This window comes from Lynx canadensis, chromosome B1, assembly GCF_007474595.2.
Source record: "Lynx canadensis isolate LIC74 chromosome B1, mLynCan4.pri.v2, whole genome shotgun sequence".
Lineage (NCBI taxonomy): Eukaryota > Metazoa > Chordata > Mammalia > Carnivora > Felidae > Lynx > Lynx canadensis.
The window spans coordinates 144,810,700-144,863,451 of NC_044306.2; the positions used below are offsets into that span (position 1 = coordinate 144,810,700).

Here is a 52,752-nt window from a genome sequence, read left to right on the forward strand (position 1 = left end):
AGGCACCTGGCTGGTTCAGTTGGTGGAGCACACAACTCTTGCTCTCGGGGTCAGTGAGTTCAAGCCCCATGTTGGGCATAGAGTTTACTAAAAAAAAAAGGTAAAGGCAACTAACATTTTTAAAGTAAGCTCTGTGCCCAACATGGGGCTTGAACTCACTGACCCTGAGATCAAGAGACGTCCTCCACACACTGAAACAGCCAGGCCCCCTGCAGCTACCATTTTTTGAAAACCTACTGTGTGCTAGGTGGGTATGTGCCGAAGTCATACCTGAAGTTCGGAGAGATCAGATAGTTCATTCGTGCCATATAGTTAATAAACGGCACAGTGAGAATTTGGATTTTCCATTCTTTGTGGAAACCACTAAACCGGTGGTTTTCAATTCAATATTGGCTGTATGTTAGAATCCCCTGGGGAGGAAGTGTTTGTACGTGTGGGTGCGCATGCTCACACATGGGTGGATGTTTAGTAGGCAATGTATCAGTGTATCCAGATTTTGATCCCTGGAGAGCTTTAAAAGAATTCAGATGCTGGGGCACTTGGGTGGCTCAGTCTGGTGAGCATTAACTTCAGCTCATTTCATGATCTCAAGGTTTGTGAGTTTGAGCCCCACATCGGGCCCACTGCTATCAGTGCAGAGCCTGCTTCGGGTCCTCTGTTTCCCTCTTTCTCTGCTCCTCCCCCGCTCACTCTCTCTCTCTCTCTCTCTCTCTCTCTCTCTCTCTCTCTCAAAAATAAATAACACGTTAAACAAAATTCAGATGCCTGGTGGCACCCCGCACCACTTAAATAGAATCTCTTGGGATGGGACTCAGGTGATAATGATGTGCAGCCAAGGTCGAGAACCACTGAGTCTTTCCTACAATATTGACCCCTGTTGAGCATTGCTCACAGAGGGAAGGGAAGCAGTGAATAATAAACAGGTAGATGTCAGGGAGGCCAGTGGAACTCAAGTAGTGTTATTTTAATTAGCTGTTTCTTAAAGTGGAAATATATATTTGTACTCATTCCACAACCAGATAGCCCAGTCTGGAAGTCTAGGAATACATAGGGAGCTGTCAGTGGAACAAAGCAATGAAGAGTATAAAATACAGTTCTTCAGGGTGCCTGGCTGGCTCAGTTGGTGGAGCATGGACTCTTGAGCTCGGGGGTGTGAGTTCAAGTCCCACGTTGGGTATAGAGGTTACTTAAAATCTTTAAAAAACTAGTAAGAGTTCTCCAAATATTGGTTTTGTTATTGTTTTTTAACAGTGTACAATTCAGTGCTTTTTACTATATTCACAGAGTTGTGCTACCATCACCACAGTCATTTTTAAAATGTTTTCATCACCTCAAAAAGAAACTCTGTCCTCTTTAGCCATTAACTGCCAGCCCTAAGCAACCACTAATCTACTTTCCTTTTCTAAAGATTTTTCTGTTCTGGATTCAAATGTTGAGGTTTTGGGGTTGTTATTCCTTTTTTCTTTTCTTTTTTTTTTTTTGGAGAGAGAGAGCGGAAGTGCACATGAGCCTGGGAGAGGGGGAGAGAGAGAGAGATGTGGGACTCAGTCTCATAACTGTGAGATCATGACCTGAGTTGAAATCAAGAGTCGAATGCTTTACTGACTGAGACACCCAGATACCCCTCAAGTGTTGGTTTTTAACCCAGGTGCTTCATTGATGCAGGACCCATGATGATCTTTGTTATTTTTATTTATTTTTTTACTTACGTATAGGAAAAAAGCATAAACCATAAGTATACAGCTCAATAAAATTTTTCAGAGTTTCACAGCTTGTGAGTTCAAGCCCCAGTCGGGCTCTGTGCTGACAGCTCAGAGCCTGGAGCCTGCTTCCGATTCTGTGTCGGACCCATCTCTCTGACCCATCCCCTGCCTATGCTCTGTCTTTCTCTCTTTCTCTCTGTCTCAAAAATGAATAAACATTAAAAAATTTTTTTTAATTAAAAAAAAAAAGATTGGAACCTTCCTGTATGCCTCCCTCCTTCAGGGGGGTAACCACTCTTCTTCTGCCTTCTACAACCACAGATTAGTTTCGCCTTTCTTAAAATTTGTACCAGTGGATTTACAGACCCTTTTTGTGTCTGCCTTCTTCTACTCAACATTATGTATGTGAGAGTCACCCATATTATTGCATGTAGCCATGACAATCTTTTGATGTTAAATTCACCTAATTTCCTTAAGAACAAATTACCTGGAAAGGTTCATTGTGACTTCAAAATATTCTTCACATGATTTATTGAACAAGCCACCTCCCTTAGGTCGGTATGAAAATAATCTGTATCTGAAGGATTTGTTTGGGAATTTTCATTCAGAAGACTGACATTGTTGATGGCAAATGATAGCATCTCGGTATTGCAGAGCTAGTTGGCCAAGTCATTAAATTTGAACTGAATAAAAAAAAAAGAAAAAAATTTTTAAGGTTTTATTTTTAAGTCATCTCTGTATCCAACTTGGGACTTGAACTCACAATCCTGAGATCAAGAGTAGCATGCTCTACTGACTGAGCCAGCCAGGTGCCCCTGAACTGAATAAATTTAAATATTTAGTAACATTGAACAAGCATAAGAGATTGACTTCCTTATCTAGGTCTGTCTTTCTGGGATTTTTTTTTTTCTGGGATCTTTTTATTTTTATTTGGGGAACTGCTTATGATTTTTCCTTCTATTTAAACTTCTTATTTTTCTCTTTCACATCTAATAATCAGTACTATAGACCAACCTCCTTCTTCGCCTAAGAATGTCTCAGTGTAAGACCAAACATCTACTAAGGAGATACCTACAAGTGTTGGAAAGTGCCATATAATTTACTCCTAGTTTCCTTGGCAATTTCTTCTCTCCTTGCACATTCAAAGAAGCTAGTGGAATGCTTGCTAAACATGGCAAAGTACTTTGCACAGAAATTTGTTCTCTGTGGAATTTCTTTTTATGGGCCAACAAGGTTTGCCCTTCACAATAAAAGCACAAGGAAGATCTTTGTGAAGATCAGGCCTTCCCTAATACATTTGAATGTTCAGGTCTCTTGGGGAGTCTCTGAAAGCGGGGAAGGAAAGCTGCAGGTTTAATGCTGTGCTCTCTTCCCCAAAATAAGCCTCAATGAGTAACTAGGATATGAGGTCAGTATCCTGGCTTGAGGCCAACCAGATCAGAAACATTGATAACAGAGGTTCTGTGGCATTTAAAATACACACAACAAATGTAATAACCAATAAATAAATGTGCTCACTTCACTAGATACTACTTCCTCGTGCCCCTAAAATAGCAATGATGTTTAGGCCTTAGATCAGAAATCTCCAAAAATGATTTGTTTGAAAAATATATCCCTAAGCAAACTGTCAGGCAGCAATCAATTACTTCTGCAGGTTTCTATGACCTAAGCGTTAACTCCAGCTTCCTTTGTGATTCCCTTAAGCTCCCACATTTTACAAGAAAGGTCATCAGACCCCTGGCAGTCCCCAGGGGGAACAAAAAAAAAAGACTGCTTTTAAATGCTTAAAAACTGTACAATTTTCTCAGTTTGCAGAGAAAAAGAGGAAATAAGGAGTTGGTTCATGGAAATTAAGCCCAGCTTTTCCAAGATGTATGTCTTACTATCTTTGCCCATCACAGAAATACACATCCTGTGCTGAAAGTTTGCACAATTATTTTTTCTAGGATTTATATACAGTGGAAAACCTAAAGGAAAAAAAATTAAATGCCATTTACCCCCACCCCTTCCCTTCTAAGATGTCTTGCCTGGCCTTGAACTTCATGTTGTAGTTATTTATACCAAACTGTTGTACCTCCTAGGACATGTCCCATCACCTTTGCTGTTGCTGTTTTCTCCGCCTGGGACAGCTCTTGTCAGCCATTGCACTTTCTTCCGTGACTCTTTCTCACTTGGCCTTCCAGACTCTGCTCAGGTGTCATGTCCTGTAGGAATTCGAACCGCTGGTCTGACTTCATTGCCCCTTCTCTCTGTTCTCACTTCACCCTGTGCAGATCTCTGTCTTAAACCTTACTCTGTTACAGTGACATTAACATTCTTCTTTGCATGCCTTTCTCCCACGCTACATTCCTCGAAGGCAAGTTATTAATAAAAGTGATAAATTGTATGACCTTTCTTCTAGTTTTCTTTCAAAAAATCATAATATTAGCTCATTTCCAAACTTCAGGTTTAGTTAAATAATCCTTATGGGAAACATATGCTGCTTTGTGAAATGCACGTTATCATTATTTTGTCTAGTATTAAATAGAAACCGTTTAGATGAACATTCTATCTAACTTTAAGGGTGCTTAAATACACTGTTGATGCTAACCAAATATGGACTGGAATACCCATTTTTTAAAAAAATGTCTCATTCCCTGCTTTTTCTGTGTGTGTCCGTCCCTTAACTCCTCTATTAACCCTTTATTCACTGCTACACTAGATTTTCTTCCTTATTTCCAAAGAACAGGTCCTTGTTTACGATGTTCACTGTCACTTTATAGATGTGGGCTTCCAAGACTACTCCTAAAAGAGACAGTTTATTTCCCCTTTCAGAAACACGTCTGAAGGCCATGTACCTGGCACCCAGAGAAGGGCAATGTCTGGGCCATGACCACGTGGCCTAACTGTAACCATGACGGCTTTATGTTCTATGAGATTGGAACAACAATGGTGCTTTTTCACAGAAGAGGAAACAGACTTAGAGGGCTTTATAACTTGCCCAGCATCATACAAGTTTTATTTTATTTTTTATTTTTTTAATTTTTTTATTTTTATTTTATTATTTTTTTTTAACGTTTATTTTTTTTTTCAACGTTTATTTATTTTTTTTTTTTGGAACAGAGAGAGACAGAGCATGAACGGGGGAGGGGCAGAGAGAGAGGGAGACACAGAATCGGAAACAGGCTCCAGGCTCTGAGCCATCAGCCCAGAGCCCGACGCGGGGCTCGAACTCACGGAGCGCGAGATCGTGACCTGGCTGAAGTCGGACGCTTAACCGACTGCGCCACCTAGGCGCCCCAACGTTTATTTATTTTTGAGACAGAGAGAGACAGAGCATGAATGCGGGAGGGTCAGAGAGAGAGGGAGACACAGAATCTGAAACAGGCTCCAGGCTCTGAGCTGTCAGCACAGAGCCCGACATGGGGCTTGAACTCACGAACCGCGAGATCATGACCTGAGCCGAAGTCGGACGCTTAACTGACTGAGCCACCCAGGCGCCCCCATACAAGTTTTAAATGTAGAGCTGAGATAAAAACCAGACACTATCAGACGGCAGAATTTATGCTTTAAAAAATGTTTTTTAATGTTTGTTTATATATTTTTGAGAGAGAGCGTGAGCAGGGGAGGGTCAGAGAGAGAGAGAGAGAGAGAGAGGGAGACACAGAATCCCAAGCAGGATCCACACTGCCAGTGCAGAGCTCCACACAGGGCTCAAACCCACAACCTGTGGAATCATGACCTGGGCCAAAGAAATCAAGAGTCAGAAGCTTAACCAACTGAGCCACCCAGATGCCCCCAAAATAAATAAATATTTTTTTAAAATACAGTACAATACTGGGGCGCCTGGGTGGCTCAGTCGGTTAAGCGGCCGACTTCAGCTCAGGTCATGATCTCGCGATCCATGAGTTCGAGCCCCACGTCGGGCTCTGTGCCGCAAGCTCAGAGCCTGGAGCCTGTTTCGGATTCTGTGTCTCCCTCTCTCTGACCCTCCCCCGTTCATGCTCTGTCTCTCTCTGTCTCAAAAATAAATAAACGTTAAAAAAAAATCTGAAAAAAAAAGGAAAAAGTATTATAAAAAAAAATACAGTACAATACCATAAAAGTATTTCCTCTTCCTTATGATTTTTTAATAACATTTTCTTTTCCCGGGTTTAGTTGATTGTAAGAATATAGTATAGAATTCATATGACATATAACATCCATGTTAATCTACTGTGCATATTATTGGTAAGGCTTCCAGTCAACAGTAGGCTATTAGTAGTTAAGTTTTCAGGGAGTCAAAAGTTATATACAGATTTTTTTTTTAATTAAAAAAATTTTTTTTTAACGTTTATTTATTTTTGAGACAGAGAGAGACAGAGCATGAACGGGAGAGGGTCAGAGAGAGAGGGAGACACAGAATCTGAAACAGGCTCCAGGCTCTGAGCTGTCAGCACAGAGCCCGATGTGGGGCTCGAACCCACGGACCGTGAGATCATGACCTGAGCTGAAGTCGGCCGCTTAACCGACTGAGCCACCCAGGCGCCCCTATATACAGATTTTTTTAAATGTTTTTATTTATTTTTGAGAGACAGAGAGAGTGCAAGCAGGGAGGGGCAGAGAGTTGGGGGGGGGACTGATCTGATGCAGGCTCCCTGCTGAGAGCACAGAGTCCCATGTGGGGCTCAACTCATGAACCATGAAATTATGCCCTGAGCCAAAACCAAGAGTTGGGCGCTTAACCTACTGTGCCAACCAGGCGCCCCATTTACGCAGATTTTTGACTACACGTGGGTCAGCACCCCAATCCCCATGTTGTTCAAGGGGCAACTCTACACAAATACATACAAAATGTTTATGGTTTCACGAACATCCTCTATCTCCACCCCTAAAAAATGTGCAGAGAACTCAGGGTTAAAAACTGGTTTAAAACATTCAAGGAAATACAGTTACTTAAATAGATCTGGAAACTCTTTTTAAGAATTCTTATGAATGCTTTTGTATCTTTTCCCAGCTCTGCTTGTAGAAAAGCCCTCAGGCCCTCTTACAACTCTTTTACTTAAGGACCTGAAAGTTCCTTGGGTTTTCTATAGCCTTGGTTGCTTAGGGAAAAAACCTCTCCTTCCAACATTATTGCCCCTATGAACACACTTTATCTGGGACTGCTTTCTTGTGCACAAAAGGTCTTTGGTCACTTACTTTCAGTTGTCTTTCCCTTTTCAGGTCACCACAAGAACTTGGGTAATTGGGGGCCATGGCTCTGGTGTTAGTGATCAGGCCTGTTCGCTACAAGGGCTCACTCAGCGAGTCTGAGTCAACAAGGCATAGGTCAGAGTGGCAATCTGAAAGAAGGAAGGTAGAGATGTTTTTAAAAACCAGGCTTCTGGCCTGACCAGAAGGATAGGACAGATGTTGATTCTGAGGAAGAGTCTTGCCTTAGTCATAAACGTCAGAAGCTGAGGGAAGGTTTAGAGAAGTATTCCACTGCCATAGCCAGAATCCAGAGAATTAGGTAGCCTAAGTGGTTATACCTGGAAACATGTGGGTAGAAAATAAGGGCTGAGACTGATCCTTTGTGTGTTGCACTCGACTGGTCAAGGTAGAAGAAAGCCAAAATGCTTTTACCGTGTATCAGCTGTATAATTTCTTATGACGATCTTTCCCCAGTTGGAAGAAGTTTCACAACTGCTCTCCTGTCTTTTAAGTTTTCGGTCTGCTGATGAATGCTTGTATTTTGTATACAGTTGGGTTTTTTACTAGCTGGAATAGTTTCTTTTTTCTTTTTTTTTTTTTTTGTCTTTAGATTTTATTTATTTTGTTTTTAACTAATCTTTAGGAGCATCTGGGTGGCTCAGTCGCTTGAGTGTCTGACTTTGGCTCAGGTCACGATCTCACGGTTTGTGAGTTCAAGCCCCACATCAGGCTCTCTGCTGGTAGAATGGAACCCGCGTCAGTCCTCTGTTCCCTTCTCTGTCTATCCCTTCTCCTCTCGTGCTCTCTTTCTCAAAAATAAATAAACATTTTTAAAATATTTAAAATAAATAAATAAATACATGAAATAATCTCTACACCCAACGTGGGGCTCAGACTTAACAACCCCGAGGTCAAGAGTCACATGCTCCACCGACTGAGCCAGACAGGCACCCCACTACTTGGAATAATTTTATGGCCTGGTTACAAGAAGAGACTTGAGTGTTTTACTAGAGTGAAACAAATTTGCTTTTAAAGGTACCATATGCTTTTCCCGCTCCTGGATATGACTATTTAAGACAGAGACTCAGGCCATGGTTTCTCTGTACTATCAAACCATACTTGACCCAAGAGGAGAATGGAGAGTGAAAGGATGGAAGGTGGTAGACCTAGGCTAATGTCTATAACTTTATGTAGCATTGTATTTCAGTCCCCAGATACTGAAAGTCTGTCTCCGTTTTGTAACAGGAATCAGACCTATATACCCTCTATGCCAGAAACTGTGCCAGGCACTGTCACTAACCCTCCCAACAACCCTAAAGTTGGCTGTTGATCCATGAAGAAATTAAAGGTCAAAGAAGTGAACTAACCTGACCAGTGTCAAAAAACTAGTTAGTGAAGGGGCACCTGACTGGCTCCGTCGAAGAAGCATGTGACTCTGGATCTCCGGGTTGTGAGTTCAAGCCCCACATTGGGTGTAAAGATTACTTTAAAAAAAACAAAAACAAAAACTAATCGGTGAGGAAAATAGGATTTCATCCCTTTTTTCCTACTCCTATGTTTAAGTGGAGAATTGTTCCCCTGCTTTGGCTTCTCCCAGTACGACTTCCCTTCTCTCCCACACAAGGAAGTCTGGCTCAGGGACACTGGTTGACACCAAGTTAATCCATTGGAGACTGATTAACGACCCACCAGAATACTATTTCACAAAGGAAGATATGCCTTTTCAATTAATAGGTTATCTGCTGACCAGGGCCCCTCCTCTGGGTTTAGAGTGCTTGGTGAGCATTCAGTCCAAGAGGAGAGAATTGGATGACCTCAAGGCATCTCATATCCAGACAATAAGCACACTTTGTAGCCAATTAGTGACAAGAATATTTGTGGCTGCCAAACATAATCTACCCTGAGCAGTAAGAGATCAACACTGGTGAAATTTTGCCCCTTTCGAAAATCATCATTTTCTGGACTCCAGGCAACTCAGGGCAGATGACTCCTCTTTTTATTGACATTATCGTTAGTTGTTGTACTTCCCAGGATTACTGTATCTCTTAGATCACTCAGCCTGAGGTGATTTTAGCTGTCATCGTAACTTCAGAAGCATTGGATAGAGAATCCATTAGAATTTACAAACCATTATTCAGATGGTTTACTTTTGTAATCCCATAAACCTAATTCTTTGGGTTGATTTTTTTTTAAGGTTATTTATTTATTTTTGGAATCTCTACACCCAATGAGAGGCTGGAACCCACGACCTTGAGATCAAGAGCCCCACTCTTTTCCAACTGAGCTGGCCAGGCACCCCTCTTTGGGTTGATTTTTGATGAGGTTTTTGTCTCTACATTCTGAAGAAGTGACATGCTTCAGGTTTGCAGCCTTTATTCTCCCAATCTCTGGTAGCATTTAGAATCTCCTCTGCTTGAAGACTAATAGATATGATCAAAACCAGTTAGGTAGCTAACACCCACACATATAGCAGGAAGTCATGTCGTTACATTTTATACTTAACAAATGGGCAAGCCACGCAAATGCGTTATCCACTTTTCTGGATATGTGAGGTATTTTAACACAATGATCAAATGGAGAGGAAGACTATCTCTTTAGACCTTAACCTGTCCCAGGTTTACAAAGATAATGGATGGAAAGATTTCAGGGGAAATTAACATTTGATTCTTTCTTCAGGCCATAATAGCCTTTCTCCTTTTCTGCTCTAAAAGGAATAGATTCATCCTACGCTGGGGAGCAGGTTTCTCTTTGCATCAAAAAGCTTTGCAAGGGAGCCAGCTGCACCAAGAGAACCCTGAAATTCCTGTGTAACATGTTTTCAATCAGGAAGGCTTGCTCCAAGGCCGCGGAGGTTCATAGAAGTAGGATGAGGTATAGTGTCAGGAACCCTGGGGGATTCTGGGGTCTCTTTCTAAATTGGCCACTTTTGCCCTTGTGCAGCTTGCCTACTCTGTGGATTGCTTGTGGAACTGAAATGAATTGTGTTTGAAAGTGTTTTGAAAACTGAAAAATGCTACGCAAATGTAAGTTTTACTTCCAAGCAAATCAACGAGAAGTCAGTGAAGAAAGGATCAGTTGAGAGCAATGGGTGCATATGCTATTTTAAGCACCAGACATTAAGTGCCCATGTTTATTGAGCATTTACCCATGTGCCGGGCACGGCACCCATCTAATTAGCCCATCTAATCTTCACAGTGCTCTAATAAGGTAAATAAATATTATTGTTCCCATTTTACAGATGAGAAACCCTGAAGCACAGAAAAGTGAAGCATCCTGCCTAAAGTAATATACGTAGGTAAAATATACCTAATAAGTGATGAGGTGAAGTGAGCACACAAATCCAGGCAGCCTGGTTGCAAAGCTCAGACCACGTTGCTGGCAGCATGATCCTTACTGAATTGGTAGCCAGTCCAAGACATTTGGTATGCCAGTCTCAAAAGGTTAAATGTTATGTAAGTGTTGGAAGGCTAAAATCGCGATGAGTAACAATACTTTCCAAGAAAAACAAGTATCCTTTCAGGATTTGGATTTGACCCCTAATGCCTAGTCTTCGTATTTGGGGTCCTACGTAAACCCTACCTCTGTGGGGATGTGTAGCCTTTAAACACGCATGAAAAGTCATCCCTTACATACCTACTTCATCAGCAAAATGGTGATAATGGGGTTGGTTGGTCTTTTAAGATCCAGTTCGGTGGAAAATGGTCAAATAAGAAGGTTCAAAGGAAAAGCACGGTAAACTAAAATGACAGACAAGTATTTTATGCTGAAGTCTGTAATAAAAACAGGAATCAGTTACTCTAATTCTAGTAATTTTACTTTTTTTAGAAATTCACCTGCTAATAATGATTGGATCTGATTCTCTTTCCTTCTTTTTTTTTAAAGATTTTATTTTAAAATAATCTGTGCACCCAACGTGGAGCCCAAATTTGTAATCCTGAGATCAAGAATCTCAGGCTCAACCTACCGCACCAGCCAGTTGTCCCCCTGCTTTTTTTTTTTTTTTTGGATAGGAAAAAATGTATCAGAGTCATCCCATATGTCTGGCAGCATCTTTTCTTCACCAACGTCAATTGATAGATTTTTGTCTGATTTGTCTGATTTCTTCTTTTTATTTTTTAGAGAGAACGAGAGAGAGCATGAGTGGGGGAGGGGCAGAGGGAGGGAGAGAGAGAGAGAGAGAGAGAGAGAGAGAGAGAGAGAGAGAGAGAGAGAGAGAATCTCAAGCAGGCCTCATACTCAGTGCAGAGCCTGACACAGGGCTAAATCCCACAACCTTGGGATGATGACCTGAGCCGAAATCAAGAGATGGGAGGCTCAACAGACTTGAGTCACCCAAGTGCCCCTAATTTCTTCTTTATTCATTTCTTTTGTTTTACCATCTACATCTTTTGTTATACCACCTGTATTTCTGGTCAGATGATATAAATTATTTATGGATATGTTATGAGAGGGAAGGGAGAGCTGAGAGGATAAAAAATTAATACCATCCCGTAGGTACTAAGGCAATGCCTTCACTGTTTACTAATGTTTTTTATTGTGAAATTAACATATGACTATAGAAGAGTAGGAGGTACAGCAAAACATTAAGCTGACCAAAAGCATGAAACATGTTCCTACTTAATAGCAAATTGAGTACCATATTTTTTATTTAAGATTGCATCACAAATGTTTGGCTTAGGATTGAAACATAAATATGTAACATAAAAATACATTTTTGAGTACTGAAACTTACAGTTTAGACATAGATTTGTCGGGAATATGTGAATTATTTAACCATTCACTTCTGGATATTTAAGATGCCTCTTTTTTCTTAATTTATTTTTTAAATTTATTTTTAAGATGCCTCCAGTTTTTAAATGATGAAAACAAATAATATCACAATGATATTTTTCAAGATTTTATTTTTAAGTAATCTCTACCTACACACAGTGTAGGTCTTGAACTCATAACCTCAACATCAAGAGTTGCGTGCATCACCAACTGAGCCAGCCAGGTGCCCCCACTATGAACTTCTTGGTGCATATCCTAAGAGGGATAAATACATAGAAATGGAATTATTGGCTTAAAAAGTGCAAACATTTTAAAGGTTTTGATATGTCTTGCCAAATTGCTTTTTTAAAAGGTTGAATTAATATTTACTTGCAACAAAAATATACAAAGGGGCTTGGTTTTGCATATTAGCTGTTTTCACTTACAAATATTTACACTTATTTATGATTTGCCATTGTTTTATTTTAACAGCTCTTTATATGTGCTTAACACTATGTACTTTTTTTCTATAAATTGGACATCCTTTGCATTTTTGTTGATTAGGTTTTCATGTTGATTTCTTACCAAGTTTGTTAGTCCTTTGACTCAAATTTGTGACAGAAGTGTGCAGGTACATAGCTTGTATTTATTTTGGTTATATTCTCATAATTTTCTTTATAATTGATTCTATTGCCTCTAAGCTTAAAAAGTCATTCCTCACCTATGTAATCACTGGAAAACAAAACATGAAGCAGAGCCATGTACTAACATAAAAGGATGCCTAAGTTATACTATCAAGATAAAAAGTAGTGTCCTGCAAAACAGTGTTTAATTATGATCCCATTTCTCTCCATCTTTCTCTCCCTCTATTTTTCTTTAAAGATTTTTTTAAGGGGGCACCTGGGTGGCTCAGCTGGTCGAGTGTCCGACTTCGGCTCAGGTCATGATTTCCTGGTTAGTGAGTTCAAGCCCCACATCAGGCTCTCTGCTGTCAGCACAGAGCCTGCCTCTCTTTCTGCCCCTCCCCCGTGCGCGTGTGTGCGCACACGCTCTCTCAAAAATAAATGAAAACATTTTTTAAAAAGGCAAAAACACCACAAATACTAGGAGTCCAGGAGAAAGACTGTTGTGTCCTCCCTCTGCTCTCAAATGGTCACTTAGTCAATTCATGGAAGCTCTTACGGGGGCACTTTTATTCAGCCAGTGCCAGGTGCTGGATTAGAGAGGCAAACATGAGTTCTTCCCCCATGGAATTTACAGGGTGCATGTATACAAGAGGGGAAATATCAGATATTGAATTATAAATTGAAATATTCAGTGTTGTGAAGAAGTGCAAAATGCTGTTCAGTATCCCTGTGCAGTATCACTTAACAGTACCCTCTACTGTCATTTTCTCCCTACTGCCTTTCTGTCTCCCTTTTTTCTGTCTCTCTCCCTTTTTCTATTTTTCTTTCCTCTTCTTGTTCTCTGTCTTTTCTTTCCCTCTCTTCCTCTCTTCCTCTCTCCCAGTTCTCTGAAGACACTATGTTTCAATTATTTTTGCCTCATTCTGAGCCTAGTGCTCTGCTTGATACATTGACAATCAATGGTGGCTGCTGAATGAATGAATCCCAGGAGTCTTAAAGGGTGGACTCCTGCAGGACAACCTGTAGATTACCATTGTATTTCTATTTATTAAAAAAAATAAATCTAGAGAATCTAGGAACTATAGAATATATAAAGTATATAAAATAACGATAGAACACAGCTGAGATAAACTTGTAGACTGTTTAAGCGGGTGTTAGGTTAATTGAAATTCTAAGGATAGTTTCTGTAAGGGAAAATCCTACCTAACTCACCTTTAGGATGCTTAAGTGAGTTATTTCAGTAGGAGTACTTTGGGAAATATCAGTAGATGTAATTTACTTTGCTTTTTCACAGATGTTTTTTGTTTTTAAGTAGGCTTCCCGCCCAGTGCGGAGCCCAACAGAGGGCTTGAACTCATGACCTTGAGATCAAGAGTCAGATACTTAACCAAGTGAGCCACCCAGGCACCCCATTCACAAACTTGATAAAGGTTCGAATCCAAGGTCCACCCTGTGACAGGATATATGGCTGATGTGTCAAAGGAAGAGTAGAGTGTGTAAGAGAAAAAGTGGCAAGAAAAGAGGCAGAAGTAACATAAGAACTAAATCAGGTAGACCTTGTAGGCCAGACAGGACGTGAAATTTTATTGGGTTGCCTTCGGAAGGAAAATTTTGAAAATGTCATCTGATTGACAGCTATAAAGGATCTGGTTGTTGTGCCTGTGAGACTAGACTGTAGTAGGATAAGAATGGAAGCACCAAGACCAAGTTGGAAGGCTGTTTCAGTAGGCAGTAGTGGCCTGGACTATAATAGCAGTAATAGGGATGAGAAGTGTTTAATCCAGATTAAATATTGAAGGTAGAGGGAATAAGTTTATTGATGATTGGCTGTGTGGTGTGAGAGAGTCAAGGGTGACAAACATTTTTGGTCGGAGCCACTGAATGAATGCAATTCATACTGGTCTCCCTGCCTTATAGTCTATTCAGGGAGGGGGTGTTTCATGGAGGTTGTATTTAAAGGGCAGGGACATTAGAAGGCTACTGCAATCATTCTGGAAAGATGAAAGGGGCCTGAACCCGAGCAGAGGCTGTAAGTATGGAGAGGCATTCAAAGGGCATAGACTTGAGAGATCCTTAGAAGTTAAAATCACCATTTAGAAAACAGTTTAGGGTTTTTTACTAAAATTAAAGATAGCTGAATATTTACCCTAGAGCAGGGGGTGCCTGGGGCCTGTTTTTGGATAGCCCTAGAGCTCAGCATGTTTCTTACATATTTAAAGGATTAAAAAAGGGGGTGGGGTGGGATATGTAACAGACCATTTTTGGCCCCCAAAACTTAAAATATTTACTATCTGGCCCTTTACAGTGTAAGTTTCCCAGCCCGTGCTTTAGTTCAGTGGTTTTTATTTTTATTTATTTATTTTTTTAAAGTATACAGTCTATTAGTTTTTTTTTTAATGTTTATTTATTTTGAAAGACAGAGAATGAGCAGGGGAAGAGCAGAGAGAAAGACACACAATCCGAAACAGGCTCCAGGCTCCGAGCTGTCAGCACAGAGCCCGACGCAGGGCTCGAGCTCCCAAACCATGAGATCATGACCTGAGCCAAAGCCGGACAGCATCACCTGGGAGCTTGTTAGAAATGTAAATTCTCAGGCCTCAACACAAACTTGTTGAATCAAAAATCCTGGGCTTGGGGGCTCAGCAATCTTTGTTTTAACAAGCTCTCCAAGTGATTCTGATGTATGTTAATTTTTGAGAACCATTCCCCTAGGGAAACCTTTGTACCTGTGCATCAGGATACATTATCTTGAAGAGTAATAGTGGTTATGCATAAGAACCCCAAACTGGAAACAATCGAAATGTCAATCAGCAGTACAGGAGATAAGTGTAAATCATGGCAGTTAATACAGTGAGTGTATTCCATAGCTTGTGATTAAGGGCTTGGAGTGTGATAGCAGACTGTGTTTGAATCCCAGCTCCAACAGTAGCTGTGTGACCTTAATTTGATCTCTCTAAACTTCAGCTTCCTCATTTGTAAATGGGCATAAAAATAATAACTACTCTATAGGGTTATTGTTACGCCTAAACAATTACAAAAAGGAATTTGAAGAGTGCTTGGTACAGAAGTATTAGATTTAAAGGGTAATCTGCATGTAATATATTATGCTTTAAAGGAACAACAAAAAAAGTAAAAGTTCATTTCACAAAAGTTACAATCTGCTCAAATATTTTTCATGTAACAAAATGATTAGGCAAACTAAGGTAAAAACAATGTAGTTTTTGGAGATTCAGATGTTGGCACTGCCTCCGGAAACCTCAGTTTGCACATGTGGAAAATACTTTAAAATTGCTCTTAAAGGATTAAGGAAACTAATGAAAGGTCTATGCCCGCTTACGTTTGGTACATGGGCGCGTAATAAATGTATTCTTTCCTTTTCTATTTGCGATTTCATTTCTTTTGCCATTTCCTCAGCTCTTCCTTCCAAAATTCTTCTGCTGTCTCCATAGTCTTTGAGAAACATCGCCAGAACCAAGGTGCAAAGTGGCTTCCTTGACTATAAGGAGATTTGGCTTTCCCCATGAATCAAGGTCACTAGAGTCAATGTCTAGTGTTGTCCCAGCTACGCCCTGGGGCCAAGTCTGGGCCTAGATCTAGGACAGGGCTGTAATCCTGCTATCTCCTGAGATTTCAGCCTTTTTAGAGGCCTTAGTATGTAACACCCTTATTATGTATTTAGCAACACCTAAATACATAACAGGCACACAAAGAAATAGATTATTTTCCACTCTGTGCAGGCCACAGCATATTTTTCTATATCCCTGGGCCTAACACCTAGTAGGCCCCAGAACGTATTTTGCTTTGGGTTGTTAGGCTGAATTTGACCTTCTCGGTGTTTTAAATCTCCATTTCCTAGGATGGGTTAATAATGTAGGTGAATTTAGGGTACAAATAGCTGAAACCACTGGCTGCATTTTATGTTTGTCTAGAGCAGCAACCTGCAGACACCTAGTTAAAAGAGAAAATTACTAAATCCCTTCTCTTTTAACATTAATAATCAAAAGGGACTAGAAATATCGGTCTCCAAAAAACGGCGCAAAAGACACAGCGCAGCAGCCAACCGGGTTCGTGTTCGGGTGCGATTCGGAAGGGCGGCAAGGCCAGAGCCTTAGGGCAGTAGAAAGGCAGCCTCCTTGTGACGTCAAATCAGCGGACTCTCGCCCCGGCTTCAGGCCGGTTCCGGTTCCCCGGCTTTCTGGGCGCGAGAGTACGTGAGCGCGGCGGCGTTCTGCGCGTGCTCCGCAGAGAAACGCGAGAAGGTTGGGTCCTGCTCGCGAAGGAGATGCGTGATTGGCTGAAGTCGTGCTGGGGGGTTCCCCAGCCCTTTCGGCAGGGGTAAAACAATAAGAGGGGGCGGCGGCAAAGGGGGCGGGACGTCCGTGTTCCTTGTCGCTCGCCGCAGCGCCTGGCGCCCGGGAAGAGGTGGTTGTAAGGGAAGCGAGCTCGCGACTCTCCGGCTTCCGAGGCTTCAGGTTTATCGGAGGGAGGGGGTGGCGAGCGAGAGGAAGCCACTGCAGCCGGTCCTCGGCGACTCTCCTGTTGACCTCCGCGCGACGTACCCGCCGCCGCTGTTGGTTGGAGGTGTGTACGGGGGCCGGGAAGGGAGGTTGGTGTGGTGGTCGGAAGGGGACATTCCCTTTGCTGGCCGCGGCTCGAGGCAACCGTCCTGTGCGTGAGCCCCAGTGTCGGAGGTGTCGGGTCAGAGAGAGACATTGTTCTTGCAGGCTGCCTACGCTGCCGTGTGTGCGTGGAAGAAGCCGAGCCTTTCCTCGCAGGTGAGGGATAGGAGGCCGCGTGAGAAGGGAGGTGACTGGCGTGCGTTGTGTGGACGGAGGGCTCCGCGGGCACAGGTGGGGCCCGGATTTGTTGGAGATGAGGTGGCGAGCTGGGAAAGGGGACGCAGCAGCTCCCAAAGGCGCGCTAGTGGAGGCTCAATTCGGGACGTGGAGGAGTGGGCTTTCTGGAGAGGATGTTTTAGGGTGGGGAGCCCACCAGCCTTGTCTTCGAGTCGTTTGCGTCTCTTATTCCCGGTTTGAGGGGAGCGGGGAGGCCGTCGCCGCCCCGCCCGTGGGGGAGGGGAAAAGAGGCTGTGTCGGCGGAGGCAGAAGCGACGCAGATGCGAAAGTAGCGGCCTGCGGGCACCATTTCTGTGCACCGAAACAGAATCCGGGTTTGAAAGCAGCCGCCGCTTTGCTTACCCAGTGTCTAGTGTTCCGCGGTCTTTGACTCTCCCCTCACCTCGCACCTTGGGTTTATCCCCAACGTGTTCAGAAACCCGGTTTATATATATATATATATATATGTATATATATGTAACGTGCACCTTCTTCCTACTCTTTTTATGCAGACAATCCTTTATTGATCCAGGAGTAGAAAAGGTGTTTGAGTGCTTTGAGGAATGGGTTTCTTCCTCTTCCCCCACTTTTGGGCGGGGGGCGGGAAGGATAGTCTAGGAGAGAAACATAAGCTTCCCTATATTGTGTTGATTTTTGTTAGTTGAATCTGATTGAATTTTATCTGCGTCTTTAAAAGCGGATTTCTTAAGATGGCTCTGTGCCGATTTGGAGCGAATATAGATTTGCATCTACAGTTTTCCGCATAGATCAATCCCCCCCCCCCCCAACGCATACCTAATTTCTTAACAGATTTTTTTTTTTTTTCCGACGGTAGGTGCTTTTGCTCCCTTTAAAAAAACAACAAAACTCGTGCACGGAAGCTGGAACGATAGTAAAGTTGACCCCCCCCCCCAATATAATTGTTATGGTTTCAAATTGGGTTAAAATACTGGTTTTTAGGTTCAAGGCTCCACACACCGTGTTAGTCCTCCAAATGTGAGCATTTCCTGTACCTGGATCTCTGAACCATAAACCGCAATTAGGGAACCCTGTATGTTAGAGGGAAAGAAGATGGGAATTCCTTGTCTAGCTCCATATTTGGCAGTTAATATAGCCTTAGACATGTGAACAAAGTTTCTAAGTAAACATTTAGCCCTTTTAGTATCCAATGTTATTTTGATGTCCAAAATTCTTGGTCTTAAAAGATAGATGGTATGATTAGTTTGAATTTAGAACTGGATTATGTGTAGTTTCTTTGGTGATAGTACCTCCTGCTTTCTTAAATTTTTAGGATTAGTCATGTGTGTCCCTATGTTATAACAATCTCTAGAGGCTGTTTAATTCTGAAAGGCTATTGGGATTGTAGGGAGGATAAGGACCTCAAATGGATTGCTTATTAAGAACTGTTATGGTTCAAGTGTTTTAATATTTGGGATTGAAATATTAGTGGTGAAGAAGTGTTAAGAGTGAAGAGAATCAGAATACTTGTGGGGTTCTTAGGGATCAGAAGTAGAAGAAAGAAGAAAATAAGTCTTAATTTGGTAGCCTAAATGAGTGTTCAGTAGTAGCTGAGCAGCCAATTCTTGAGTTTCAGTAATATTGGCACTGTTGGTAGCAGGAAATAATTGCCCATATTTTACTTATGAGACATCAAAAATGAAAATTTTGATAGCAGTTGTTGAAAATCTGTAAATAACTAATTGTGTGTTTAGATTCTTAACAGTTTCCTTATTGTGAAGAATTATTCCTATTGATTCCCCGTTATCAGAATCGAAGATTCCTGGGGCGCCTGAGTGGCCCAGTTGGTTAAACATCCAACTCTTTGATTTCTGCTCAGGTCATGACAACAGGAGCCTCCTTGGGATTCTCTCTCCCTCTCTCACTGCCTCTCCCCCCTCAAACACACACTCTCTCAAAATAAACAAACATTAAAAAAAAGTTTTTAAATACAAACTTTTTTTAAGGATTGAAAGTTCATTCTTAGGTTTCTTTAAGACTTTTCCCCCACATTTTACACTGAGTTGATATGGAGGCAGGGAATGACCCCCCCCCTTTATTTTAAATTGTTTTTTAATGTTTATTTGTTTTTGAGAGAGAGAGAGACAGACAGACAGAGGATCCGAAACAGGCTCCAGGCTCTGAGCTGTCAGCACAGAGCCTGATGTGGGGCTCAAACTCAGGACTTGTGAGATCATGACCTGAGCCAAAGTCAGATGCTTAACCGACTGAGCCACCCAGGCACCCCATGAGTGATCCCTTCTAAAGGCTGGGTTTGATAGGTACAACTTGAGGGTTGCTTCTGAATTTAAATTCAGTAGAATTTCATCAGCAAACATGGCTTGGTTACATTACTCTGCAGTGATGGACACTTGATTAAGAGCTGCTAAGACAAATTGATTCTTCGCCCAGAACTCTGGACTGGCTTCAGAAGGAGTAGAATCAGTTTCTTGATGGCTGTGCCTCAGCTTATTCACATCTTTTAATTTCTAGGTATTTTACCTTATTTTGGTACAGCATTGTGGGTATTTTGGGATGACTCCTGGGTTTTTTGTCTTTTGTTACTGTCTTCTGTTTCTTAGCTCCTTCCAACGGTACCAAATAAGGTAACAGTTTGACTTAAAAAGAATTTTTTTATATTTTTGCATTTGTAGCTGTTCTTTTTCATTTAGCTGTTCTTTTTCATTTACCGTTTTTTTTTGTTGTTGTTTTTTTGTTTTTGTTTTTGATTTTTGAGGGGAGAGGTACAGAGAGAATCCCAAGAGGACTCTGCTCTCTGCTCTGTCTGATGCCGGGCTTGATCTCACCAATCCGTGAGAATCATGACTGGAGCTGAAACCAAGAGTCAGATGCTTAACCGACTGAGCCACCCAGGCACCCCCCCCCCTGCCTTTTTTTTAAATTTGTTTTTAGTGTTTATTATTTTTGAGAGAGAGAGAGACAATGCGTGAGTGGGGGAGGTGCAGAGACAGCATAATACTTGGTCACTTTCAAGAGTTTCTGAACTTGAAGTTTTGCCTCCTTACTTTTGGGGCCTGAGGACAGGCTGAATCTACAACTACCTTTTATTTATTTCTGCCACTGGTACTTGATTTTGTTTGTGATGCTTTCATTTTATGGTCTGCTACAACAAATTGAAGGTTTCTGCTCTAAAGAGGTGTTCATTGTTGGGGCGACTGACTGGCTCAGTCAGTAGAACTTGCCACTCTTTCAATTTTTTTTTTTTTAAGTTTATTTATTTTTGAGAGAGAGAGAGAGAGCATGAGTTGGGGAAGGAGAGAGAAATCCCAAGCAGGCTCCCCACTGTCAGCGCAGAGCCCGGTGCAGGGTTCGAACTCATGAACAGTGAGATCATGAGATCGATCATGACCTGAGCCCAATCAAGAGTCGGATGCCAAACTGAGCCACCCAGGCGCCCCTAGAACATGCCACTCTTGATTTTAGGGTTGTGAGTTCCAGCCCCCCGTTGGATGTAGAGATTACTTAAAAATTAAAAAAAAAAGTCTTTAAAAAAAAGGAGATTCATTGCTGTTTTGTTAAAGTCACCTGGAGTTTCAGAAGTTCCAGTTTTAATATTTGATTAAGTGTTGAGAATGGGAATAGTCCATGGCTCAGTGACAAAGGGGTTAGGCCTGACTACTGGGGAAAGGTAGTTCAGTACCCAGTAGAGATTAGCTATGTTCTAGCATAGACATAGCCTTTGGTAGCATAGTTTCTTTCTGGTAAAGAATTGCATCCTGTTACTAGAGATCTTATTACTTTTATAGGAATCAAGATACAGTACATATAACTTTACAGTAGGCTGAAAAAATATTTTTTGTAGGTTAAAAAAATTTTTGTAATTGTCATTTTCTTTGAGTTTCCTGATTATTTATTTTTTAAATAAGATGACATAGCTCAACTTCTTTTTTTTTTTTTTTATTAATTTTTTTTTTTCCAACGTTTATTTTATTTTTGGGACAGAGAGAGACAGAGCATGAACGGGGGAGGGGCAGAGAGAGAGGGAGACACAGAATGGGAAACAGGCTCCAGGCTCTGAGCCATCAGCCCAGAGCCTGACGCGGGGCTCGAACTCACGGACCGCGAGATCGTGACCTGGTTGAAGTCGGACGCCTAACCGACTGCGCCACCCAGGCGCCCCGACATAGCTCAACTTCTTAGCAGTTTTCATTTGCGTTATTTTTTTCTCCAAGCATTGAAATAGCCACCAAATGTGACATGGAATTTCATGTCTGTAATTTGCAGTGAGTGAAATCTCCCCGCCAGAACTTGGGCACTTACCACTTTTTATAAATTGTGGTCAGGACACTTCGGGCTCCTCAAAGAGTGAAGTTTTGATTGTGTGTTTTGATGTTTATATACTGTGGTGGTTGCTGGCAGGTGTTTGAAGCTAATAGTTATAGTTAGGTGTTATGATTATATGTAGATCTATCACCGTGTGGATAATGGAGACGTTGCTTTAATAAGAATGGAGATGCCATTTCAGAGATCCCTGAGATTAAAGAGAACTGTTGGAATACAAAATTATTTTGCTTGGGGCCTTTTTTTTTTTTTTTTTAAGTTACGTATTTTAAGAGAGAATTGTGAGTGGGGAAAGAGCAGAAAGAAAGGGAGAGAGAATCCCAAGCGGGGCTCCATCCTAGCCCTATAAACCGTGAGATTGAGACCTGAGGCTAAATCAAGAGTCAGACACTTAAAGGACTGAGCCATACAGTGTCTGCCTTGTCTTTTCTATTGTAATCTGCTCTGATAACTATTTTGCTATAGTAGATCTGAAAAATTAATTTCATTTTCTTGTCCAGGTGCATGCATAGCCTTTACATTGTTGAAATCAGGCCTTGTAAGTTTTGAATTGTGTTCAGTGTGTTTTCTTTGGTGGTTTTATTGTCTTTGAAAGTATTTTAAGGACTGCACATGAATTGATGTTTTTTATATTATAGTTGGGGTTCAGTTTATTCTATCAGGTAAGCATAGCAAATGTTTTATAAATCACCTTTTGGAAACCTTGATGTTAGAGGGTGCTGCTTAGGATCCTAGGCAGTAAGTTCTTTACTAGTCTTTCAGTATGTAGCTGCTCTATTTTATTTTATTTTATTTTTTAAGTTTTAATGTTTATTTATTTATTTTTTTTTTTAATTTTTTTTTTCAACGTTTATTTATTTTTGGGACAGAGAGAGACAGAGCATGAACAGGCGAGGGGCAGAGAGAGAGGGAGACACAGAATCGGAAACAGGCTCCAGGCTCTGAGCCATCAGCCCAGAGCCCGACGCGGGGCTCGAACTCACGGAGCGCGAGATCGTGACCTGGCTGAAGTCGGACGCTTAACCGACTGCGCCACCCAGGCACCCCTTTAATGTTTATTTTTGAGAGAGACAGAACGAGCGGGGAAGGGGACAGAGAGACACAGAATCCAAAGCGGTCTCCAGGCTCCAAACTTACAGCACAGAGCCGGACGCAGGGCTTGAACCCATGAATCCCGGCATCATGACCCGAGCCACCCAGGCACCCCTGGTTGCTCAATTTTAATTCCAACATGGTATTAGTCTGTTTCTTCCATCTCCATCTCCATCTATTGAAGCCTATCTTCAATTAGTTGGTGATATTTAAGCACACTTAAACTTCATAAATTGTCACTAATGTACGCATAATGTCAGAGATTGCCTTTTTGTTTTACTAGTAGTGGTAAGTGTATTCACACACTTTTGGCCTTTATTCTAGAGCCGTGTTTTCTTTTTTCTTTCTTTTTTTTCTTAAGCTTATTTTTTTAGTACTCTCTACACCCAGTATGGGGCTCAAACTTATGACCCCAAGATTAAGATGTTGTTTGCTCTACTGACTGAGCCAGCAAGGCACCCCTAGAGTCCTATTTTGTAACCAGTAACATGTATCTGTTAGAAAGTTATCAGAAACTAAGTGAAAATTTTAATGTCTTAATTTAATGTCTTACTAGTGGTGTTAAGAATGGGTATGTAGCTTGCATTCTTTTTCTTGTAGACCCATAACCCATTTGTATGTATGTTTTTATCATGCTTTTTTCCGAAGATGGAGTTTATAACATTATTCTACAATTTGGTTGTTACTTTTGCAGACGGTCTTTCTTGCCCACATTTATACTTTCCTATCCGCCCCTATTTTACTTTTTTTTTTTTAAGCTTATTTATTTTTGAGAGGGAGTGGGGAGGGACAGAGAGAGAGGGAGAGACCACCCAGGCATCCCTCTCCTATTTTACTTTAAATCAGTGCATAATTTTGTATTTTATAGCTTTCCATTTAATTGTTTTTTTGTTTTTGAGAGAGCGAGCATGGGCAGGGCAGGGGCAGAGAGACAGGGAGACGCAGAATCAGAAGCAGCCTCCATCCAGGCTCTGGGCTGTCAGCACAGAGCTCGATGAGGGACTCAAACTCACAAACCATGAGAATGGTCTGGGCTGAAGTCAGATGCTTAACCGAGTGAGCCATTTAGGTGCCTCCATTTACCTCTTAATGGAATTTAGACTGCTTTATTTATTTATTTATTTATTTATTAAGTTTAAAAAGTCTTATTTTGAGAGAAAGAAAAAAATGAGAGCGGGGGAGGGGCAGAGAGAGAGGGAGACAGAGAATATCAAACAGGCTCTGCTCTGCCAGTGCAAAGCCAGATGTGAGCTTTGAATTCCTGAACTGCTGCAAGATCATGACCTGAGCTAAAATCCCGATGCTTAACTGACCGAGGCACCCAGGCGCCCCTAGCCTGCTTGATTTTCTTTAGTGGCAATGAACAGCGTTAAATATACATCTTTGTTCAATTGTGTATTTCTTTGTAATGTGTCTTAGAAATGGCATTAGTGGTTATATATGTTCATTTTTAATTGATTAAAACTGCAAAATTACATCTCCTAAAGGTTGTAAAAATGTTTATTTTCACTAACACTGTGTAAGAGCCCATTTTCCCCACACCCCTTAACAGTACTGGATATTACCAATCATTTTCATTTTTGTTAATTTTATAGGTGGAAGATACCAACTTTGAATAAATTGCCCTTTTTTTTTTGAACTGTGGAATGTTCTCAATTTCAGGATATCGTGGTTCCCCTACATTGTGTTGAGGGATTTTCCGTGAAAGTTCGTGAAATAATTGACATAATGAAGCATAATTGTATTGCCAAATTTAAAATTTGAGGAATAATTTACCAACAGTAGAGACTATTCTTCATGTGCAGTTTAATGACTTTAGACAGACATATAGTTATGAAACCACTACCATGGTCAAGATCCAAGATATTCCCTTCACCAGAAGTTATCTCCTGTTTCTTTATAGTCCTTTGTATCTTCAGTCTCTGATAGGTTTAACCCTGTAGTTTTGCATTTTGCAGAATGTCCTGTCAATAGAATTCTGTAATACTAACTTGTTTAGCTTTCAATAATGGTTGTTTTTTTTTTTTTAAGTTATGAGAAATCTGTTTTTTTCTGGATACAAGTCCTTTATCATTTCAGACTGGTTTGTCTTTATTTTCTAAGTGATGATTCTAAATGAGAAGTTTTACATTTTGATGGAGGTCCAATTTGTCAGGTTTTTTTAATAATTCTTTTTGTGTCTTACCTACTTTATTTAACCTAAGGTTACAAAAGTTTTCTTTTTAAAAATAGTATATATTTTTATTTTTTTATTTTATTTTTTTAATTTTTTAACGTTTATTTATTTTTGAGACAGAGTATGAATGGGGGAGGGTCAGAGAGAGAGGAAGACACAGAATCTGAAACAGGCTCCAGGCTCTGAGCTGTCAGCACAGAGCCTGATGTGGGGCTTGAACTCACAGACTGTGAGATCATGACCTGAGCCGAAGTCAGACACCTAACTGACTGAGCCACCCAGGTGCCCCAAAAATAGTATATATTTTAAAATGTTTATTATTTTAGAGGGCATGCACGTTTGGGGCGAGTGGAGGGGCAGAGAGGGGGGACAGAGGATCCAAAGCAGGCTCTGTGCTGACAGCAGAGAGCCCGATGCAGGGGCTCGAACTCATGATCTGTGAGATCATGACCTGGGCCGAAGTTGGACACTCAACTGACTGAGCCACCCAGGCACCCCTAAAAGTTTTCTTCTAGAAGCCTAAAGTTTTAGGTTTTACGTTTAGGTCTGTGGTCCATCAAGATGATTTTTATATGCAGGTGAGAAAGTATGAGGCAGACTTCCTTTTGTTCTTTTATGTTTTTAAAGTTTATTTATATTGAGAGCACACGAGCACATGAAAGGTCAGAGAGAGAGGGACAGAGAGAGAATCCCAAGTAGGCTCTAAACTGTTAGCATGGAGCCCGATAAGGGACTCAGTCTCACAAATTGTGAAATCATGACCTGAGCTGAAGTCCAACCCTTAACCAACTGAGCCACCAAGTGCCCCCCTTTTGTTTTTAATGTGTGGATGTCAGATTGTCCCTAAATCTTTTTGTTGAAAAGATAAAATTACTTTGGTACCTTTGAAAGGACTATATTGTGTGGGTCTCTTGTAATGCTAATTTTGGGGGGATGGGATTTCTAAAATTACTTAAAGTTCTAAAATTAGAGCCTTAAGTTCTGATTTTATTTTATTTATTTTTTTTTAATTATTTTTTCAACGTTTTTTATTTATTTTTGGGACAGAGAGAGACAGAGCATGAACGGGGGAGGGGCAGAGAGAGAGGGAGACACAGAATCGGAAACAGGCTCCAGGCTCCGAGCCATCAGCCCAGAGCCTGACGCGGGGCTGGAACTCACGGACTGCGAGATCGTGACCTGGCTGAAGTCGGACGCTTAACCGACTGCGCCACCCAGGCGCCCCAAGTTCTGATTTTAAAGTTTAAAAGTTCTTAAAAGTATTTGTGCCCAAACTGCTATGCTGTATTTGATTGTTGACCTTTTAATATCAAAACACTCTAACTTCATTATTACAGGAGTAGCATGCGTTCATGTAGGTGACTGTACAACTGTACGTTTACATATAAATACGCACAGGAGCATAGGTGGTTGGTTAACTTTAAAGATAGCTTAAAATTGCATGCTTAATGATTTTGTTTAATCTATTCGCTGACATTTGTCTATAGTTTTATTCATTAGCTATTGAAATATCTTTGTATTTTAGTAGGTTGCTGCTCTTTTTTTAAGAGGTCTTTAGTATCAGAACAGATGCTTTTAAACAGATACTTTAGTATCAGAACAGATACTTTAATAGTATTATGAGCACAGTTATGGTGGATGCTACAAAGATGTCTCTTGAGCATCTCCTGGAAGCATGACACTGCCAGGCTTATGCTTAGCATTAGCACAGAGGAGTCTTCCAAATAGAGGGGAGTGCCTGTACACATGTACACACATTATTAGGATTAAATGCGTTAATAAGAGCTAAAGAAGAGATACATAATACTAAGGGAAAGAAATGGTTAATCCTGCCTGATGGACCTAGCTCAGAAAGCTAGAGGGAGATTGGAATGAGATCTTGAGCAGGTTTTTGAAGAATGAAAAGGGGAAAGATTCAGTGGTATGAGGTTTCGAGGAGATAGTCATCCCCTAAAAATTGTTTTCTCTTTTAGCTTTGGCTTAGAATATTCACTTCATTTTCTGCATGTCCAATTTCTTCCTGTTCCAGTTTCCAAGTGGTATATTCTTTGTGGTAGGGCTGTAGCATTTATCACATAATTGTGTTTAGGACTTCTGTCTCCCACTGGACTGTAAATTTCTTTGGAGCAGCAGATGAAGTCCTTCATGTTCACCATTGTTTTTCCTTGCATAATTTCTGACACATGTAGAGTGGACATTCAATAAACATTGAAAGAATGCGTGTTGTCTCACCTATTCACCCAGCATATGTTGAATGAAGTAAGACAGTGGCCTAAAGAATGAAAATCGCAGATTCAGGGAATGATGGGGAGTGGCATAGTGTTCTTCAAACACAGAATTTGTTACAGAGGTGAGAAATGTGATGGGAGATAAATTTGAAAAGTTGGTCAGGACCATGAATTTCAGGCTGGATTTTTGTGTAATGCCTTATGCTTCAAACTGAATGCAGATGTTTGTATTTAAAGTATGCTGCACGTGATAAGCTTGGAAGACTTGAAGATGTAAAGAATGTGAATTCAGTGGGAGCAGAAAGGATGAGACAAATTGCAAAAGACTTTTGAGTTGTTAGGATTTCACCGTTTGAAGCTTAAAGAAGGAAAATCATTTAGGACTGAGCATTTGAGCCAAGAAGATGGTGCCATTAACAGAAATAAAGTTTTTTGTGTATCTGGGGAGGGTTGCATATATTGAGTAACCTGTGAAGTCACATGTGGGTATTCAGCAGGGGGTTAAAAATGTGAAATTTGAGTTTATGGTAGAGACCAGCTATCCTTTTAGGTAGATATGAGAGCTAAAGCCCTTAGATTGTGAAACTGCCAGGTTAGAAGACAGAACTTTGAGAACTTCTGCATTTTGATGAGAAGGAAAGTTGCCTTATCATAGAAATCTAAAAGCATTAGGAGTAGGCTATCAACAATGGTAATGCAGATAAGAGGAAGACTGAGGAAGGTCATTGGAGTTTTCAGAATTGTGACTTTCTGGAGAATTATATTTAAGGGAGAGCCCAGATTATAATATTTGAGAGTGGAGGAGAGATGAGGAAGACTAATGCACAGTTAGTAATTTAGGGAACAATATGATTAATAAAAAGTACTTTGAGAATCCAGAGGAAAGACAGTTATAGTCTTTTGAATCAGGAAAGGTTTTCAGGGGGACAATACCTGGGCCCAAATAAATGCATGGGGTTTCAATCATTAAAGATAGGGAGGGATGGAGTGAGTATTGGAGTAGGAATCTTGTTTAGTAGACTTCTAGAATCGTAGTGTTGGAGCAACCTAAATGTTGTTAGACATAGACTGTTTTACTAGATTTCTGCTAAATTGTGCAGAATTGCGTCTCTGAGATAAATACCTACATTGACTGGCTATTTATGAAGTAGCTCTATTCTGGTTATTCTTGGATTATTTGAACCTAACTCTACCTTCCTGTAATGTCCATTTACTCTTTATCCAGTACTTGTACAAAGTAGAATAGAATTGTCAGCTCATTTTAGACATTATATTGTAGCCTGAGATTGTGTGCTTTAGGGGCAGCTCCATTATACCAGTTAGTGATTTACCCAACCTTTAACCAAAAAGTGAGCAAACAAATCTTAAGTACTTAACTAGAAGCTGAAGTTTTAATCAAGGAAGGAACCAAAAGGTATCAAAATAGCCAAAGGAACCAGTTCCTTTGATTTTTTTTTTTTTTTAACTTACTTGAATTTGAAGTATATTGTAAGATGAAGCCCAATGTGACTTTCTTCTCTTGTGTATATGTGTTAATTTTCTTTCCTCCACTCCTCTCTCACTGGTATTAAGAGATTCAGAATAAGCGTCCGACTTCAGCCAGGTCATGATCTCGCGGTCCGTGAGTTCGAGCCCCGCGTCGGGCTCTGGGCTGATGGCTCAGAGCCTGGAGCCTGTTTCCGATTCTGTGTCTCCCTCTCTCTCTGCCCCTCCCCCGTTCATGCTCTGTCTCTCTCTGTCTCAAAAATAAATAAACGTTGAAAAAAAAATTAAAAAAAAAAAGATTCAGAAAAGATAGTGCCAGTTGATACAGAGCAATTTCCCATGAGAGCTGGAGTAGCTATGCTTCAGGAATTAGTCTAGGCAAATGGAGAAGAAACATTTTAAGAAACAAGAATGAATAAAAGGATGTTGATGAAGATACACGGGGATTAAGTGGGGTAAAGTTGGAAAGTAGAATGATCTCTGAAGTAGTTGAGGCTCTGTAAATTATATCTCGGAGGCCACGTATAATCATGTTGGTATTTGGATGAATAGATAGGACTGATTATTTTTAATTGACATGGAAAAGTGAATTTATATGTGCATCCCAGTGTGACACAAATCTCCACATTTTCAAATGTTCATAGGAAAAAGTGGGGTTTAATACATAGAATTTTACTTTATCCAAAAAGATGTTAGATGATAATTGCTCTTAATCTTTGAAGGTGCTAGAGGCTAACAACCACATGAAGAAGATTCCCTTTTACAGAAGAATCCTTTAATCTCGGCTATCTTTGTTGAACTGTATCGTCTTGTAGGTTTGACCAGAGATCACATCTCAATTTATAAATTAGAAAATTGAGATCCCAAAAGCTAACTCTTTCATGGTCTTAGATAGTTAAAATCTTTCTTAGTCCCATGTTCAGAGGTTTCTTTTTGATCATTAAAAAAAAAAAAAATGGAAGGACCCCCAAATCCCAGAAATTGCTTACCTATGAGTTGAATACTTTGCTGTGAATAATAAGAATTGCACAGTTGTTCTTGTAATCACATTTATTCTGAATGTGTAATTTGGTTCTTTTGTTTTTCCTCTTGACTAGATTGTGATATATATTGGCTGTGCATGAATTATAAATGCAAACTTAAGGGGTGCCTGGGTGGCTCAGTGGGTTAAATTTCTGACTCTTGATTATCAGCTCAGTTCATGATCTCAGTTTGTGAGATTAACTTTACCACAGCCCAAGGAGCCTGCTTGGGACTCTCTTCCCTCTTCCCTGTCTCTCCCTCCTCCCCGCCTTGCTCACGCATGCACTTGCTCTCTGTTTCTCTCTCTCTGTTTCTCAAAATAAATAAACATTAAAAAAGTATATATAATTTTCACATTAATTTTACCAGATAAGTACTTCACACTTATTCAAAATAAAAATACTGTGTAGCTTTAGCTTTGTTACTTTAAATATATAGCAAATGAGAGTTCTTTTATGCATTAGGGTTTGTTAATCCTTATTGGAAGTTTTAGGTTTTGGAGGAAACTAATGGCACCTGAAATGACAGTATCTGATTCTGCTTTGTGAATTTTTTCTTTTCTCTCTCTCTCTCTCTCTCTCTTTTTTTTTTTTTTTTTTTATGAGTTGGTTTATTTGTAAGTGGTACAGAATTCAAGGGAGAACAAAAGACTGAAGAACAGACTGGCAGGATTCTAGGTTGGGTTTGCTCTGACCTCAGAGTAAGGTAGAAATAGCTGAGTAACAAGAAATAAAGAGATGAGCCCCCACTGTATGTTGTTTCTTTTTTTCTTTTTTTTCCAAAGTTTATTCTTGAATGTACGGAAGGCTCCAACACAACACTTCTTTCTACCTATTGGTGGCAACAGATTTTATGGCAGAGAATGCAGATGTTTTAAACAGCAGTAAGGATCACCATCTCCTGATGGAGACAGAAGAAACTGCTTACTTTTTGCTAGATTTCTCCATTCCTCCTGTGGCCATCCCCCATGGCCTTTACTTCCCCCATGGCCTTCACTTTACCTCTTCTAGCTGCTTCAGCTTAGAAGCTGCTTCTAGCTTCTTCTTGCCACTGCCCTGTCCCTAGACCCTGCCACTGGAAGCAGTGAATTAACTTTTTTTCCTTTTTTTGGATTCACTATTTTTGAAAGCAAGTAAGATGCTATTTAAAAATTTAAACAGATTTGTTGTTTACTATTTCAAGACAGTTGTAAAAGGAGAGAGCATTATGTGAAACCTGAATTGGGAGTCACTGGGATTATATAGAGCTACATTTTTTAAAACTTTTTTTAATGTTTATTTTTTAATTTTTTCATTTTTGAGAGAGACACAGCGCAAGTGGGGGGTGGGGTGGGCAGAGAGAGAGGGAGACACAGAATCTGAAGCAGGCTCCAGGCTCTGAGCTGTCAGCACAGAACTTGACACAGGGCTCAAACCCACAAACTGCTAGATCATGACCTGAGCCAAAGTCAGACACTTAACCGACCGAGCCACACAGGAGCTACAGAGCTACAGTCTTCCTATAGGCTCTGCTATGGTTGATAACCTGATTTTTATTTAAAAACATTATCACAGTTGTAATGATTATGGCAGCTTATTTTTGGCTGTAAAATTTTTTGTTTAAAGGAAACCTACATTGAGATTTATTTGTTAAGCAGGAATTTAAACTCATCCCAGGTGCCCTGTAGGTACACATAGATACTGTGAATTTTTTCCAGTACTTTTAAGTGTAGTAGGAAAGGATGTTTAATTATAAATATATATTTAAACAAGTAATATTTAACTTACTTTTTTTCTCTTTTTTGATTTTTAATGTTATAATTTTGACTGTTCTGGGGGCTATAATCATGTAAGTAATTTTTTTTTTTTTTAAGTTTCATGTATTTTGAGAGAGAGAAGGGGAGGGGAAAGGAGGGAAGGGCAGAGAGAGAGAGGGAGCGAGAGAATCTCAAGCAGTCTCCACACTCATCACAGAGCCCTACTGGGAGTTCAGTCTCAAGACTGCAATATCATGACCTGAACTGGTTCAAGAGTCAAATGCTCAACTGACTGAGCCACCCAGGCACCTTGTAAGGCATTTACTTTAAGTGATTGTATTTCTGGGCACCTGGGTATTTCAGTCAGTTAAGTGTTCAACCTTGGCTCAACCCAGGTCACCATCTAATGGTTTGTGAGTTTGAGTCCTACCTTGGGCTCTGTGCTCTCAGCGCAGAGCCTGCTTCAGATCCTCTGTCTCCCTTTCTCTCTCCCTCTCTCTCTTTCTCTCTATCAGAAATAAACATGAAAAAAGTAAATGCCTGTGTTTCTATTTTTATTTTCTATTTGTTTTCTTTTTAATTTTTTAAGCCCCCTCCCTGTCAGCACAAACCCTCCCTCCCTTGTCTTGATTGTGTTTGTTTTTCTTGATCTGGCCTTTGAGATTTGAGCTTAACAGTACTTTATCATAGTGCCTAACCATTCTGTTCCCTATGTCCTTGTTTATATTCCACGACAGATTATAAACTTTACATTATTACGTTAATTTCAGGTGTATGATATACTGATTCAGTGCTTCTATACCTCACCCTGTACCTGTCGCCCCACCCCTTTCCCATCTGGTAGTCATCAGTTCTCTATAATTAAGAGTCTGTTTGTTTGTTTTCTTTCCCCTTCCTCCCTGCCCCTCATTTATTTATTTATTTACTTATTAAAGTAGGCTCCATGTCTGATGTGCGGCTCAAACTCATAACCCTGAGATCAAGAGTCTCCAGCTCTACCAACCGGCACTCCCAAGAGTCTGTTTCTTGATTTGTCTCTCTTATTTTTTTCCCTTTGCTTCTTTGTTTTGTTTCATAAATTTCACGATTGTAAACTTTTTTTTTCATTTTTAAAATTTTTATTTATTTTTTTAATTTACATCCAAATTAGCATATAGTGCAACAGTGATTTCAGGAGTAGATTCCTTAGTGCCCCTTACCCATTTAGCCCATCCCCCCTCCAGCAACCCTCTGTTTGTTCTCCATATTTAAGAGTCTCGTATGTTTTGTCCCCCTCCCTGTTCTTATATTATTTTTGCTTCCCTTCCCTTCCCTTATGTTAATCTGTTCTGTGTCTTAAAGTCCTCATATGAGAGAAGTCATATGATATTTGTCTTTCTCTGACTTATTTGGCTTAGCATAATACCCTCTAGTTCTATCCACATAGTTCCAAATGGCAAGATTTCATTCTTTTTGATTGCCACGTAATTCTCCATTGTATATATATACACCACATCTTTATCCATTCATCCATCGATGGACATTTGGGCTCTTTCCATACTTAGGCTATTGTTGATAGTGCTGCTGTAAACATTGGGGTGCATGTGCCCCTTCAAAACAGCACACCTGTATCCCATGGATAAATTCCTAGTAGTGCAGTTGCTGGGTCGTAGGGTAGTTCTATTTTTTAATTTTTTGAGGAACCTCCATACTGTCTTCCAGAGTGGCTGCACCAGTTTGCATTCCCACCAGCAATGCAAAAGAGACCCTCTTTCTCCAAATCCTCACCAACATCTGTTGTTGCCTGAGTTGTTAATGTTAGCTGTTTTGAGGGGTGTGAGGTGGTATCTCATTGTGGTTTTGGTTTGTATTTCCCTGATGATGAGTGATGTTGAGCATTTTTCTGTGTTTCGGTTGGCCATCTGGATGTCTTTCTCGGAGAAGTGTCTATTCATGTCTTTTTCCTGTTTCTGGATTATTTGGTTTTTTGGTAGATTATAAACTTCTTTAGCCCTATCTTAATCTTGTTCATCAGGTATCCCCTTTATTAATAGCACCTGGCAATGTAGTAAATGCTTACTTAGTTAATGGGAAGAAATAACTGGACATAGGCCAAATGTAAAACATTGTCTGCTGATTTTTAAAAAAATTTTTAAATATATTTATTTATTTTTGGGAGAGCATCAGTGGGATAGGGGTGGGGGAGGGACAGGACAGAGGATCCAAAGTGGGCTCTGCACTGACAGGCTGACAGTAGGAGGCCCGATCTGGGGTTCAGACTCCCGAATTGTGAGATCATGACCTGAGCCAAAGTTGGACAGCCCAACCGACTGAGCCACCCAGGTGCCCCAGGTTATTGCTTATTTTTTATGGTAATCATTATCATTTTGAAGGCAGTGAAATCATTCCAAGGAGAGAGAATACAAAGAAGATACCATAGTTTCTATAGTTTCCCATGATAAGTGTAATCTCCTGGTCCTAACTGGTGCCTGTCTGATTTTTAAAAATAAACCATTGGAATCCAAGGACATAGATTATAGTCCCCAAAAAGAGAAAGGTACTGTGGACAGAAAGACTTGGTTATGGTGTTCATTGTGTGAGGCAGCATAGTACTCTCTTGGGAATAAGAGAAAGAACTGTGTGACGCTCCCCACCCCCACCCTCCCTGGAGGAATAGAGATGAAGGAACTGTGAATGTTGGAATTTACCAGTAGTTGTTGGGAAGTTATGATTTTGTTGTTATAAATTGCTTTTAAACAAATGCATTAATTTTCTTTATTCCTATTTGTATGGCTAAGAAAATTTCCTTCCTGAAAGTTTATGAACATGACTTTTTAATAGTTAATCATTTTTGTGTTTGCTCCCTTAGCATTTGACATTGTGCAGCAAAGAAATGGTTATGGAGAAGCCCAGTCCGCTGCTTGTAGGGCGGGAGTTTGTGAGGCAATATTATACTTTGCTGAATAAAGCTCCAGAATATTTACACAGGTAAATTCTGAATGGATTATTTGGTATTTTTATTTAGATTATTTTCTTGAGTAGAACTACATATATTTCATCTTTCCTGTCTCATGTTCTGATTGTTTCTTTGCAAACCATATCCAATATTTCAACTGCCTGATGGCTAAAACCGATTTTTTTAAAAATGAAATCTGCAGAAAGAAAAACGCTTCACATCATACACACATACACAATTATATTCTTGAGTATTTTGTATAAAATACAACATTTATATAATTTGTATAAAATGTACATGTGTATAATGTGGAGTGTTTTTCTTGGGCTTGACCAACTGATGGATTCTAATCTGCAGTTTGAAATTATGGATGTAAGTTGTCTTTTTAAGTTTCTTATAGCAGTGTTAGAAAATGAATCATTTAAGTGACTGGTGAAAATTTCTTCTGATCTGCAAAATACTGTTCCTTGGTAAAACAACAACAGTAGCCTTGTTTACTATTTTGGCAAGAGTTGGACATCTGTAAGCTTATTTTTTCTAGAATTTTTCTAGAATTTGGAATGAAATTGATTTATATTGTAAGTAGTATTTATAATTTTTGTTCTTCCTGTGTATTTTAGCAGGTGGATTAGGCTTTGCAAGTATTTGTTGTGCCAGCCACATGAGTTAAAGGATAAATCATTGCCACTTCATGTGGGAAAAGCTATTAAAAGGACTTGGATTCTTTTAGCTAGGTCCTCTTCTAAGGATATTCTAAAGTTAGATTTTGAAATATGCCTTGCATTATTCAAGACCTGTTTCTATAACTAATGTCCTTCCTCAAAAAAAAAATCCAAAAATAAATACCTGTACATTTTTCTAATTATAGAAATAAAAGACATTTTTGTTGACAGTGTGTATAAAGGAGTTTAGAGTGGGGAGGGGAGAATGGATTTAATAGGGCCTTTCCTTGTCTGAAATTTAGTGTTTATATAACGTAGATATTAAACAGGGAACTTTTTTTGTAGCGACATTAAGGCTCTCTATCATTTCAAATAAAAGTATTTATAATTTTTTACTTTTTAACAGACTTTGGTGAGTATCCTTACACGTGTATCTTTGTGCACCTTTTTAGTTACTAAGATAAGTTCCTACACGTAGAATTGTTAAATCAAAGGCATGATCATTTCTAAGACATTTCTTACATACACTCTACAGCCAAATTGTGCTCCAGAAAAATGATAGAAGTTCACGTTTGCAAGAAAGTTTGCCAGAAGTTACATGTTTGCAAGAAAATAGTGTAAACTTAAAAATACAGGTAGTAGTTAAAAGCATAGACTATAGAGCGGGACTGGGACTGTCTGGCTTCATTTCATGTCTTAGCTACTACCCCACTTGTGTAGTCTTCGGAGAGTTAATTTAACCTCTTGTGAACCTCAGTTTGCTCATTTACAAAAGAGCACTTATTTCATGAGGTTGTGAGGGCAATCAGAGAACTTTGTTTGGCATACAGGAAGTCTTACATGTTTCATTAACAATAGGAGCTGAGTTCTCTTTATGAAAGAATTAACATTGTGTTTGATAATCTTAATTTAGAAGGATATTCTAATTGCTTTAGGTAATGCCATAGAAACACTAGTTTATCGTACTTAAGAGCAGTATAAAATATTAATGATATAATAGATAATGAAATGTAAATTTTCTTATTTGGTCTCTGAATTGTTTGAATTATTATAAATCTAACTAAACTGTTTTAATCTAAGCCTTTGGAATTAGTAATCATTTGGAACTTTGAGTAGAATGTTAAACAGCATCTGATTCCCAAACAAATCTAGATAACTGAGTTACTGTATTTGAAGGGAAAACTGGGTCAGTTACTTACTACAGCATCAGTATTTAGAATGTATTTTGAATATCTCATTCTTTCATTTAAGAAGATTGGGTAGGAATTAGATGAGAATAGCAAATGATTGCATGTATATTCAGAGTGCCAGGAACACTAAAAATTCTGTCATTAATCACTTAATCCTTACAACAGCCTTATGGAGTAGTTAACTGTTGTTTTTGATGACCAAGGAAACTGAACTTAAGGACCGTAAGTGACTTCATCAAGATTATACAACTAATGAGGGATGGAGCCAGACATACAAGCTATGTCTCTTTTATACCAGAACTTTGCTGCCTCTTAGATTTGAATGCTAATCAATTATCACTGGCCTTATAGGTTTTATGGAAGGAATTCTTCCTATGTTCATGGTGGAGTAGATGCTAGTGGAAAGCCCCAGGAAGCTGTTTATGGCCAAAATGTAAGTATCAATTTCATACACATTTTAGATTTTTTGTGCCCATGGATGTCTTCTTGAAAGTGATCATTAGTTGTAACTAGAATGTATGTTACAATAGTTTTTAAATGTGCTTTCAGTTCTTATAAATATCCATTTTGTTTGAAACAAGATAGTACACTGGGTTGGGTACCAAGGAGAAGATAGGTTATTATCTATCCTTGATGTATTTTATACATGAAACAGTTGAGAACAATGTATTAAGTTTATAAAAATATGGGCTAAGCCTTCTATTACAGGGATGCACAGAACCAAATGTACCTTATGACCTGGTAGATGATGTGGGACTTTAGCTAGACTCTGAATTACATACAGAATTTGGCCTTACCAGACAACAGGAAATTGAAAGTAGAAGAAAAGGCACCAGAAAACACACACTAAAGTAAAACCAGTTTTGAAGTCAAGGAATAGTTAACATAGTTTGTGTGCATGACTAAAGACTTAATACAGAACAGTGGGAGACAGCTATATAAAACTTGTAATACTGCTTAATAGGAGGCAGCCATAAGGATCTCTTCTAGAGAGCTGTGACATGTTGAAAATGGTGGTTTAGGAGCATCAGTCTGGCAGTAATGCGTGTCATGGTGGAATGGATTCAAATGAGGCAGAAGGATTAAGTAGTTAATATTCTAGAGTTCTGAGGAAATCAGTGAATGTCTGCAGTATTAAGTATGAGGCAGAAAGATTAAGTAGTTAATATTCTAGAGTTGTGAGGAAATCAGTGAAAGTCTGTGGTATTAAGTAATGCAGTATCATAAGAGTTTGTATGTCTTTTCTCCTATTAAAGGATATACACCACAAAGTATTATCTCTGAACTTCAGTGAATGTCATACTAAAATTCGTCATGTGGATGCTCATGCAACTTTGAGTGATGGAGTAGTTGTTCAGGTCATGGGTTTGCTATCTAACAGTGGACAGCCAGAGCGGAAGTTTATGCAGACCTTTGTCCTGGCTCCTGAAGTAAGTTTTCATTTCACTTAATTTTCATTTGTATGATTTTGATTGTTATTAGTTGCTTGAAGTGTTCCGAGTTTCTTCTTACAGATTTAGATAGGCATGTAGCTAAGTTGGAGAGCTTGGTATTGGACCCATTGATAAACATGGGCAATGCCAGGGTTAGGGGCACCAACCTTTCACGCAGCTGAAAATCGACACATAACTTTTGACTTTTCAAAAACTCTACTAATAGCCTGTCATTGACCAGAAGCCTTACTGATAGTATAAACAGTTGATTAACATATATTTTGTATGTCATATGTATTCTATACTGTAGTCGTATAATAAAGTATGCTAGAGAAAAGAAAATGGTATTACATGAGAGAAAATACATTTACAGTACATTACTGTGTTTATCAAAAAGTCATGTGTAAGTTGGAGTGCAGTTCAAACTTGTGTTGTTTAGGGTTAGCTATAATTTGAGCTTTGTGGGTGTGTATACACTTTGCTATTTATTTTTTGATTGTTTTCACTTTGCCTATTTAGAAGTAAAAGTCATGCTGACACAAATGTATAAATAGATTACTAAGATTATATACATAATACAAAAAGTATCTTGTTTTAAGAAGTTACGTTAAAATGGAAAAGTTTCATTTGTTAATTAGTCCTAGTTCTCTTCTATTGAGTAGCCATTTCTTGAGTTCCAATATTTGAATGGTCTTTTATAAGTGTACTTTATATTAATACAGCATGTTCAATTTTGGAAAATCACATTGAGTCTATATTATATTTCTATAGTTTTTTTTTTAAATTATGTAGTGTTAAAATAGATAACGCATATGCCACGTAATTTTTATTTAATTTTTTTTTTTTAATGTTTTTTCACTTTTTGAGAGACAGAGACAGAGTGTGAGCAGGGCAGGGGGCAGAGAGAGAGGGAGACACAGAATTGGAAGCAGGCTCCAGGCTCTGAGCTGTCAGCACACATCCTGATGCAGGGCTCGAACTCACGAACTGTGAGATCGTGACCTGAGCTAAAGTTGGACGCTTAACTGACTGAGCCACCCAGGCGCCCCTGCAATTTGTTCTTTTTATGCAGTGCCAAATATATTGGTATTTAATGGAATATTTGAATTTTGTTTTCCTGTAGGGATCTGTTCCAAATAAGTTTTATGTTCACAATGATATGTTTCGTTATGAAGATGAAGTATTTGGTGATTCTGAACCAGAGCTTGATGAAGGTGAGGTTACTTTCAAGATAGAAAGATTCTATCAGTGCTCTTTAAGGACATGAAAAGTGCAGAACTTACAGAAGTTTGCCTCTATTGTAACTGAGTCAAAACCCCCCTTTCTCCTTTTTGTTAAAAAGAAATAGATGTTCATTATATAAAAATGAGACATAGAAAGTGAAAAAAATTTCAGTCTTATTCTCTATAAACAGGAGTTTGGTGCCTGTTACAGAATTTTGCTGGATCCTATCCTTAGCAATACTTTTTTTTATAAAAATGCAGTTACGGTGGTTCAAAGGTTGCTTTTTTCCACTTAGTGTGTCTTTGTTGGCTGTCAGTTTTTTGGCTATCCCAATTCTTTTTTTGATCCTTCATTTATATGTATCGGTTTGTTTCCTTTTCTTATTATTGTACTATTGATTAGCTGTGACAAAGGAAACAAACAGTTAAGGCTTAAATGTCATTTATTTCTACCTTTCGTTTTCTTACTAATCTTTTAAAATTAATTTTATTTTTTAATGTTTATTTATTTTAAGAGAGAGTAAGCATGGGGGGGGTGGGGCAGAGAGAGTGGGAGAGAGAGAATCCCAAGTAGGCTTCACACTGTCATCGCAGAGCCCAATGCGGAGCTAGATCTCAGAAGCCGTGAGATCATGACCTGAGCTGAAATCAAGAGTCAGACACTTAACTGATCGAGCCACCCAGGTGCCTGCCCCTAGATCTTTTTTTAAAATAGAATGTATACCAAATTTCATCTTGCTTGCTTTTCGGTTTTTAAGAGAACAGGGAATACTGCAATTGAATGCCTTAGTAAGGAATAGGCCAATTTTTGAAACCATTGTATCACTTCCTTAAACACTAAAAATATGTATATAAAATTGTTTGTTGAGCCTCTTAAAAAGATGTGTATTATATATTGTCAGAATCAGAAGATGAGGTAGAAGAGGAACAAGAAGAAAGGCAACCATCCCCAGAACCTGTGCAAGAAAATGCTGATAGTGGTTACTATGAAGCTCATCCTGTGGCGTAAGAATAGTGTTTGCATGGCCAAATTTGGTCTAAATTATGATGTAGTTGTAATGTGGTTTTTGTTCTAGACTTAACTGTTAGAAGTAAATTCTTGATAAAGCTACCTGTCAAGCCAGGATTTTAGTACCATGCGTATATAGTATATAGTGTGTGTGTGTGTGTGTGTGTGTGTGTGTGTGTGTGTGTATATATATGCAAGAAGTTTGGAAAAAGTTGTTTTATTTATATAGAAAATTGAACATGGTTTTGCCCAAAGCAGTGATTACTTACTGATGATGTAGAATACTTGGGACAACACAGAGAACATTTTATTTTTATAAATATGGGGTTTATTTATAGTTAGTATTGAAGTAAACATTTTTAGTAATTAAGTATTCCCATTTGAAAATAGCGGGATCAAAGAAATGCTGTGCAAGACTGTCATTCTCTTCTGCCTTCCCTTCCACCTTCTAGTTCTTACTGGATTTTTGCTTCAAAACAGTTTATTACTAGTTATGCACATTAGATTAGAGAAATACTACATCTTATTTTAATCAAACTGATTGTTTCCTTCATACTGAAAAATGAATAAACTATTTGATTATAGTAATGGCATAGAGGAACCTTTGGAAGAGTCCTCTCATGAACCTGAACCTGAGCCAGAATCGGAAACAAAGACTGAAGAACTAAAGCCACAAGTGGAGGAGAAGAACTTGGAAGAATTAGAGGAGAAGTCTACTTCTCCTCCTCCTGCTGAACCTGTTTCTCTGCCACAGGAACCACCAAAGGTTAGATCAAAGAAGCTCTTTAGGCCTGTGACATCACACTTTTACATTTGGTGACATTAATGGAGCATGACCTTTGTTCTATTATGTTAAATTGTTTAATATAGTAAACCATGCTTTTTTTATGTATATGAAAGCTGTGGGGTTTTTTGTAATCCTGAGGAAATTTCTTTGTATTCCACCCCCCCTCAAAATATCCCTAAGAGCGAAACTTACAATTAATCCTTGTCTGTGTGCAGTGTTTAGTCTCTTACATGAGATTATTTGAGTCCATGTATATAACTGAGAGTTGCTCTTCATTCTGTAGAAATCCTCTATGCACGAATGCAACTGGAGTCATGCAATTTCCCAACTTAAACAAGTTGGCCTATTAAAAGAAGAGGTACCTGTTATTTCCGGTTTAAATGGGAGCAATTTCCTTACACCACCAATTAAATGATCTTGGAAAGATGAGTGACACCCATAGTGTATCATTTAAGCCTACCTAAAACATCTTTTATCTTTCTGTAAAGTAGAAGGTTAAAGTATATTTGGGTAGTGAGAGGAGGAGATTCCTTGTTCAATTTGTGAATGTCTGTTAAAGTTTCCAGTGAGTACTCTCTTCTTTCCTATCCTTCCCCTCAACACCATCACACCTTATCTTCCCCCAAAAGGGGAAGGAATTGGTTCTATTAGGTTCTTATTTTTCTAGTATGTGTAGTTAGTGGTTTTGTTTGCCATTGCTCATCTCCTTAGAGCATATAGGAACGTGCTTGTGGATTTATGTAGTAGTTCAGACAAAACAGATAATCTTGCATAATGAGATTTTGAAAGCTGGCACATAGACTGGCATGTGTGTGTGTGCCTTTCTTTTGAGGAGTCCTCCGATATAGAACAATAGTTTAGAAATGAAAAGAAAGTATATATTTGGGAGTTTCCCTATAGGAATGTTGGTGGTTTTCCATGATTAGTAGTCTAGGTTTGTTGCATTTCCTGCAGGCTTTCTCCTGGGCTTCAGTGACCAGTAAAAACCTGCCTCCTAGTGGTACTGTTTCTTCCTCTGGAATTCCACCCCATGTTAAAGCACCAGTCTCACAGGTAACCGATCTGTGAACACATTGGATTGTATCCTTGTTACATTGCCAATTGCTTATCTCTTTTATACTTCTTTAAATGAGTCGATCAGAAATTATGGATTAAATATACAAAAATACTGTATTAAATGTCAGTGCACCCACTTTAAATAAATGCCAAATCTCCATTCATCATCTGCATAGGTAGTATCTGGGGTTTGGGTGTGAAATACACACTAAGTTGGTTTTACCAATATAGATAGATAGATAGATAGATAGATAGATAGATAGAGTCATTTAAAAGGCTTCTTAAAATAACAAAAATGTTCCTTTTAAAGTTTTAAATCTTATTTAGTGAAAATGTTTTAGGGAAGAAATCTGGAAAGGCACAAAGTAGTATGGCGTTACAAAAAAAAATCACTGTTTTAAAAAAATAGAAAACTTTAAAAACTACGCTGCCTAAACTCTCAGTCTGTAAGTGGTTCACTCCATTTAATTGAAGCCTGTACCAACTTATGACTGTAGTGTTCACTTAACTGATCATTCCAGTATTCTGCTTTTCATCTGTTTGTCATCTTACCCATTTCAGAGCTTTCAGAACACTGAAAATAAGACACTGGCTACCTGGTGTGTTTATTAGGTATAGTTTAAACTAAATTAGAATTTAGTTAATTCTATAGTACAGATAATGGGTATTCTATTCTTTTTCCTACATTTTGCGTCAGACTTCATTCCACTAGAAAATTACATTTAAAATGGTTAGTGTACATTAACCTCTTATTTGCTGTAAACAGTGAAACTTTGAGGTTTGAAAAAAGTAGTTAGTAATCCTAAGACAGCCTTTATGGTGTGGGTACACACAGTCAGCTACATAATAGAGCACATGGCTTCAAGGTACCTGTTTTTTTTTTTTCCAGTTAACATATTCAGGAAATGTTGGATAATGTTGGATAATGGCAGATTACAAACCAGAATTGTGTCTTACTGAAGAAAACTAATTTGTCAGGTGTTGGTTGTGCTTTTCAACCCATCTGAAGACCTGATGAGTGACTTCTGAATTTTCTTTTGAAATTCTTGATTTCTTATCAGATTTGCATTTGAAATCCTTTGGATAGTTACTTCATCTTCTGAGTGTTGGCTACATTTATTTTAAACTTCCAGTTAAGAAATAAAATAGCTAATGCTTATTATGTCTTCAGTTTGTGCCAGGCATTGTGCAAAGCACTTTATATTCATTCTCATCTAATCCTCAGTCACCCTGTAAGGGTGCTTACTGTTACTATTCCTGTTTCTCAGATGAGTAAATTGAGGCCCAGAGTACCTCAGCCTAAGGTCAGACAGCTGTATAAATAGCATAGGGCTGGACTTTGAATTTATGTAGTTGGACACCAGAGTCCCTTTGTGACTCATGTAAACCTATAGGTTTCTTTAGCCCATTGGAGGGAATGTATCTCCATTTTTCATCAAGAAGAGTACTGTATTTAAGGCATGTCTGAATTACATTACATGAGATCCTAGCTTTTTGGCCAGGGGGGAAAAATGTTTTTTTTTTTTTAGTTGTAGGAGACTAGATGGTATTTTCCAACCCATCCCCTTATTAACACATTTTTAAACAGGTACAATTTAAACTTCTGTTTAAAATAATTTTCTGCTCTTTTTAGGCTATATTTAGAATGGATTCATGATTTTTCCACTAGATTTAATAAATCCTTCAATTTTATTTTATTACTTTGGTGTAGTATCCATTTCCTTATCACTTTTAGCACAGTTTAATAAAAAGAATTAAATCTAATATTAGGGTATTGGTAGGAATTAATTTAGAAGTAGGTAAGTTAATTTCATGGTAAAAAGGCTTTGTCTAGAAATTCACTAGTTTATCTAACTTTATCTAACTAGCTTATGTTCAGTTGAAGGACTTAGTAGTGGTTTTACCTGCTGTTGTTGATTTGATGGTTCCATTTTTATTTTATATTCTGTTTGACTTTCATTTGTGAGATTTGTCACCTGAGCACACATTCTGGTTATATGGAATTAATTTTGAGGCTCTAAAGTATAGTATGTGGTATGTTAGCCATTTTATCTCATTCAGAGTAAATCGTTTTAATCATGAAATTGAGCCTGAATAATTATGAATTCACAGCTGGCTTAGTTGACATATATGAATTGTTGAAAGGAATACTGGTCTACATATTTTTTCACACTGGCATCATCAAATATCTACTGACACGTTGCTGAGTCACTATGAACTATTGAAAAGATGTTGTAAATTATTTAAATTTGTTTTTAATTTTAAATCCTTAAAGGATAATGAAGAACTTGTCTATTTTGGTATGTGTAGTTATTTTTGTTTTTGGTAATTAATTTGGAAAAGAATGTAAATCAGGTCAGTTAGGGCACCTCTTAAGTTCTTTGATAACATTTGCTTTCAGTGAGTCAGGTTTTTCTGAGAATTTTAAATTGAAAGGTACATTTGCTATTGTTATTAATTTCCCAAGGATACTAGCTTCATCAAACTTGAGTTTGTCTGTCTTTAATTGTTGGCACTTTTAGGCCCCCTTTAGTGAAACTTTACATAACTGCCTTTCTCAGGCATCACATTTTGGGTCAAATTACCATATAGTGTTAAACTGCAAATACAGATCACAGTGGTTTCAGGGCTATAACATAGGTCCCCTTGTCAGACATAGAACATTCTCCTACATGCTGGAAAACTAAAAATGTAATTTAATTCTAAATGAACCAATAGTTATTGAACATCTGTGCCTAACATCACTGTGCTTGGTTTTGGGTGATGTAGAAATGAATTAGGATACAGTCCTTATAGGAATAAATACATGTAAATAATTGAGAAAACTGAAGAGAGTTGAAATTATTTTTAAAATAGCAAAATCCTAGAACATGGGAAGCAACTCATCTTTTTTTTTTTTTTTTTTTTTATTAACATTATTTTTGAGAAAGGGAGTACAAGCCTGGGAAGGGCAGAGAGAGAGGGAGACAGATAATTCTCAAGCAGCACAGAGCCCAGCATGGGGTTTGAACTCACAAACCATGCTATGACCTGAGCCAAAATCAAGTCGGATGCTTAACCGACTGAACCACCTAGGTGCCCTGGGGAGAGCAACTCATCTTGAGGGAAATGGGAAATCTTCATGGAAAAAAGTTTGGGAAGAGATACACACATCTGTTAAAAACTACTGTTGTACCTTTTGATTACAGAGGGTGAAGTCATTTACAGTAAATCGTCACTTTTGAAAGAAGCGTAACTCTTTATAACTTTCTGTATTAGAATTTGACCTTGCAAGTTATAATAATAATCAGTTATATAAGTGATGAAAGAATTTGAGGACACTGGCTGGACTGGGGTCCTCAGAGATGATCAGTCATAAAAACATGACTGAAATCACTAGTTTTCTGACTTGGAGGACATTTTCTTCATATCCTGCTGAGTGTTTTCGGCACTCTTTGAAGGTGCATATGTTTTATCTCTTCCTTGGGACCATAAATATTTGGGCAGTGGATGGCCTGAAGAGTTTGGGAATACTGAAAATGCCACTGTATTAAGGAAAAGGTAATAGCAGATGTTCCTTTGTTTTAAAATAGTTATTTTAATTATATGTGTGTAATTTTTGGCAGTTGGCAGAAATTTTTGGAAGGCATCTTAAAAAGTTCTGTTACTCCCTGCCTGAGCCTCCCCTCCCACGGGTGCAGTTAAAGAAATTGTTGGGGTCTTGCATTCCTTTCCTATATGGAAGAACAGTAGGGTGGTGAAGGACTCCCTTGATTCTGAGGTGCTTTACACATGTTATGTCTTGTTTATTTAATTTTAACTTACAGGTAGTATTTGTTAGTTGCTTAGAATAAGCTAAACTATATAATTTGAACTATCTAAATACTTTTAAGGTTTGTGGGTGGAGTTTAGAACATTGGCTAAGCACTGGTAACATTTGAGGGGCAGCAAACTAGATAATTAGTGTGTGTCATAATTTTTGTCTAGAATAAGTTGATTTTTTATTTGCATATGCATTTACATGGAGTGGCTCATCTTGCATTTTGTGATTTTTGTAGCAGTACCTTTAATGCTGTCTCAATGTGGATGTAAAGTTATTGAAAAAAACGTGGTTGTAAAAGCAGCTTATTTTGAGTTCTGTAATCCTGAATGGGAAAAAAACCTACCCTACAGTCCTAGATTGGTACAGATATATCTTTGTAACAACTATTCCTCACATACATAGGACACTGTGTTAAAACTATTCTGAGCTTAAAAGGACCATTATGTCTGCTGATGACTTGCTGGTAGTTGCTTTAGTTGTTTATCCCCTGTGGAATGAGTTATTTATAATGTATTTTTTTCCTTGTATTTTAGCCAAGAGTTGAAGCTAACCAGAAGTTCAGTCTCAGCCACCTCGGGTGCGTGAACAACGACCTCGAGAACGACCCGGTTTCCCTCCTAGAGGACCAAGACCAGGTGAGTCAGCCCCTCTGTGGCCTTCAGCATTAGCAGTGGAAAGTTGGAAAAGACTGAACTTAAAGAACTATAATGGGTTTTACATGCAGTTCCTTTTAATACCAATTTCTCAAAGATTTAACTTGCTAAAGGTACAGGCTGGGGTAGAACAACTGACTTTCAGGGGAGGAGTAGTGACATGTGATGGAGACATGTATTTTGAAAGTGTAAAAATTTTGAGACAGATTTTATTTGGTTATTGTCACTGGTTCTAAGAATTCAAACCGAGCTGCCAATAACCTACTCTCTACTTAGCACTCTTATCTCTTCACAGATAACAATACGCACAACCCCGATTCTTCTTATTTTGATTGTCTTAGGTATTAAGTAAGTTGCCATGATTTTTGACTTGTTCCATTGTTAGCTAATATACGTAGCACCTCTATTTGAATTCTTTAAGTATGTTTAGATTGCTTTTGGGAGGAGGTGGGAGATCGTATCCGTCAATAGCCTATGTAATTTTTCCCACAAAAGTAAAAAATAAAGTGATCCGTTAATAAACCAGAAGTCATGGGAACTGGGGTTTGTCCTAGTTTTGCTATTGCTTGAGCTTATGATCTTGGGTGAGAGTCTTAAATTATGAGCTTCTCTTATGCCATTTAGTTACTACACAAATTTTTCTTGTGTGATGCCTTTTTTATATGCCTCATTGTGTTTTGTGTTATTGAGAGGATCAAATAAAAATTTTTTGTATAAATTTGAGCACGTTAAAATATATAGCCTATTTAAATGAAATATTGTTAGTATTAAATTTACTGATTTGGCTATAATTTTATACAACCAAAGATAATTTGTAAATCTCAAAATGCTAAACAATACTTAGAACAAATATATCTCACTCTCTGAACTTTGTTTGGTTCTTGGATGATGGCAAGAATTTGGTTAAGGAGGAATACTTGTACTAATGTTGGACTTTCATATAATCAGACCACTAGATCTAGAAGAAGGAATTTTAGCAATCTAGTCAATACCCTCACTTTATACTTAGTGTCATGTTGTTTTCTAACTAACCTACTAATAATAGGCACTTCCACCTCTGTTCAAGGAGCTCACTATCTTATTAAACTAAAACAGGAATATCTTTTATACATTCATTGCTTTGAACTGGTTGTTATATATTATAAACTTTAATGTCTGTCCTATTCCTTTTCTCAGGCAGAGGAGATATTGAACAGAATGAATCTGACAACCGTAGAATAATTCGCTATCCAGACAGTCATCAACTTTTTGTTGGTACTTGCCACATGATATTGATGAAAATGAACTGAAAGAGTTCTTCATGAGTGAGTAGTTATTTGCTTTATTGTAAAATTGAGCAGGGGGGAATAGAGCTTTTTCATAATATAATTAGGACTTTAAAAAAAAAAAAAACTTGTTATCTCTCTATATACTGTGTGTATCTCTAGGTACCAATCACTTTAATTGGTCAGAAGTGAGTAGAAGGTTATATTAGATGTTTCCCTGTGACTACTGAGTGTTGACTGGCCTAGTGATAGAGGTTAGAAGAAAGAGCTGATTCAGCTCTTAATTTGGGGATAGGGTTCTTTGGCAAATATAAGTCAGAAATAGAAAATGTCCTTGTCTTTGTGAAGCTATGCAGGTAACTTTCCTTTTGAAAGGACCAATTCAGAAGGGTAATGGAACAAGCGGTCAGACTAGTTAGCATCTTTATGTGTATGAGTGAATGTACTTTAGTTGTCACTGGGTGTAGCAGCTTGCACCTTATTTGAAATGGTTCAAGTAGATTAAGGTTATTTCTCCTCAACACTTAAAGCTACAAAGTATTCTATTAAAATGTTTAATCCCCTTGGTGTAATACATATTTTCACAGGTTTTGGAAACGTTGTGGAACTTCGCATCAATACCAAGGGTGTTGGGGGAAAGCTTCCAAACTTTGGTTTTGTGGTTTTTGATGACTCTGAACCAGTTCAGAGAATCTTAATTGCAAAAGTAAGTGAAAGGACGTACATAGTTCAACACTTTATTATGCCTATGGTATGTACATTAACTTGGTGCATTTTAAAACCATAGAACATCTTTTCTTTTTTTTTTCTAGTTTGAATAGTTTATTTATTTTTTTTTATATATATGAAATTTATTGACAAATTGGTTTCCATACAACACCCAGTGCTCATCCCAAAAGGTGCCCTCCTCAATACCCATCACCCACCCTCCCCTCCCTCCCACCCCCCATCAACCCTCAGTTTTAGAACATCTTTTCTTAATGGTAAAGCTAAAAGTAGTTTATTAGAAATGGTTTTAATGTAAGAATAAAGATTTGTTAGTGCTTTAAAGTCTGAGATGTGGATCATTTAATTTATTTTTTGAAGTTATTTTGAGAGAGAGTGCATATGCGTGTGAGCAGGGGAGGGGCAAAGAGTGAGGGAGACAGAGAATCCCAAGCAGGCTCAGCGCTATCAGCGCAGAGCCCGATGCGGTGCTCGAACTCCTGGATAGTGAGATCATGACCTGATCCAGGATCAAAAGTCAGAGGCTTAACCGACTGGACCACCCAGGTGCCCCTAGGTTTTTTACTTCTGTAAGTAAGGGAATACATTTGTATTGGGTCTAACCTGCCCATGTAAATGATTTTTTCTCCTTTTAAAGCCAATTATGTTTCGAGGGGAAGTACGTTTAAATGTGGAAGAGAAAAAAACAAGAGCTGCAAGAGAGCGAGAAACCAGAGGTGGTGGTGATGATGCAGGGATATTAGGCGCAATGATCGAGGGTCCTGGCGGTCCACGTGGAATAGTGGGCGGTGGAATGATGCGTGACCGGGATGGAAGAGGACCTCCTCCAAGAGGTGGCATGGCACAGAAACTTGGCTCTGGAAGAGGAACTGGGCAAATGGAAGGCCGCTTCACAGGACAGCGTCGCTGAAGCTCCACTGTTGGCAAAGTCTTGGCAGTTGGTACATTATCATCGTGTTTGCATTCTTGTTAATTTTTTTTTTTGGCTTTGGAATGTGACACAGCCTTTTTGATCATTTCTTTGATGTGAAAAGCATCTTTGGTTATCAGTTAAATTGAGGTGGACATTATTTCCCCAATTTCACAACAGGATTCACATTGTTAATTTATAAATCTAGACTTGGAGAATTAAGGACTGAGAAATGACCGTATCTTAAACTATCTACAACAAAATGAACTTATAAGGACATGCCCAACTGAATTCAGGTCCTTTGAGTCAAAAAAAAAAAATCCTCTGCTGCACATTTTGTTTAAGTGTTAATGTTTCTGCCTGTTAATGTTGGAAACACAAATAGTGCAATTTGTGCAATTGGAGAATCTTGCCTTTTTTCTTGGCTCCCCCCCAAAAATACAACCCAACAGAAACTTGTTATGCACTCATCAAAATGCACTAATGGGTACTCTGAACTCATTAATATTGACATCTGCAACAGGAGGGCAACAGGGGAAAAACCTTTCATCTCTTTTTCCAGTAGAGAATAGTTTGTGAAATGATGAGGGCATTTTATCTGCTTGCTGTGACCAGCGTGTGTACACATAAACCTTAACAAGACTACAAGTATATTCCAGAAGGAAATCATTTAGTTATGAACTAAATAACAGAAATCAGAACTTTAAATGCTATGGTCTTGAATATTAGACCAGATTTAGTAGCTCCATATCTAAGATTTTTCTACCTGCCCCTCTTCAGTACAGGGGATGGCTGGCTGCTGAAACACACTCCGCCTCCTCCCCTTTCTCCTTTCTTTAAGCTGTGTACAGTGAAAATTGTCTTTACTGTATTTTTGTTCTCTGGTAATGTAATAAGCATGATGGTGCCTTCTATTAATACATCATTCCAGTCTTGCTGGTAATTTTGTACAGTATAGTGTATGAATTGCTGTGCTGCAAGCCAAACAGCTGCAAAATGTTGAAAATCATTGAAGTGTATAAAAATTGCAGTATCTTTAAAATCAGTAAAATTGACTAGCATATTATTTACCTTGTTCTTCAGTTAACAACTTGTGTTCTCTGTGGGAGGGAGTCTTGTGTGTGTTTGGGAGGGAGAGGGAAGGAGGAAGTCAGTCATTTGAGTAAGTCTCTTGTTGACTTTTCTCTTAGCATGAATGTGAACGTTGAAGCGTATCACTTGAGAGATGCTTGGAAAAGTCAATCAATTTGATGTACATTTTTTATGACATTTTAAAAGCAGTCAGATTCAATAAACGGCAAGTAAACCTGAAGTGAGGATACTGCAATTTTCAGAGAAGAGAACAGCAGCTCCTAAGTGTTTGCATTTTCTATTTGGGGGGCAGGGAACTGTCATTCATTTTGCACAATTCTTGAACTGATGTCAGCACCCGAGTGGCTCTGATTTAAGTCTGGGACGACATCTTTTATTTTACATGAATCTCTAAACAATTCTGTGAGCAAAGTTTGTAGCTGCTGGATTATTGTCTGTCTTTATAGCAAGTTCCAGTAAACCGCAAGTTATGGCAAAGGATATCCAATTTTATGCTTGGAGCATTTGGTACATTACAGTTCCTGATGTTTCAGGCTAGGAGTGAGGTAAATTAAGTGTGACCACTTAAAGCTGCTTGTTAGCATGGAAGACTTCTCCATTCTTAGTAAAAACAAACAAAAAATGCACTTGACATAGTAGCAAACTGGTTCTGAATTATGGAACTGTTTTGCTATTTAGTAAACTAGCAAATGATGCACATATTTTGTTTTTCATGTACTGGGCAATATAAGTGAAATCTCTCCATTTTTCCCCCTTGAAAGAGGTCTTCCATGTTTGGGGAAAAGTCTTGCACTATTGCATATATTTGGGGGACACAGATTTCTCATAGTTTCATTGGGGGGGGTGCTTAAAGATTTTTTTCCTGTTTGAACACTTTTAACACTTTCTGATGTATAGTACTTGAAGTTCTTACCAGAAACATTACTTTTGAGTTTTTGAAGCCTTATTCAAACTACTTTTAAGTAAGTGGTTATTGTCATGTTTTGGGTTTTTTTTTATAGCAGATTCCCTCTATTCTGTTATTTCTTTCTCCTTCCCTTTTTTAAATATGTATGTAATTTCCAATCTAGGATATTGCCTCTGCACCCATGAAAACTTTTCTGCACCAAAAGCAATGACAAATGTTAAGTGTAATAGAAAATTAGAGTAAGAGCCATTCGCTTCAGTCTTTACATACCATGAAAAAAAAAAAACATTAAAACCATCACATGGAGAAGTTTACATGGTGATTGTTCACCTGCAGTACTGTGGACTTTTAACATTTTGTCCCTTTTCAGGTGAACCAGAGTAAAAATATTCATTGACATTACTGTATTTGCTGGTTTTTGTTTTTGATTTATTTTTGTTGTTTTGTTTTTGTTTTGTTTTGTTTTTGTTTTTTTTGATGGTAATATTCTATCCTTATGACACTATTGCAACCAAATTGGCTTTACCATCTTGGCTTTAGTAGGTATAGAAGACAATGGATTACCATCTTTATTGCTGTAATGTGTTAAGCATTATATGCTAGTAGAATCTAGTTAATTGTTTCAGGTGGAAAAGTATTCTTTGAGTTTCCATTTTGAATGTGTTTGGACTAAACAAACAATAAACTACTGATGTCTGCAGCATTTATCTATGTCCCTAATTTAATCTGTAGATTTGTGTTCCAAAGTATTTTCTCCCTATTGCATTTCAAACAGCCAAGGAATTGTTCTAAAAACCAACTGCTGCTTGTTTGTGAAATTTGATGCATAAAAAAGTAAACATTTCAGTGTAAGACTTGAACATGGTTAGAGATCTGTCCCATTTCTCTTAGCTAAGTGGTGTACAATTAAAGAATATAAATTATTAATTTAAGTTAAATTCAGTGAAGGTGAGAACGATCTAAAGCAGACTACTTACTAACATTTATATAAAGAAAAACCAAAACTTGAGTTTTCCAAAGGATTGCTACCTCCTATTTCAGAAGGAAAGGAAAAGAGGGCTGGGAAGATTGAGGTTATCTGAAGTTAGGGACAGACCCACGTCAGAAATTGGAACAAATTTGTCAGCTCTAGAAGAATATTAAAGGGAAAGTAATTATTTTAGTCACATTTACAAGTATACATTTCAAATAAAAAATGAGGTCCTAATGCATATGTAATTTTAGAACTTGAGACTTTTGTTTTTTTAAAAAAATTTTTTTGTTTCAACGTTTATTTATTTTTGGGACAGAGAGAGACAGAGCATGAACGGGGGAGGGGCAGAGAGAGAGGGAGACACAGAATCGAAACAGGCTCCAGGCTCCGAGCCGTCAGCCCAGAGCCTGACGCGGGGCTCGAACTCCCGGACCGCGAGATCGTGACCTGGCTGAAGTCGGACGCTTAACCGACTGCGCCACCCAGGCGCCCCAAGACTTTTCTTTTGTTAAAAGGGATGGTTATAAATGAATTTTTCCTGATACTGTTTATGAAGATTCCTTCAGTCAGTCTTCACAAGTTTGTACTGGAGCGAAGTCATTATTTCAGTACTCTCAAGGAAGTAAGACTTAAGATTTTATGAATTTTACTTATAATGTAGTAACTTATCTAACTTTATAGCTGGGGAAAAACATTTTTTAGAAGGGATAAAATATGCCACACTGTATTGAAAACAACCACATTTCAGGCAAAAAATTATTTGGTCCAGAAGATTTATTGGAAGAAAATATGTGAACATTTTAGCCACACAAGATGCTTCATTTCAGTTATGATACGATGATATAGTCTGTGGCAAGTGAAAGAAAACTTAGTGGATGGATGTTCATATTTTTCTTTTAAATTAGGACAACTGACTTCGTTATATTTAACTAGAAGAAGGAAGACCCTTTTTTTTCCCTCTCTATTCTGTGTTCCATAAGACTTTCTATTATTTAGTAGTAGACCCTTGGTTAAGTTGATGCCA

The 52,752-nt window shown here is 38.6% G+C and overlaps 1 protein-coding gene across 1 annotated transcript; it reads left to right on the forward strand.

Moving 5' to 3' along the window:
• Positions 1–16,595: 16,595 nt before the first annotated feature.
• Positions 16,596–51,460, forward strand: G3BP2 (G3BP stress granule assembly factor 2). The gene is given in 15 exon segments (XM_030313662.1): positions 16,596–16,813; positions 16,957–17,007; positions 33,954–34,072; positions 36,244–36,325; positions 37,149–37,322; positions 38,449–38,539; positions 39,451–39,553; positions 40,143–40,323; positions 41,299–41,397; positions 45,736–45,748; positions 45,751–45,837; positions 47,032–47,109; positions 47,112–47,159; positions 47,708–47,826; positions 48,484–51,460. Coding segments are annotated over 13 exon segments (1,443 nt in total). The 5' UTR covers positions 16,596–16,813; positions 16,957–17,007; positions 33,954–33,977; the 3' UTR covers positions 48,757–51,460.
• Positions 51,461–52,752: the final 1,292 nt, after the last annotated feature.